Source organism: Biomphalaria glabrata, chromosome 9 (genome assembly GCF_947242115.1).
Source record: "Biomphalaria glabrata chromosome 9, xgBioGlab47.1, whole genome shotgun sequence".
Lineage (NCBI taxonomy): Eukaryota > Metazoa > Mollusca > Gastropoda > Planorbidae > Biomphalaria > Biomphalaria glabrata.
The window spans coordinates 37662385-37724467 of NC_074719.1; the positions used below are offsets into that span (position 1 = coordinate 37662385).

Consider the following 62083-nt stretch of genomic DNA (forward strand, 5'->3'; position numbering starts at 1 on the left):
GGTTGGGCATCACTGGTCTAGACAATAAAAATAAGTTTTTTTTTTGCTAGATCTAGATCAACAATATATTTTTTTTTCAGTTTTGAAAAATGTAAGCAGATATTTAGTTGGGAAATACATTCTAAGGTTACTTTTTATTATATTATTATTAACCATTTTTTATAAGCCTATATTTCTATGTGATGCTCCTTGGGAGCAGGGGGGAGGGGGCGAGGATAAAGTACTTTGCCCCGGGCGCACGTTTTGCTCACTACTCCTCTGATTCGAGATCGAGGATTAAAAAGAATGATCGGTCCGGTACAGACTTAGTTTTAACTTCTTTTTTTTTTAAAAAAGTATAAATGTTTGCGCCATGCAGCTATTGCAATTATAGAGGCCCTGGGATTTAGAGTCGCTCTGTTTCAAAGACAAACTGTTCGGGTTTCGACCACTTATCCTTAATTCTTTACATGACCAGCACGATTCGGTCAAGCCAACGAGTCTCAGTGGACAGTATGCTAAGAGGTCCTCGTCACTAGTGTTCATCATTCAATTGTGTATGCACGAGCAAGTGCTCTCTGTTTCCATCAGAACCCTTTTAAAATTTAACTCTTTCTCTCCTAATCAACGATACCATCGTTGATTTGACCTCATTAAATTAAATTAATAATTAATTGTATAAACTTGACTTTGTGTTATATAAAAAGAGCATGCATTTCCCATTAATTCTATACCAAATACAACATTTTCTGATAACAAACAACAAAGCTATTGAAGTCCAATCTTAACAGGGCAGTGAGATAGTAATGAGCCAAATGAAGAATTCCTTCGAAACGTGAAAAACTAATAACGGAGAGAAAGAGTTAAATCTGTCTCTAAATCCCTAAAACAACAGCGCCATATAACGCAATAACTTCCCATTATAACCTCGAGTCACGTTATAATTCAAGGTGATTCTCGTGCCGTTTTGTATTTTAAAGGACTAGTTGATGAGGCGTGCTGGATTTTAAATAGTCTATAGTTGTAGCAAAATATGTAGGTCACAGCTGGGACTGCGCAGCCACCGGAAATACTGCATTCCTCACTAGTCTTCGGACTCGAAGACTAGCCTTATTATTGTAGCAGAAACAAAAAAATACATGCATACATACATTGCTTCACGAGGTTAAACAATGGAAAACGCAAGTCGTCCTTTAGATACGATAATTGTATTTGTCTTAGGCCTACTATAGCAATAACAATATAGATACAAGGACCTATAACTTAGTGTTTTGATCAATCTTTTCTGTCTGAGGACTATATAAATATTTCAAACACATCACTAAAAATAAAAAATCGTCGAATCCAATAGAACTGGTCTCTTGCTTAATTGATTTATTATTCACTGTGAGCAGACGTTTCTACCTTCTAGAAGCCTGATAGGAAATCCTAACGTGCCGGATGTGGCCCTCTGGCCGTGGTTTGGGTATCACTAACATATTATATTATTTGGCGAGCGTTAATAAGCCCCAAAACCGAAAATTATTAATCTTTTTAAATAGACGTTTCGCTTGTTCCCAAAATACCGGATAAGTACACACGTTAGATATGGACCGCCGACATAGGGGCCTACAATTTGAAAAAAAGTATTTTTCAACCATAAATAATTTTGGAGTGGTTCCGTTAAGCAGAGAAAATAGTCCTTGTGATCACTCCAAAATTTCCATAAGGATCAATAAAGCAGTCTTAGTCTTAGTCTAACGTGTACAAAATGTGTACCAGAAAGACAGGTATAACAGAATGAGTTGATATAAGTGTTGTAAAGAGATTCCATTTAGCAAGACATACGTGCAGCTTGGAGGCGACGTCAATGTAGCCACGCGATAAAAAGCTTGAAGACATGATGCATGTGTTTGTGTGTGTGTGTGTGTAAAAGATGGTGACGGAAAGAAAAAAGAGCAGACTACGTTTGGGGAGGTCACCTTGAAAGGCAGGCGACCCAAAGGCAGACCCCGAATGCGATGGACTGATGATGTGGAGGGAGATCTACAACTGCGTGGAGTTAGGGCGTGAAGACGAAAGGCCCAGGAGAGATCTGAAAGGAGGGGTGTGTTGAAGCAGGCCTTAGCCCTCCATGGGCTGTAGCGCTGCAGGGATGGATGGATGGATGTATTTGATACTGGGTAGTACTGGGTACCAACAGGCTTTAAAACACATGCGCGTACATAATGATTACCATACTCCTCATTGGCAAGTTGCAGTTAAGATTATTAATTTTTTTATTACAAACATTGCCTTTTAAGACACTATTACTTATATGCAGTCCTATCTGAATCAAACGTTATGACATAAATACTTTTTTAATAAAAAGGTACGATCTTTACATTGGAATGTCTTTACATTTGATTACTCATTTTTTGTCACACACTAAATTTGTCTTATTGGCTGGAAAGGAGTCCATCAAGATGTTCTTGAACCCGGAGTACTAGTGTGATATTTACTTTTGTAGCAGGCAGTGGTTACGTCCTATGGTTCTCGCAATACTGGTTTGATATTTACTTATGTAGCAGGCAGTGGTTTCGTCGTATAGATAGATCTACCGTCTCTGGCCATCAACTAAATTAAAATTTAACATAACACTAATAGTCCAATATTTAAAATACATGCTTACATATTACTTCCTAATGTGTCTTTATATTAATTAATAATATCGTTTTATCCCGTGCTTTTAAGAATGTGCGCTTATAATAGGGCCTACTGTCTCTAATTCAGTCACAAGAAGCACTGGCACTTGATTTCCAACATCAATTCGGTCCAACACCAAGCAGTGTTTATGCCATCTCCCATTTAGCTCGAGGCTGTCTATATAGTTTCTTAAACTATGTCTAATTCAGTCTCTAATGTTTGTGCTTTCATCCAGACTGCTATCACATTGGATAAATTGTTATGCTCCAATCAAGAGTTATAACACACATGCGAGTCCGCACAGCTTTTCAGACGCTCTTGAAAGAATTGGATATCGCTTTAGTAAACCGTTAAAACGTTTACAGGGAAAATGGTCGTCGAGTCTTCTACTCAAAGCGGCTATATTCTGCCTTAAATCCGGCACCTCTGCGATAGCTTACAATTAAAGCAAAAGGTCCTGCCTGCTAACCCTTGTCTGAATAGATCCGACGTGAGCATTACCTATATAGTTTTATAGTTTTAGACTTAAAAAGAGACAGCACCATTACGTGTTCTTTTCACGCTCATACCGAGGTTGGACGAACAAAGATCGACTTGAATAATAAATAGAACTGCCTAGAATTAATCTTGTTTTAAGAAGCATACATAACTGAAATTGGGTTACATGCCAAAATTTCGTACAACAAAGTAGCGCTGACAAAATGGTGTCTTTAAAATAGCGCCTAGGAAAAAAAAAGCGTGGACTGTATCGCATATCAAATATGCCTTGATCTATAAATCATATTTATCTGGAGGCAGCAGAGGTTTGAATTCTGAGTTTTCCTTCTCCCTCAGGCAGGAGTAATTCGTTAGCTTTAGGTGGCAACCAACCTTTTGTCCTACACGTTCAACTTCTAAACGTTATCACCAACAGCACCTCGGGGATGGGGAGGGGGGCTTGGGGCGCGAGACAGCGGGTAGACTGGTCATGAGGCCATAATCTCCAAAAGCACTAACTCAGATTTAACAATATCTGTTTCAGAACAGAAAAGAACTAAAATAGATTCTAGAACCAACATGTTGGACACATGCAGATCTAGGTAGTGTAAAAGACTGAATCATTTATTTCAAAAAACAAAATGCTGCACATATTAGAATGATTGGTTGTTGACACGCAAGTGCTGGGTTCGATCCCCCTACTAAACAAATTTTGTCAAGGACGAATGAAATATAAATGTTAAATGTTTTCTTGGAGGTTCAGCGAGTGCCGATTTAAAATTATTCTGACAGTGGATTCCTGCGGTGGTTGATTTTGAAACCAATATGGTGCAATGCCCACACATTCACATCGTATGACCTCAAAACCATCCATTCGAAGTTTTGTTTGTTTGTTTGTTCTTTTCTAGCGGTGGTTGATTTTGAAACCAATACGATGCAATGCCCACACATTCATATCGTATGACCTTAAAACCATCCATTCGATTTACTTTTTTTTTTTAAAAAAAGGTACGATCTTTACATTGGAATGTCTTTACATCTAGATTACTCATTTTTGTCACACACTAAATTTGTCTTATTGGCTGGAGGGGGGTCCACCAAGATGTTCTTGAACCCGGGCCCACTGGTACGCCACTGCATGAGAACCTATTTCCTTTAATTAAGCGTCATATTAACCTGGGAAACTAGTAAAAAAACTAATATATTTATTAACAATAATTGACTAATGACTTTTATCAGCATGTGTTAGACATACACATATGCGTTGAAAGAAATTTATAACAATTATTTCATAAGATATGGGAACATAACAAAGTTGGTCGAGAACTATTTTAAAGTTGGGAAAGAAACAAAAGTCTAGAGTTCTCTTAGCATCAGCAACTTTACAAGCACGAAGTCAATCTCATACAATGCAAAAGACAGACTTTTTGTTTTCGATTGACTAAGTATTTGAACTTATTCCATTCCTTAAAACAAAAAATACCGAGCCCATAAAGTGAATGCTAATCAAGAGAATGTGCCTTTTCCAAAAAAAAAAAAACTTAACCAATGGAAATCGAGACGACTGCTACAATTGATTTGTATTAAACCTTTAATCCAAGAAAGAAATATTGCTTTCTTTTTCAATGGCATTAGTCACTTATTATGTTTAAGTAGGTTTCTTTTTTTCTTTTTAAATACCGGCGAGGAATTTTTGTGACGTTTTTCACTATTTTTTGTATCTTGCTATTCCTTGGTAGCACGTATTCCCCCCCCCCCAAGCAATTTATTGATGTTGATAATTTTAGAGCTGTTTTAAAAGAAAAAAAATGGAGGGGAGGAGAATGGGAAATCTGGGTGATTCTTTACCGTAAACACTTTTTAAAAGCATTTATAAAAAAAAGGGGGGGGATGGAACGACCTGAATTCGAACTCATGGCTCTAGCCTCCTCAAAGCCGACATACTAATCACCTTGCTAGTGAGGTGATTATGAAAATAGAAGATTGTATATTTATTTATTGTTTGTTTCAAACTTAAAAAAGGGGACTAATTCAGCTTTTTACCACTGCTTCAGTCAAGTGCAATTTCTTTCACTTGTTCGAGATACCAAACAAAATAATTAATTACCAATAGTTAATGAACTAATTGGTAATTTAAAAAAAATTGATTCTTGTGTTGTCAGGTAAAAGAAATAATTGAGCAAAATTTCAGCTTGATCCAAGATTGGGTGTCTGAGAAATAATGTGTACAAACTTTTTACCAGAAAGGCAGACAGACAGAGTCTGTAAGCTTTGTGCAGTGAACCTTGTGGTCAAACATGGGTTAATTAACATACATTTAAAAATACCAATCTTTCCGTTAATGTTGAAGAACATGTCACAAACGTTTTTTTAAGTTGAAAACTATTTTTCAAATACAAATATTTTTAAAAGGATTTTTTTTTTACGAGCTGCTTGACTGTTACGCATAAATATTGCATAACTGTTGACCTCAAAGTGCGATGTTAACCAATGAAATGATAACGCCCGATAACACTGACAATGGAGTTGCTGCAGAAGTGCGGTAATAGTCTCGGCTACACTACTAGATACTTTTTGAACAGTCATTAAAACAATCCCTTTCAAGATAGAGACCTTCAGTTATACAGCCTCTTTTTAAAGAACTTTTTTGGGAAATTTTTTTTCAAACGTTTTGTTTTGGTAGCTGATGTCAGGAAAACTCATAATTTTCTTTTCTTTAGAAAAGGGTGGAGTGGATGGACGCGCACAGTTTATCACAGATACCATTTTTTTTTTACAAAGCTTATCAATTCATTCTGTCTGTCTGGTACAAAGTTTGTACACGTTATTTCTTCCACACCCAATCTCCGATCAAGTTAAAATTTTGCACAATTATTTCTTTTACCTGACAAAGCAAGAATCAATTAAAAAAAACAACAACAACAACAATTAGTTATTTAAGTTTATTTAACTAATGGTAATTAAATATTTTGTTTGGTATCGAACAAGGGAAAGAAATTATTGTACTTCACAGATGTGGTGGTTTAGATTGAGTTTAATGAGTTAGTCCCTTTTATACTTAAGAGTAGAGAATTAGGTTGTAGTTTAAAGTTTGAAAAACAGACAATAGATAGCTAGCTATAAACCCGTCTATTTTCATAAGCAATTCGCTGGTATTTGCTTGAGGAGACTTAATCCCTAAGAGTACGAATTCAAGTTGTACAACTTTAAAAAAAAAAAAATAATGCATTTAAAAAAGTGATCGCGATCACGGTAACATGCACACATGAACACTCTTCTTTCTCCCCCCTCCCCCTTTGTTTTACCTACTGGTCCAGACATGTGATAAGATAATAGCGCATTGAGAAAACTAAAAGCATGAAATTGCGCTAAACAAAAACAATTCTTAAAAAACAAAATTATGATCACACAGATCTATTATTGTTGGTCTAGATCAGTGGTCTTCAACGGGGGCGATATCGCCCCCTAGGGGGCGTTTTCGAGATTTTGGGGGGCGCTGAGAGCCAAAGGGGCGGTAGGGGGGCGCCGGGCACAAAATGGGGCGGTTAGGGGGCGCTGGGCATAAAGGCGGAAAGAAGAAACTAAAGCTGCTCTGAAACAAAACAAATTTTAAAATTCTTCAACATTAAAGCTGGGAAACTAAATATAGACAAATTATAGTTAACTTGCTTCTAATTTAAGAACAGAAACAGCGTTAGAAAATGAGTTCGGGAATCCTATTTTCTATTTTTAAATTCTTACTCTTTTGATATGATAAGAGAGTATTTATTGTCCTTGGATCTCGCGCGTATAAACGTTTAAGATTTGATAAACAAATTTTAGATTATAGTTTATTTTATCTACAGATGTTCATATATTGATATGTAAATGTTAATTGCAAAAAACATTAAAGGTAACATTTAATAGAATAATTTAACTTTTTAAAAACAAAAAACATTGATAAAATGTTGTTACGAAAACTCACTGGTATGTCATGTAATATTTCCTTGAGATTTAGTGAATTGCCACTAGAAAAAAAGGTAAGTTCTACCTTGATGGCATTTTCAGATGAGGTTATGAAACCAAGTCGGCTTCACGAACATATAGCGATATCCAAAAATAATTTAAGAATATTCATGAACAATTATAAAAATCTACAAATAAAACAATATTAAAAACAAAAAACGGCTAGGCAGGATATGTTTTAATGGCTTCTAAGAAAAATGCATAGCTTTTTAATAATTCTCATGATATTGTTGAGAAATTGATTAAAACTAAATTTATTTTAAAACATATGTAACACAAATAGACTTTTTTTTCTGTTAGAGATGAAATATTATTTCAAAATTGTCTAGTTATGTAGCTTATGAGGACATATAGGAAACCATCAGTGGTTGGACGCTGCAATGACTTCATAGGTAATATAGAATAAAGAACAAATCTATTCACTATTCACATTGTGAGTTATGATACACAAGAAATGTTTAGCCCGCATTTTCATTTCTATTTGAATCTAATTATAAAACTGTAAATAAAATACAAACCCATGCCGAAAATAAGTGCATCTTTCAACAGTTTTATGAAACAAATGATGAAAAAAATGTTAGACTCTTGTTGTAAACTGAAGTTTGCTGGATTACGAAAGGGTTTTGTTAACTGTTATGGCTCGTTTTTTTAAGCTTTTAAATAATTATTTTTTTTGAGAAACGGGAAGATTCAACGGTTGGCGGTGACTTAAAGCAGGCTAAAAAAAATTGTTTTACATGGTAGGCATCTAACACAAATGAATGAAACCAACCTCCGACTGCTAGGAAAGAGATTTACTTTTATTGATAATATCATTTTCTCTTTTATCGAGATATTAAATCTATTTTAAAGAGTTTTACAATCTCACAGAACTTGTTTGTTGACAAATATATAACTGCTCAATGACACCGATATCTATGCAATTCACATAACAATGCTCTATGAAGAAATTAAGATTCGCTTATAAAATAAAAAAATATATATATAAATGACAATTATTAAACATCTGTTACTGATGTTCAAATTGAGTTGCATGAAAAAGTAGATTTACAAAACTATGTCTTCAGTAAAATGAATGTAAACATAGAAGGCACACAGTGGCGTAGCTAGGGTGGGGGGAGGGGGGAAATTTGAAAATCCCCCGGGCCCCCATTTAAGGGGGGCCCAAATTAGTGCTTTTTTAATTAATTAAATTAAATATTACGCAAAATGCAAAGGCCCTCAAAGATGTCAAGCCCAAACGATGGAAATTCCTATCTGCGCCACTGGAGGCACAACAAAGATGTGGCTGCATTTAAATGTTTCAGTAAAATTCCAAAACTGTGGTCGAAATTTGAATAATGTTTTAGCTTTTCAGTAAACATACATAGTTAACCTAGATTTAGTGCGTAACAAAGTTAATAAATAAGCAAAGAAATAATTTGGATGTAGCCACTAGAGAAGACCTTCGCTTTGCTTTGGCAAATTTAAAGCTTGAAATTTCTAATATTGTCACACTGCATGGGGCACAAGGTTCCCATTAGCTTAATTTCTTTTTGTAGTGAATTCAGCAATAATAATATTTATATTAAAAAATAAAACTAAATTTACAATTAAACCTAAAAACAGTAGGCCCTAATATTAAAAAAATTAAACAGAGACTATTCTTAGGATTTGAAAAAAGTCTTTATAAATATTTTTTTGTGTGTAATCACTGCAAACTATTTCACATAATTTTTGCATAATGATAATATTGGCTGTTTTTGCCTTTAATTCCGAACTACGCAAACCCAACTACACATTTTCTCGAATTTTATGCAGACAAAGCCGTTGTATGCTGGTGTTCTATTTAAGTCTTCTTTCCGTCTTTTGCGCCTGTCTTCAATAATGGCTTTTCTTTGAGTCTCAAATGTTTGTACCGCAGTTTTTGTAAGAGCTCTCGAACTGTTTCTTTCAGAGGCTATCTGCTGCCAGAGAATGCTGCCAGGTACTTTCCTCTATGTCAGTGAGAGCGAAATGGCGCCTAAATAAATCTTTATAGCGCTCACGGGGGAGGGGAGCACCTCTGGAACTCAGTCCTCCTCAAAGCTCGTCAGTCATAGGCCAAGTTCACAACAGCCGCTTTTGGCATGCGGTCGTCTCCCAAGCGGGATAAGTGTTATTGACAGCATAAAAAATAATAGATAGATGATATTTTGTTCAAATTTGCCTTCTCACGCTTCTTTATAACTGTTTTTCTTAGAGGGGGGCGCTGGCGGATTTTTTTAAAGAAAAAATTCGAAAAGGGGGCGGTAGGCCAAAAAAGGTTGAAGACCACTGGTCTAGATTCAAGATCTAAACTATAATGGTGCCTCTACTATCAAAAAGCTGGAAGGTTCTTTACGACAAAACAAAAATTGAGTCAATTCTGTACGTGTTTACAAGTTGTAGCTAATGACGTCATTACAGTCAGTTCAATAACGACTAAATGCTAGTAGGCCTACATCTTCTAAAAGTACCAAACGACTATCTTTCAATGGCCCATGTAGGCAGAGGCGTAGTGAACAAAACATGCGCCCGGGGCAAGGTACATTATTGGCGCCCCACCCCATTTTCCATGAACTTCACATAGAAATATAGGCTACGTGTGACCCCCCCCTCCCACGAGGGTGGCGCCCAGGGCATCCAACCTCTCAACGCCTCTGCAAGTAGACTATCGTATTAGTCACGTGGCCGGGCTTAGTGAACCACTTTGTGCCACCCAGCGATTGTTGCTACGCCACTGAAACTTGTTAACACAAGAAAGAAGATTACGTCCTATAGTTCTAAGCCTGTTAGCTATTCAAGCGCTCGACCACCATGCAAAGCGCAGAAAGCCACTTTTCACTATGTAGATCTAAGCATGTCTAACCATCTATATGAGATAATTCCCTGGTGTGTGTGTGTGTGTGTGTGTGTGTGTGTGTGTGTGTGTGTGTGTGTGGCGTCAATACATCTTAATCCGGACCTGATCTGAATCAATAGATCCCGCCAAGCATCATTTTATTCTTATCAGCCCGCCTTGTCACAAGCTAATAGGAACAAGCGACATAGACAAACGAGTCAAACACAGCCCACAACATACATCATCGCTCAATGCGCGTGACCTCACCATCCACTACTCTTACTTTTTTTTTGTTTTGTTTATTGATCACCAAAAAAGAAATAGTCTGACATGAAGACGAATACCACCCGATAACTGTGCCAGGTCAATATGCCCCTTCCCATAGATATATAAATATATATATTCGAAAACATCCAAATAAGCCATCATAAATAATTATTCTAGCGAGGAAAATGAAGAAATAAACGAAGGGGGTTAAAAAACAACAACAACGAAGTACATATCTTTCTTTTTGTGTTATCTTCAAAGTCTTTGAGTGGAAGGGTGTGGAGTGAGTTTTTGTAATGGTGTTTGTTATCTTATCTAAATGCAATAAATCGCTCATTAAAGAATTATGAAAACACTTCAACATCCCCCCCCCCTCCCTTTTCCCAATTTATTTTAAAAAAACAACATAGGCCTACTCTCTGAGCCAGTTTTCATGTCACTATCTATCAAAAGGATTGCAATTTGCAGATAAGAGGAACAAAGACAAGGGAGACAGAGAAACGGTCGCACTTACGGAGAATGGCTGGATAGTATTTCCATTATCATTCCTCCACACACTCGTTAAGCCCACGCAGTAACCGCAATCTGCTCACCCCCCCCCCACTTTTCCCTATTCGCCCCTCCTCTTCAGCTGACTATCACGGTGACCTCACAAGCATATGATGAAGTCCAGACCTTCCAGAGACTGCATCCAATAAAACTACGTGGTTATTAGCACAGGGGCGTCTAAGGATGAGTTGAACATTATGGTGACCCCCCCCCCCACCTCTAAACAGAAGATACTAAGACTCATTAAAACTTCTATAATGTGGGCCTGAAGGGGCGTTGAAGACGATTGTATTGGACATTCAGAGCCTTATTTCAAAAGGACATATGCCTAGGTGTGAATTGTGGGAAAGGGTATGTAATGTGGTGGAAAAACTAAAGCTTACATGAATATAAATAAACTGATCCCCCCACCCCGTACCCAAAAACTGCCACGCCTATGCCTTTTTTTGTGTCGATGGATGGAAGGATAAAGGCGAAAGGTCTATTATTAGGTCTACTATAGTTTTATTTCAACCTGCGATTAAAAAAAAAAAGTAAAAAAAAAAAAAAGTTCCCCTTTGAAATCTTGTCAGGCGCCCAAAGATTCCAAAATAAAAAATCCCAGTTTTCACCAGGTTTGGAAGCCAAGCGCTTTACCGCTCAGCCACCGAGCCTCCACGATTTAAAAAGTAGAGTCTAAATTGCTCTACGACAGTGGTGCGGCTGGTGCCCAAACTGACGTCATCTCAACACTTCTGAACATGTGCCCGCAGAGGCTCGCTTTCATGGAACTCTTCGACTTTCTGCGGTTATGCTGCCCGCGTAACACGTGTCAGAAATGTCTATATCTCCCAGGCCGATAAGGTTTGGGAACCCCTGCTATGAGAAATAATAAGTTTATAAACATTATCCTATTTAGCGTTTGCTTTTTTATTTACCTGCGATGCCATATCACGCGCTTAAATTTACATAATAGTGCTGCCCAAGTTCAGCTCAACCTTTGCAAGACTGGGGGTCCATATAAATAACACGCTTGTCTGTCTTGGCGGCACCTTCGGGTTAAGGTCACGGTCTCGGGCGGCGTCGGGGCCCATCGCGGCTAAAAAATATCGTCAAGTCTGATGGAACCGAGTTTCTGCGGCTTTATTGTGCAATGTGGGCAGAAGTTTCGACGGGGAGCGGGACTTTGTCACGGACCGATTATGACCCGCGGGCCGTAACTTGGGGCATCACTGAGAAAATAAATTACTGAACGCAATGAGCGTCGGTGTCAAACAATAAATGGGGTTTGTCCCTAAAGTGTGCGTGCGCACGTTTATATGTGTAATAATTTATTTAAACTATGGCATTTTTATAACAGGAAATGAAACGAGATACATTAGGCAACATGGTGATGTAATGTACGAAATACTACTATTGTCTTGACAAGGCAATAAAGTGGGGTTTTTTAGTCGCAGATTATTAAAAGAATTTTTTAAATCAACCTTTTTTTTTCCCCAAGCAAAGTTAAATTTGTATACGCATTACAAAGGTTAATTAATTTGTTTAGCTGAGCCCTACACATACACACACGCAAATTTGTCTTTGTTTTGTTGGTTTAAAAGATCATAAATATTTTTTTACAACGCTCATTTTTTTCAGTTACATTAAAAAAATGAAAACCCATAACTTTTTTATCACAAAAAATATTCAATTTAATTAATTACTGTATCTAATTTTATTTATAATCTAGATTCTGGATCTTGAAAAGTCTAGTGCAGGTGTTGACTAAATTAATAAATCTATAGGTTATCTCGTATTTTGAGTCTTAGACTCCGCATACGATTCTGCCATTTTGACAAAAGGAGAGCTAGCACTATTTTTCATATCTAGATCAAGAAGGCATACATCCACCCCACCCCCTTAAAAGATCTACACATATTTTGGTTTACTGTCTAGAAATGCGAGAGGCTTGATTTTCACACTAGTCTGTTTTTGCCCACTAACCCGATTTTCAAAAGGAGGCATGCTTCTCATAGTTGTATTTTTTTTCAATAATATAAAAAAAAGCTAGATCTGGATTAATAATTTTGTACGTAAAATTAATATTTTGAATTTTAAATCGTACTCGATAAATTAATCTTTACTTATTCTTTTCTTTAATCAATTAAAAGAAAATAGATTTCGATCTAGTTCTTCAGTCTATAAGAAAATGTGTGACCAGCCGGCAAACCTAACAATGGACAGATCACACGTGCTCACCAAGGCCAACAGACAGCGCGAACCTGCGTTTATAAAACCGGCTTCAACGAGTTCTTCTCCCTTGCCGTGCGTGTAGGCAGAATTGAACTGCGCCGGTTAGACGAATTTTTCAGACACAATTCAAAAGCGTTTAGATCTACATAGAGTCTATCTAGAAATCTATTCTGTTTTGAAATGGAGTTGGATATTGAGGCTAATTACAATGTAAGTTGATTGAGCATATTTATAATTTAGATTAGATCTAGATTAATACGGGAATATTTTGTTTTTGGTTGTAAAAGATTAGCCATAGGCATCCGTTCTTTGTTTAGAGCCCATTGTACTATTTGTACGGCGAACGAAAAAAAAAAAGGGGGGGGGGGGTTAAAGTTAACGTATAGATTACTATAGATCTAGACTTCTAGATCTAGATCTTCAATCTTACTAAAATGTATAAATTGTATAGATTCACAGATCTAGATCTATATTCTAAATTATTATAAGTCTACACTAATACATTTAGAATCTATATCTATTTCTAAATTATACATAATATTAATGATAATCTTTAACTCTGAAGGAATAATAATAATAGATCTAGAATCTAGATTTATTTTTTTTTTATTGCCCGTAAGGGCGTAAGTCGTAAGGAAATCATCGGAAATGTCTTTCATTTAGAATAATTTAGATTCTACTTCTACTAGACTCTATACTAGATCTATACATACACTACACTAGTGACTAGCACACCAAACAAAACATTTAAAAAGTATAAAATTAATATTAAAATAAAATGTACAATCACATAAGTATAGATCTAAGGCCTAAGGCTCACTGAGACTCACTCATAATTTACATGTGTGAAATTAGTGAAAAGTAATCTAAATATCAATCATTGATTATGATTATCAGATTGTTTCTATTTAATATTAATGATTTAATTGCCAATAACACAACCATTAACATCTATGATAATAATTTTTATAAGTTAAGTAATACTAGATTATATTATATAAGCCAACCCGCCTAAGGTTCTAGATCTAGAGTCTAGATCTAAAAATAAAAAAAATATTTTTAAAAGTTAATTAAAAACAACAGTTTGGCAGTGAGTATAGACAGTATAGTATACTAGATCTAGAACAGGGGTTCTCAACCTGTGGATCGCAGCCCCCTTGGGGGTTAATTGAGAATTTGCCAGGGGTCGCTTAAGACCATCGAAAACACGGATTGTTTTTGTCTTCTATTGCTGTATGTGTGTGTGTGAGGGGGGGGTGTCGCGGCAGAGTGGGGGATTGTAAAAAGGGGTCGCTGAGCTTAAAAGGTTAAGAAACGGTGATCTAGAATCTAGTCACTCACCTCAACTGCTATATTAACTAGATATTATATACTGTAAGTGTTATGCTCTCTGTAAATACTAAATTTTATGTTATAAATTACAGAGATGTTTCTTCAAAAGAGATTATAATTAGATTTACATCTTAAATTCTGCCAAGTCATTATATATATATTATTTTAATGTATGGTAATATGGTTCAGTGTTTTAATAGTTTTATGTATTATCACTACGTCTTGTTCTTCTGTCCTTAAGCGTCTCTTAAATTAAGTGATTTACTAATGGTGACATAATGTCTAATGAAATCATCAAAAGTGATTAAATTCGTTGGTCATTAATATGGTTACTGTGCAATTTTAGAGTATTTAAAGCTATCTGCACTCCTCATTAAACTTCAAATACAAATTCAAGCCTAAATTATTAAAGTTATAGTATAGTATGACATATCAAATTGAACATAGTTTTTATCCAATAAAGATCTATCTTTGTGATCTAATTGAACAGAGAACAAAATAAATTTCATCCGATCCCTTATTTCACTAACTATGGTTTATGGTAAAATGGTAATAATTTATAATATTTTATGAGTCAGAAGATGAAAGAAGCATGCAGTATTTCATGTCATGGCAGACAAAGTTGTTGTTCTCTAGCACTTAATTAATTCTCTTTTGTGGTATATTATATGCATATTTTTGGCAAGGACTTTACTCTGGGTCATAAATGTGTCTTGTGACCTTTCTAAGTCTTGGCAGCTGGGTGCTCTATATTGGAACATCTTAAGGATCCTTGAAGATTTCCAACAAAGGTGCATATGCTCCCTCTTGGGTATACATTGACAAAAAATACATTACAAAAAAACAGGGATTTTGATTTGATTTATAAGTTTGGGGTCTTCTTTAAAAAAAAAATACGCTCTGACCCAAATCTGTGGACAGCAGTTTGAAGTGCACACAATATCACTAGCGCCATCCATCTTGTGTTCTGCTGAACACCTGTGTGGACAGTATAGTAGAGTCACTACTTAATGTTCAACAGTTGTGAAGGGTAGGACACCTAGATCTCATATATGTCGGATGACAAGAATAATAATAACCTCTTCACCACTTGTGTAAAAATTACTTAGGTATGCATTGAAATATACCATCTCTTTGGTTCAACAAGGCCCCTTTCAGATTGACATCAATTTTATTCCAGAAAGCTGTTGAAACTCTTAACACCAAGCTTATGTCTTTGAGGGGATGGCATGAACAGACCAACCGGCTCAAGTATGAGGGGAAAACCCATCTTATCATCCCTATGGTCAACCGCTTCATCCATAGGTCTGGACTTACGGTAGGTGTCTGTTGTCTGCATACCTTTATACTTCAGTTAAATAAATGACTCAACATGTTCTAGTTTTTTTTTCTTTTATTAAATGTAAGACATTGGTAAAATTAATACACATTTTTAATTTAAGAAGATAGAGATTATGGACAAAAATATTAGCCTTTTTGGCAACATTTTGTAAAAGAATATTAGATGATTTGCTTGTAATTACTCCCTAATATATATATATATATATATATATATATAATAGCACAGTAGGCTCCCGATTAGAATAATCTGTACACAGGATTTGAATCTTTTTGGGGTCACTCAGCTCCTATTTTTTTTCTTTGGATAGTAAAATGTTAAATCTTGGATTCATTTTACTGTCCACACAATACTCTTGTAAGCTATAGGCAACTGGAGGTTGTGTCATATCAACCATTAGTGCTGTTAAAGACACAGTGAAATGATTAACATGCAGTTTAAGAGCTAAATGATGTAGGATGTTTTCATATATGCTATTGCAAGAGTGTTACATCTAGATTTTATTATGTTTTTAATTAAATCCATACTTGTAATGAGCTATTCATTGGTTAATGTTAGGGATATTGCAACAATAATATTTCTGTATTCCTATCCATCAAGAAGCGTGGTTGCTAAGTGGTAAAGCACTTGGCTGCTGAACCCAGGGGTCCTGAGTTCAAATCCTGGTGAAGACTAGGGTTTTTAATTTTGGGATCTTTGGGGGCTTCTGAGTTCTCCCAGGTCAAAAGGGTACCTGACATTTATTGGAGAAAAGTAAAGGCTGTTGGTTGTTGTGCTAGCCACATGACACCCTTGTTAGCCATAGGCCACAGAAACAGATGACCTTCACATCAACTGCCCTATAGATCGTAGGTCTGTGTACTCTATTCATGTCCATCCAATCACTGGGCTTTTAGATATGTTTCACTGTAATAATTTAAATGTGTGAAAAGTTAATATGATTGTGGAAATTTTAAATACATTATTGCCAACAGTGTTCAAAACTAACTTTGCTTCAATGTGTTCCCTCTAGTTGGACATTGTTTTCAATACCATGTGAAGCCCAACACAGAAAATGTCATTAATGATTCATGGCAACAATTTTTGTTTTAAAGAATGTTACATACTCCTTGAGAAACCCTTGTGTATATATTTCAAAGAGAATATTTACAGATAAATCAATAATTGTTTTTTTTTTTTATTTTGTTTGTTTTTAAACTACAAGTCTACAAGTAATAGATATGTTGCTTGTTTTGTGTATGTTAGTTATTAAAGTTTTTTTTTGTTTTTTGTTGTTTTTTTTTTGGTAAAGAAGGTGGGTGTGTCTGTGATGTTACCTATTTTGAGATGACAGTTACAAAGTGTAATGATGTGATGTCCTTTGATTGTTCTTGTTCGTTTTTTTTTTTTTTTGTTCTGTTGTATTCAAAGTGATAACCTATTTGTTCTGTTTAATTCAAACTGATGTTCGTTATGTTCTGTTATTTACATTTTTTGTGTTTTTTTGTTTCTGTTCTGTTGTATACATAGGAAGTCCTTTTGGTTCTGTTGTATTCAAAGTGATGTCCTTTTGTGTGTCCTTTTCTCTTTTTTCCACCAGTTGTCTTTGTATGTACTTATTTTAATTGGTCTTATGTAGTTTGTGTATTTCTATAGTCTGTCATTGTCTATCTTTTAAGTACACGTCCTTGTATGTCAGTCATGTCCAATGGTATCTAGTCATAAGTTTGAGATCATTGTCCAGGCCTAGTCAGGGGGTAAGGAGAATATTTAACCAATACAATTTGACTCAAGTTTGGTATGCTTTGTGTCATTGTCTTTTCTCACAGACTCAGGAAATAAAGGGTTCTCGATGAGGGGGCCCCATCATCAAGCTCTGCTGATGGGGGTCACGCAGGGGGCCTAACCAGCCATCCTTCTGAAGGGGTCGCTTCTTGATAGAACTTTGTTTTTAAAAAAAAAATGATCCAGAACAGCTGGAGGGAGTACCACTGCTGCACAAAGGCCTCTGGACTCTCAGCTAAATGGCTAACTATTCACTGCAGATGAATAGTGTGTGCAGCCCATGCTGGGACCATAAGCTTAAAGAGTGGTCTTTTATAAGGTCACATAGCAAGTAATTCTTTTTAATCACGTCTCTATGTAGCCTTTATATACTTAAATCAACATAGACTTTTTTTTAGTTTTTAGTGATGTTTTTATTATTATTTTTTTTAATTGTAAGATCTTGTGTATAAAAAAAAAAGTGTATTTAAAAAAAAAAAAAGCCCCTTGCGTTCAAACAAGATGACTAAATGAAAACCCATACATTTTGAAACCTATTATAAAGATGTAGATCTACTTTGACATCTTAACTGTAGTTATCGTTACACCGACTAAGACCTTAGTCTGGTAACTTAACTCTTTCTCTTCTTACAGACGATACCAACGTTGATTCCATCAGAACGTGTTAAATAATAACGGAGAGAAAGAGTTAAAGATGTTTGAAATAGAAGACATGGGGGGGGGGGTCGTTCCTTTCCCAAAAACTCCTTCTCGTTACGGGCCTGTGCACACTTCCTAGTGTGCGGCCCTCGTTGCTAGTAGATGTATGAGTGTCATATAGATCTAGGCTGACTGTGAGACGGGGTCAGAGAGTATCACCAGAACGCTTGCTGTAGTGGCGTCGTGAAGTATATTTAATATAGAGCATTAATCTGGTGATGTTGCCCTCATCCCCCCCCCCCTTTTTCCCTGCGTTCACATGACCTTGACAATGAGGGCACGGTATCGTTGGAGTGTTAGCGTGCTTACACACACTCGAATTGTCTAGTCCTAGTGTGAAGTAGATACAGGCTGATGATAAAACGGGGAAAGGGAGGAGGGCTGGGGGTATTGTTTAAAAAAAAAGAGAAAATAAAACGCACCAGCTTTTTTTTTTTTTTGTTAATGGTTTTAACTTTCCTGTATTAATTCAACACAGTCCTGGTAAATGCTTTAAGACCGGCATTTATAAGTAGAAGTTAAGGGGGATGCGCTAAAGTGTTGAAGTTCTAATCAAAAGCACACACATTACAAATATTTTATAATGGTGTCAACGTCAACCATTCTCTCTCTCTCTCTCTCTCACACTCACATAACTAAAAAATAAAAGATATTCTGTAATGTGCTCGATTCTTCTGTTCGTGTTTTACCATCATCTTACTCATAGACCAGCGTGTCCTGTACACACGCACGCCTCTGTTTTCCTCACTCCACGGACTCGCTTCCTGGATGGGCTATTCAGCTTGCTGTACGCGTGGCTATAAGGAAGATAACTGCCTCGCGTTTCACACCCACCAGACAGACAGTCCCTAGACACGAGAGGGATGGTTAATACACATTTGAAATTAAAAATCGATAGTGTCTGGCTAAGCTTATTAGGCCTTAAAGACCTACTCTTGAAATGTTCGCGATTTTCTTGAGAATGAAATAAAAGTGTGTATTTCGCGGGGGGGGGGGGGGTGGGGGGGGGTGGGGGGGGGCGCTGGAAAAAGAATTAAGTTAAAAAAAAAAGGAGAATGTGTGATACTTCTTTTCTTAACAATATCTAGTCATCAGGTAGGCTGTAGTGGGGGGAGATAAAATGCTGGGTCTATGGTTTATGTATATAATCATGCTCTGTTGTAGTCACATGAAATACTGCACTCATCCTTAATACCTCTTTATTTCAAAACTGGTCATGCCCCGGCTCTTCCATTGAGTATTATCCAGCAACTTTTGTTTGAACTTTCTTTCTGTGCAATAGTTGGTGAGATAACTGCAGTTAAGACATCTAGTTTTACAATAGAAAGCATCTTTAAGAGTTATCAGCTGCAGATATAGAAATATTTACTTAAAATGAACTTACTTTTACCTTGACCAAGGTCTGTCTAGACATAATGGCAGTAAAACTATTCCTTTGAGGATACTTGTGTTCCCTTGGTTCATGGCAAATTATTTGTTTGTTTTAACAGGATGAAGAAGTAGACAAGCTGTGTATGATCCACATCACTGGGACCAAAGGCAAGGGCTCTACCAGTGCCTTTACAGAGAACATACTTCGCAATCATGGTTATCGTACAGGCCTCTTTACATCCCCTCACCTGGTGGAGGTGCGGGAAAGAATCCGCATCAATGGCCGGCCCCTGTGCAAGGCTAAGTACTGCTATTACTTCTGGAAGGTTTATAACAAGCTTAAAGAAACTGAAGAGGTAGGCACTTGTGTTTTTTTACCACTGATGTAGCCTACATTGTTGTCATGTATTGAGCTTGTGTGTTGGGTAGAATATGTTAGCGCTCTTTAAAAAAAGTAAGATCAGTAATAATAAAATACTTTGGCTTTTCTCCTTCCTTGTGTTTTTTTTACAATTAAATCAACCCGTTGGTAATATGGATTATATTTATGTTTGATGCCTCTATTATTCATTATTATAATCTTAAATAAACAAATCTTTATATCATGCATGAAGGGAAGACCTATGTTTAAATGCATATATTGACAACTGTCAATTTGCCATGTTCAAACTATAACAATAGTGGTTCTTCTGTGCTCCACTATGCAGTGACCCCCAACCATAAAAATTATGTTTAGGATTAGGATTTAATACTGTTTTTTTATTGCAGGTGGGAAGTCCTATTGAGGAAGGCAGAAGCATGCCAGCCTATTTTGCCTTCAACGTTGTTTTGTCCTTACATATATTTCTGAATGAAGGGGTTGACATTGCCATCATGGAAGTTGGTGTAGGAGGTCTGACCGACAGTACCAACTTTATTAGACACCCAGTTGCCTGTGCCATTACATCCTTAGGCTTGGAGCATACTGATGACTTGGGGGACACCATTGAATCCATTGCATTCCATAAGTCTGGCATATTCAAGGTAGGAATCTATTCTTAGAAGTAGTTTCTGGATGATAGAAGAAAGTTCAAAATGGCTTCTGTTGCTTACTGATATAATGTGTTTGTTTTGAATAGAAACATTGTCCAGCATTGACAGCACCTCAGTCTGACTCAGCCATGCAAGTTATTCTAAACAGGGCCAAAGAAATGGAGGTAAGTTTTTATACAGTAATGTCTTTTAACATTTCTTGACAGCTTGTCCAAGGCTTCAGACTTTATTACAATATTTTTGATACATGGCCTTAAATTTTGACACACCACACCACAAAAAACACCCACTGCATATAAACCAGACTGAGCAAACTCTGGCACTAAAGAAGACAACCCACTTCTCATCTGGCAGTGCCCACTGTATGTTATGAACCCTTTGTCTGAGGAGGTAATGAAAGAATACAACTTCACCCTGAGCATTGCCGGAGATAAGCAAAGACACAATGCTGCTTTAGCCATCCAGCTGTTCCACCTTTGGGAAGACTATCAGCATAAAAGTGAGTGGAAAGCAGCAAGCTAGTTTAATACAAAAAAAAAAACAACCTCTTCACATGGCATTAAGATATGCTTTGAATTTTTTTCTTGTTTCATTAGGTTGCATTCTTGGTTGTGAAATCTGCCGTGTTTGTTAACCGTTGTCATTTTGTTTATACCTTTTTTGTTCTTCTGCATGTGATGGTTGGGAAAGGGGAATAATCAATCTTGACTGTTTGCAGAAGTGCATCCCAGAGTGTCTAATGACTTGAATGTTGGTGAAATTCCAAGACTGACATGTACTAAGCTTGATAGTGCCACCGTTGTTGGTTTATCGACTTGCAAGTGGCCTGGTCGTGCTCAGGTGATTGCTAAGGACAGCATCACTTATTACATCGATGGAGCCCATACTAAAGAGAGTATGGAGGTATGTAGGCTTGATCTTTTTTTTTTTTTTTTGTTGTTGCTTTGAATCTCAATCTAGTTAATGTCCTTAGCAGCTGTATGTGTTGAAATAAGTCCTGAAAAATTTTAGTCTGTTTAACTCCGAAATGGGAGAATCCATCACTTTCCATCCACACATCAAAGAATCAAATTATTCTACTCTAAATTCAAACAATAGAGTATAGCACTTAAAATCAACAGCAGTTTATGTCTTGTATTGCAAAGTTGAAAAGACTTTTGATAAAGAATATATATGCATATTTAAAGATACATATTTTGGTAAGAAAAAAATGCATATTGATAGCAGTTTAAATTTCTAATAATCTAATCAAGAAAAATAAAGAGAAACAGTTCAGTGATACTGTCTTATTAAAACTTTCCAGCTGTTTCTTTTTTTTTTAAAGATGATTGATGTCTTTTAAAAAAACATTTCCCATTACAGCTGTGCACCTCATGGTTCTCTGAAGTAGCTGACAAGGAAAAGGCTTCAATTGATGGTAAAGTTGTACGAGTTTTAATTTTCTTCACTGCCCCAGAAAGAGATCCGGAAGCTTTAGTCTATCCATTACGTGTAAGTTATTGTTTAAACTACTGAATTTTCCTTGCAAAAACAAAATGTGCAATAAGTAATAATAGTAATTGTTTGGTTCAGTAAACTATTTCCTAATAATTTATGGGTTTTTAAAATGAAAACTGAACCACATTTACAATATTTTGTTTTTAAAATATGAACACATCAAATACATTAACAGATTTACTTATGTATTTTAGTTTGACTAATCAGTTGTATCTGACATAATTGTAATTAAAAAAGAAAAAAAGGCTGTTAATTATTGTTTCAAAGCAGACCAGAAATAATTGCATGCACATTAAGGGCAGTTGTTCAAAGTTGAATATGATTAAATGTCAGTGCTTGTACATAGAGAGTTAGCAATCACGCACACATGACAATTTAACAAGCTAAAATAGTGATAGCTATTTTCGGATTTACCTCTAAGCAATCGTTTTATTCTAATTCAATTGATTAGTTATTTGTCTGAATGTTACTGCTGCTGTTTAAATAAAACTTACATTTACACAAAAAAACAAAGGTATCTTAGTTTTTGTTATAGCCTACTTGTTTACTCTTTTCAACAACTTCCAATATTTTCTAGTAATCACATATACAAGATATAGGTCTTTATGTATCATATAAAACCAGATAAGAGTCTACATTTAGAAAACAGCGATCCAATAAATCATTCAAGACAAATTTTCCTCTGTACCAAAAAGACAGCTTGACAACAGGTGCTCTATTGTAATGTCGATTTATTGACCAGATGGTGACCTATAGGCCATTGGCTTAAGAAAACTTCTCAATGTGAAATTCTAAATCTTTTTTGTGTTTAGAAAGATATTTGAGTAATTTTTCTGCCTATAAGACACTGTAGTCGAATCTCAAATGTGTATCCCACAACCTTCGTGAGCGTTCTCCTGCTGTCTCTTCCAAAGGCCATCTGCAGCCAGGTGCTTTCCTCTTTGCCAGTTAGTGCAAAATGATTTGATCCTTACCCTGCTTCAATGTGGCACCTCTTTCACCCCATTCTCCCTTTAAGCTCACAAAAAAAAAAAGATTGCTTTTGGCATGCAATCATTCTCCATATCGGGTAGGTGTCCAACCCAGCATAGCTGGCGAATGGTAAGTAGTTCATCTATTCTGTCCACACCAGACTCAAGGTTGGACAATCTTGTAGCATTGAGAAAACTTCACGCACCTTTAAAACCATGGCCAAAATACCTTATGGCACTGTTAAGCAGTACTTGAGAAGTGGTTCAACCAGTGGGCCTAAAGTAAGAAGCATATCCTGAGCTATGTTAAGTATTTGCCCATAATTAGGACAGACACACACTGCACTCCTACTTACCCACATTTCACGTGCTATTCAATCTGTCCAACCATTTCTTTTTGAATGCCTCTAATTATTCCATAACAGAAAAAAAAAAGCTGGCTAGAGAAGAAAAATACATTTAAAAAAAAAAGCAGCATGATTTGATTTATCTTGGACCCTAAATAGCTGTGATGCAATCAGTAATTGCTATCAAAGACAAAAAAAATGAAAACAAACATGATGCTTTGCATTAGTTTTGTTATTTTGCTAAATGCAATATATCTGTTATATCCATGTTATATTTTATCTATGTTCTTCTTACAAGTTAAACACAGACTTGGGCAGCCAATTGTAAAAAAATAACATGAAATCACTCATTCACATTCTGAAAAATAAAATCTATTTTACTCTTTAATTTTAAATTTTTTTTTTTTGTTATTCTTTCTCTCAGGATTGTGAATTTGATGCTGCTGTCTTCTGTCCTTTTGTTGTTTCAACAATAGAGTCTCAATGTAGACCAGGTGAGTTAAATTGTCCATTTGATTACATGTTCATCTATTGGTGCACATTACACATTTTTTGTCTGCTTATAACACTTGCTAAGTGTTGTGACAGATTTGTCAATATTTTTTGCCTGATCATTTTACTGTTAGTATTTGTTGTTGCAGGCCCCCCCTTTTTTTTTTCCAACCCCCCCCCCCCCCCCCCCTAAAAAAGAAAAGGGGGGGGGGAGCTGCTGTGAGGTTTGTGTAGTCTGTTTGTCTATCGTTAGTATATCTCAGAAAACCAGAGAGCTACTGAAAATCTGTTTTCACTGTATTTCTTGATTAAAATAGGTGCAACTGCTTCTTTTGGTTGTAAAGTGTTATTTGTGTTCTTCCATACAAATACATCAAAAAAAAAAAGACATATGCTTAGTGTTGCATGCACAGCGTTTGGGTGTGGAGTGGTGTTGAAAAAGGTAGAGAAAAAGATATTTATACATCAATACTATTGATATTTATCATATCAAAATGAAATATGTTTATTAACCTACCAATTTGCAGTTCTAGTTCTGTGTATTCATTATTAGTCTCTCATGATATTAACACTTAGCATATACAGAGAATCTTAATCTATGGAAGATATGTATATATGAAAGTATAATAATTTTTTTTTTTTTTTTGGACAATAGTCATAGCTAAAGTTGTGTTCATAATGTCTTTTTCAAAATGATATAATAAACATCTTTTGTATGTTCCTTTCTGGTGCTTCAAGTACACATTTATGTAACACATTCAACCATCAAAAATGAAAACTGCTATTAAAATTTAATTTGACTTTAGCCCATGCTTAAAAATATAGAGAAACCTGCCCATGGACTGCATTGCTTAGCAAACAAGAGCTGCTTTTTTTAAAAAAATTTTCATGTTTTATAGTTACCAAAAATCATTTGTTTGTCTAGATTTTTTTTTTTTGCTATACAAAAAATATGAAGTTATGCCCCATTCTTTGGCCATTGTAAGTTATAAATAACCAATACATTTTGGTTAGCTGGAGTAGCTGTTTATGATGAATCAACTGGCTTCAAATATCGTTTCTTCTTGCTATTTTCAGATCTTCAGTTGAAAAAACTTGACCCCAAAGTTCAGAGCGAGACAGTAGAGCGAAACAAACTAGCTTGGGATAAACTTATGGCCAACACTCAGAGAGAGAAGAATAATTTAAAGCTGCTGAAAGCTGGGTGGCCTGTTGAAGACTTACTGAAAAGCAATGTGCAAGACAAAAGGTTAAACAGTAGCGATGGGGACAGCAGTGAAAAATCCTCTGTCATCTCTGCCTCTACTACAGAGTCTGACAGGAGTGACCTGATGTCAATAGGTAGTAGCGAAGACGCTGAGGGCGGTGAGGGAATAGCTCCAAACCGTGACTTGCTTCCTATGGGAGACATGCTGAGCTATGTCATCGAGCCCAGTCTGATCCTGAATGCCAACCTTCTCTGCCACTCAGACAAACAGGACAAAAATGAAAAGCTGAATTCTGAGCTGACCTCTTCCTTAAACAGCAATCCTTCGTTGATCTTCCCCTGTATCATCGAGGCTCTTCGTTGGGCCGGTCAGGGAAGGGATAGCACCGTCCAGGTCTTAGACGGGTGTGCAGTCCCGCATCCAGTTCCCGCCTCGCTTCAAGGTGCCACCCACATTCAAATATTAGCCACTGGAAGTCTCAACTTCGTTGGTGGGGTACTGGACGTGCTCACGTCAATAGATGGAGATGTTTATTTGTAAAGAGTTTACATCAATCTAAACTGTTTCATCCAAGTTATTCTTACCTCTAATGCATTTCAATGATTCAAGTCAAACTGAAGTTGATGTTACCTACGGCACCAATATGTACACATTGTAATTCCTTACTCCACATTTTTTATGAGTACATTCTTTAAAAAACAACTCTTCTTAACAAATTTATTCAATAATTCACATCGTTTCAACTTGTTCTCCCTTTGCTTTTTTATTTTGACAAATTGTACACTAAAAAAATATAACTTGTACATTGTTCACCAATACTGCTGTCATTCCTTTTTTGAAACATATCTGTTCATTTTCTTCTCGAAACTCTAATTTTTTCTTGATTCTCTGTAATCCCTTCATGAGGCTCTAATCTCTTCATGAGGCTCTGTAATTTCAAGTTGAGGCTCTGCAATACAGCATTATTTGGACCCTTGTTTGAATCTCAAAAGTTTTGTTTTTAGACTTCTTGACAAAATAAATTTTTTTTTAAATTTCCTGTTGGCATAAAGACAAAAAATGGGGGGAAATTGTATCAGAATATCAGCCCAAAAAATGGGTTGGTTAAAAATGTGTACTTAAGTCAACGACTAAAGACTGGTGATGTGTATTTCATTTAACTGTATGTTTATGTTACTGTACCTGTTCATATTGGCCTGTAGTATTTATGCCAGTGATTCTGCTCAAGCTACTTGTTGACCCAAGCATGCCATACTCAATTTGTTCTTGTGTGTTTTGTCAATTCAGTTCTATAAAGGGAAGGCTTAAAGTTATCATGGGGGTGGTGGATAATTCTTTGACATTGGGGTTACAAAATTTAAAGCTGGAATGAGGTGGGGAAACGAAATGTGTTGTGATTTTTTTTTTGGTCCCCTTCAGGCCAGCCAGTAGAGGAAGAAAAGTTGTGATTTTTTTGTTAAGGTTGTTGAACTAAATAATGCAAAAGATATGCTTAATATAAAACAATGAAAAGCGATATTTATATTTAATGCTATGTTGCTTATTTAAAAAGTTTTCCACTTTTCATATATTTTTGTGCAGAAAAATTGAGAAACTGAGAAATATTGTCAGAAGTTGATTCTCTGATTTTACTAAATCTTAAAGTTTAGTTCATCTCAGCTGTGTATCAGAATCAGTCATTGTGTTGACAAGACAACACTCTCATTAATCGGCTTTGAAAAATCTTCAGCCATAAAAATGTTTCGGTCATCATGGCCAATTCTGTTCATCTGAAGCATTTTGTTGTTTCCCTGAGTACAAAGTATGTAGAGGCACAACATATTCTGTAGTGTTGATTTTGTATGTGGGGATTGTTGTCAAAGTGACCTTTAAAAAAGATTGTTTTTAAGTTTCAACTATGTCTGTAATTTTATTTTGGAAATCTCATAAGCGTGTCAGCTCTGTACACAATGTACACTTTGTGTGTGCAAATAATACTCACTAAATCTGGCAGGCTCTATGCAGTGATAATGACCTGAAACTTGCCAGCCATTTTGTGTTGATGCTTCTTCCTCTGGTCCTTTATACATCTTTGCAGACCTTCATTTCAATCTCTTGCTAAAAACATGAACATCAAAGTTTGCATTGCACATTGTTCTCTAAGCACCTCATTTTCTATCGACATTGCTGGCACTTATTGTTAGTTGGTACAACTTTCCAAAATACAATTTTTTTCTTCTCTCAGTGTAACTCCACCAAAACTTTGAGGATCATTTCTTTGCTGATATTAACCATTAAACCTTTTGTTGTATACAATGTTTAGCTATTGGTATTTGTTATTCCTTATGATGTGCATTTGATTTGTTTTGCAAATTGTTTTTAATTCCAAAGACTGCTGCCTTTTTTTTTTTTTGGCTTTGTATTTTGCTTATGTTGTGAAATGCAGCTTTTCTAAAGGAGTGACTGGTATTTAATATTGGATTAATTAGGGACTGTTTTGAAGACAACTAATTGCCCTCCACTGCACAGTACTGTATGTATTTTTTAAAACAAACTTTGAAAATCAAAGACTCTAGTACATAGTTTGGAAAATTACATAACAAATGATTGCTTTTAGAAATACTCACTTTTTAAAAAAATTACTTATGAAAATTTTATGTCAGAAGTGGAGCTACTTTTCAGGTGGAAATTTAACATTTTTATTTCTGTGATCAAGTGTTTCCTGGTAAAAAAAAAATTGATTCCTAATAATAGTACAGTGAAAGCTGACAATGTTATTTGCTGCATGCCTACATTTTAAAATAATAAAATAATATGGATTGAATTATCTGTACTTGTTTCATTTTGTATTTTGAAGTCAAAGGGGAGAGAATGTTGTGATTATTGTAAAAAATTAAAAATCATGGCAGTATAGTGTAATCTTCCTTGAGGGAAAGCACTCCTAGGACTTATTAAATCTATGACATATTTTGGATATTACTTCAGAGTTGAAGATAAACTACTACCTAGTTCAAACCTCCAGCAGGACAACAACGGGCAGGGTATGAATCCCGCACCATCAATACGACAGTGCATCGCGTTTAACTAAGTTAATGTTTACTATTTAAAAACTAATTTTGGAATCATTTAGAAACAAGCGTCGCCCCGTGTGCTTATAGTTTCTCACAAATCTTGTTTGAGCCAGCAGTAAATACAGACAGGGCTTGCCTAAGGAGCCTAGGATTGAAACAGTTACAAAAGATAACTGATAATGGTAAACTAATACTTAAAACAAGTACAATCTAGACCAGTGATTCCCAAAGTGGTCTACGAAGACCTCCAGGGGGTCCATGAAAGTGAAAAAATAAATTGGGGGTCTATGAGATGTCCATGGGGGTCTACAGTGGTGAATTTCATTTAAGCAAGTTATAACTTTAATGTTCACACTCCGTTAATGCAACTATTTCAAGCATGTATAAATAATTGGTAATTTAGTTATAAATATTTGTCCTGCTATTGAAATGTAAAATTGTTGTATTTAATTTCAATACTTATCTAAATAGTTACTTTTGTCTACATGTAACTAATATTTAACAAAAAGAAATCTAGATTTTACATCATAGATTATTTATTTCCTTGGTTAAATAAGCGGATGTCTAAGTGCCTTTTTATGACCATATGAAACCAATTACACTGGAGGATTATTTGAGACGATGCTACCCTCGTAAAAAAATAAAGGTGATAAAAAATTTCAAAAACTCAAAAATAAAGTTCAGAATAAACCCACACAATCTTTCTTCAACATCATATAGAAAAGATGGTGATTTGTGAGTGTCTTATAAGATCTCTTTACCTATAGCCAAATATGGAAACACTATAGATAAAACATTGATTTTACCAGCCATTGAAGTAGTTTTAAAAACTGTTTTACATAAACGTAAATCAGTTATTATGCAACAAATTTCTTTAAGAAACACTATAGTTCAAGGGCACATCGTTGGGATGAGCCTTAAAGCTGCAAACTGCCTAATGGTCTTCTGCTCCATATTTATCCCCAGGGCTGACCCACGAAACCTTTCCCATGTTTGGGTATAGCTGCAAAGCAGCAGAGGATTGAATTCTGTTTTCCTTTGCTTGGAGGGCTGCAAGCCAAGGCTAATGAGTCCCTCCTGCCAAAGCTTACTGATTTAGGCACCAGTAACTCGACTTTGACCCCTCTCATGTTAGTGAAAACAGCTCCGCGGGCCCAATATTTGAGCCAGATGTGAAAAATCAAGAAACACACTAGAAACTGCTCTTTTCGAAAACTTTTAAAATGATATTTAAGGCAAATTGATTAATTAATTAATATTTAATGTTTGAAGGACTAATTGATAGAACAAAAAATTTCTATATGAAACATAATAACGTAATAACGGATGATGAACATGCAAAAAAAAAACATTTCTAGTGTGTTTGGTGATTCCAGCAATACATATTTTTTTTTTTTTTTTTTGGTTTAAATTTAAATTTTATCAGTCAAAAAAAGATAGATCTCTGTAACTTTTGATGTAGCTTTATATTACTTTTTCACTCTTCAACTCACTACACTACAGTTAGAAATTAGTTTTAAAAACGAGTTTATGAATCTGCAAAAATGCAATATAAGTTAAGCAGGGGGTCTACCGAAAACCAGAAAACATGGCAAGGGGTCTACGAGACAAAAAAGTTTGGGAACCACTGATCTAGACATTTCCTTTTAGAGACAATGATGTGCTCTCTTGTGCTGATGAAGCATTGAATCTGCTCCAAGTAGCATTGGTTTATCTGGGTTGAGAAAATGTCTTCAGCAAAGAAATAATTTTTGTAGGCAAAATATATAATGTTTGGGTACGACCGGGTACGACTGATCAGCGAGTCTTTCTCTACTGACACTTTTTGATTATCTTGGCGACAATTTCAAAATATTTTGTTCACTCTTTGTTCTTTAGGACCTTCCAATACTATAGTCTTGCAAAATTATTTCCATGTACTTCCAGTACTGCCTGTTTCTCATGTGTTTTCAGTACTTTGTACCGGTATTTCGTATGTGTTTGCAGTACTGTCTATTTCCTATGTGTTTGCAGTACTGTGTATTTACTATGACCTATATGTCTTTATTGGGATAGCAATATCAATTACATCAATCAATCAATTACACGTAATTGTCAAAAGAGCTGAGCCGAAGGCTATTCGAACTCTTAGGTGTGTAAGCCTGCCTGAACAAAACGTTCTGTCTGGAAGAGGTCCAAGTCAATGTCTATGTAAAACATTTCTATTCCCAATATTTCTGGCACTACGGGCGCATGGACTAGAATGCATGGCCGAAGGCCGAGCACACCGGGAACCCCCGCCATTTTCCTATGTTTTACCCTCGCCAGTAGTGTAACGGTCCCTTGAGGAACGTCGCATGGATTATAGACAGGGACATGGAAGTTCTCTTTCAACTCCGCACCGTGCAATGGGAAAGCTCTCGAAATTCCCTTGGACACTCCCACAGGAGTTTTGTTTTGCTATTCATTTAGCCTAATCAATTCCTCTTGCGATCGTTTCCACCCGAGTGCCACATTGAGGCAGAATAGCGTACCCAGGGAATTGAAATACCACATATTTCCAAAGGGTTTCCATTGTTCCAATAGTGTGTGTTTTCTAGGACTTGTAGTACTGTGAATTTCCAATGACAACAGATCTTGCAGTACCGTGAATTTCTTATGACCATTAGGTCTCTTAGGAGCTTACAGAACTAAGCAAATACTCTTGAAATTTGAAAAATACATCCTACAGGAAATTACCGCTGGAAACATTCTAAATATATGGCGGAGTAAAGTCCCCATTGCCTTTATAGACCATAGCAAAATGGGGAAAAAACTTTATGGGGTATAGGAGCCCACCGAGAAGTAGATGAAATATTACATATCAAATATCAAATAAATTAAATATAAACAAGAGGCTGCAATTGTTAGACAATCTATAAAGTAGGACCTATCCTTGAGGCGTCCATTTTGGTATTTGGCATCCGAACGCCAATAGCTTCAATGTAAATTTATTTCTTAACAAGCAAAATACTCAATAATTTTGCAAAATTTCAGCCTTTATCCGAAAATGGGAAGTGGGAGAAAGAGACGAACTAGAAAGTAATAAGGGAATTAAATCCATATATACATCCGAATCTCTCAAGTAGCAACAATCTCCCTTATTTCAACATCAAACAAAATAATTAATCAGCAATAATTAATTAACTAATTGGTTTTGTTTTTTTTTATTTATGTCTTGGCAGGTTCAAATAATAGTTGTGCAAAGCTTTTAACTGGATCCGAGAATGGGAAATGGGAGAAAACATGTCCAAACTTTTTACTAGACAGACAGAAAGAGTGAGTTGATATATGCTTTATAAAAAGATGATAAGGAAACTGGTCCATTAGTGCTGGACTCCCTTGATGCTAAGTAATACATACTAATAATACAATTTAAAAACAACCAACAAAAAAGCTTATATTGAAACCACTAAAAACTAGGATAAAATGTAATACATAAATCGAAGCGTTGTTTTTAGAAATAGCACACACATTCGCCTAACGCCTTATGAAGTTGCATTATCACTGTTTTGTATCTAATTATTTGTTTTTACAATATATTACTATTGCTTTTTTAGTCGTAATTTAAAAGCATTTTTGTACAATGAAAAATTGTGTGAAAATAGTAATTGAGACAATGTTAATAACCAAATCCATTACAGATTTTTCTTTATAATTGAATACTATAAATACGTCATTGATATAATCTTAATTTAATTAGTTTAGTTTAGCTATCCTTCAATTCTAATCGTCTGATACTCTACACAAGATTTGTCTTCCATTAATTTAGTACCAAGTAAATTTTCTATATAAAACATTGATTCATGTCTTGTCATCGAGCATGAGCTTGTGTGCAAAATTTGATGAAGATTGACGAGTAGAAGAGGTCGAAAATGGATTGCACAAATCGAAACATACGGTACAAGAAAGATACAGAATGAGTTAATATGAGCATTGTAAAAATAACATTTAAGTATGGTGATTCATTAGAGCTATATTCACTTCTTTAGACAATGTCTATAATAATGGTGACAACAAATATTGTCGGCACTTAGTGACTTGTTTGTAAAAGTAAAGAAAAGTTCCCCTTTCAGATACTTGCGATCTATAGGGCAGATGATGTTAAGGTCGTCTGTTTCTATGGCCAACGGCGTCAGGGTGTCATGTGGCCAGCACAACGACCAACCGCCTTTACTTTCTCCAACTAAAGTCAGGTAACCTTTAGAGTTGGATGGACTCAGAGGCGCCCTAGATATCAGGGAATTACATATCGTAGTCTTCACCGAGATTCGACCCCAAGACCCCAGGTTCGGAAGCGTATCGCTTAACAACTCAGCCACCCGGCTTGTTTAGACCATATCTTTAATAGCCTTTATGACAAATATTGTCGAACTTGACCTACAAGGGAAAACATTCACGAGAGACTGACTGGACTCAAGAGAGTTGTTGAGCTTGATCGCATGATTTGTTAGTGTGTCCTGTTGTTAATACAGAATGAGTCATGTGTCCGGAACACGTAGACATCTTTATAGAGGCTTGCAATTTATTAATAAAATGAGTTGCTTGACAAGAGTTTATTCCTTGAGTTGCTGTGTGGTGAGTGGGTGAAAACAAGAAAAACAACATGCAGGCATTAGACCTACTATTAGGCATATTGCTATCCACTTGTTAAGAATTTGTCAATAAGAAAGAGATTCCACCTTTTGCATTTCAAGTGTATATCATAAGTGGCAATGATACTACACATATAATGATAAGGCACTTGTTTTCGCTTCCTAAGATTAGGATGAGCACAATATTTCACATTACCTCGCTTACCCAGTTACTAATAAAGCTAAACTAATAAGCAAGCTGCTGTTGTTTTTGAAAGCTTAAAATGACTGCCCTTATTAAGTTTTTGGATACAGATACTGACATTTTAAAACTCAATTTGAGCTCAGGTAAGACTCAGCTCTAGACTTGGAAGAAGACTGGGAGCACAAAAGGCACCCCCCTCTCCCCTCCTGGTGGAAGACTGCCCAGGTTTGCCTTGAAAACAAGCAGAATGCATGACAGTTCATTGTCCAGTTGGTTGATACCTTAAACGGTTCACTACCTTTGGTTCACTATTTTCCTCGCTGCGAGGAGTAAGACGAGAACCATTCAGTCCCAGCCTGGTGCGGGATGGCTCCCTGGTCGTGCGGGATGGCTTTCTGGTCGTGCGGGACGGCATTTTACAGACTAGAAGTCTCGAGAGGTCTGGAAAACCTCATGCTCGTGACCTGTAAGGAGACACGGGCGTACAACCGCAGAGGTTTTATTTTATAAAATCTTTTAGTCCAGGATCTTGGAAAGAGAGGATTCCAGCCTCTAAAGCCGTCACTGACATAAAATTAAATGATCAGGGTCGCCTTAGGCCACCTATGCGGCCGCATTGGGCTCCGCGCTAATTCTAGGTGTAAATTATTAAATTAAAACATTGTAGCTTAGGCTATATAAAATAGCAGGGTTTCTTTTTGCGCCTCCTGATTTTCCAGTACCCCATGGAGATCTCCTAATATTGCAAAATATACGAAAAAGTCCTGGAAATCTGAAATTATTCAAATCTCCTGAAAACTCAAAAATCTCCTGAAAAGTAGACAAAATTGTCAATCCTACTCGCGATTTAAAAAAAAAAAATAAATCAGCATGTCAGCTTTGCTTTTTATCCAAAACGGTATTAACAAAATTAACTCGTGTTTGAGAACTATGTTAAATGTCTTTCTAGCCTCAAAATCATTTGTAATGTTTCAAGTAATATAAAGTATGATTTTATTGGTATTTCCCAAAGAAATGTTATATAAAATATCAGCTTCATAAATCAAGATATGTTGCATTAATTATAATATAATAACTAAAATGTTAATATAAAAAACAAAAAAAAAAAAAAACTCAGGCAGACACAATTTTGGATGAAGACAATGTAATGATATATAATAATGCGTGATTGACGATCCTTAGGAAGAGGCGTTTAATGCCCGGGGGCAAAGGTAGTGACTAGTCGTCTCGGAATAGCCAGCTTAAGTCTATAGTTTGTCATTGCTCTTAGTATTATAAATATTCTGAGTTTAGAACCAGTGTGTAGCCTTGTCATGGATTTGGCCGCGCGTAGGCAGTGCGTGTATATATAAAACTGTCCAGGTTGTTATTGTAGAGGCTAGTGTCTTTTCTTTGGGAGTAGCGCTTTTTCAAGTCCGATCATTGGAGACTCGATTGCAAGCATCAGCACAAACGAAGCTAAGTAGGTAAAAAGCAGGATGCCAAGATAGGATATCACCTGAAAGAAAGTTTAAAAACAAGATTTTTACATCAAATCAAGGACGTCATTTGTAATAACAGAAACAAACATTTGGGAAAAAAAAAGCTTTGACTTCACCAATTTCAGACTTAAGAAATTATTAAGATTTTAGAAATAATTTCAGATTTCAGAAATACTTTCAGACTTCAGAAAAAAAAATCAGACTTCAGAAAACATTTCAGACTTCAGAAAACATTTCAGACTTCAGAAATAATTTCAGACTTCAGAAAAAATTTCAGAGATCAGAAATGAAACTATTACGTTCTAATTGTAGTCACGAAGGATGGCAGGGTTGGACCAAGTGCCATCCTGGCCATAGCCTGTGGCGCATTCCAGACTACCTGGCAAGCATCCTTGGACCAGAAACTAGGGAAAGTGTTTGCCCAGGAGAAAGATGGGGAAAGGGAGAGATATGACTTTAGGAAAAAAATACAATTAGCAATAAAGCAATACTCATCATTACACAAGAGAGAGAGGAAAAAAACTACAATTAGCAATACAGCAATAAGCATTATAACACAAGAGAGCAGTGGCGTAGCTAGGGTTGGGGGAGGGGGGGGAGAATTTGAAAATCCCCCGGGCCCACACTTGAGGGGGGCCCCCAGATGAGTTTTTTTACATTAAAAATTAAATATTACGCAAAATGCTGAGCCCCCAAAGAGGTAAAGCCCCCCGGGCCCCCAAACGATAGGAAATTCCTAGCTACGCCTCTGCAAGAGAGAGAGAGAGAGAGAGAGAGAGAGGAAGAAAATACTACAATGAGCAATACAGCAATAGGAGAGGAGAAAAATATTTTAAAAAAAATTCTTGAAGAAAGAGTCGATGCAATAATAAAATAGTTCAAATAGTCTATTTTAATTTTTACGATGATTACGGTATATATGGAAAAAAAAAAACACCACCACCATGTGTGGTCAATTAGCTTGTAATTATTTTACAAAATATATATATAAATTGTCAAATTTCTATGAAATTCGTTAGAATCGTTTTCAAAAGATCCGACCAGTTTCCAGGTTCCACCCAGTCTGAGCCCAAGGTAATAGAGGGCGTTGGGGAGAAAATACCTTGTATCAATAAATCTGTCTACTTACAATGTTCGTGTCATTCAGAGTGTACAGGGTTTCCTGGTTACCGAAGTAAATATACATGACAGTGGGGTGAATGAGGTAGGCCATGTAGGTCAAGCGACTCAGGGCTACAAAAGGTGGCCAGGACAGCAGGACATTGACTGGACCTGACGGTAATATAACAAAAATACGTTGCATGTTGTTTTTTTAGTTAAATAACTTAATAAGAAACAAAATAAAAAAAATACTTTAAAAAACAAACAAACAAACAAAGCTTTTATTAAGTGTATCAATTAGTTTGGATCAGTCATGTAATTAAATTTGTAATAAGTCTCAGACTCTATAAAAGGGACAAATTCAACTTATAGGCCTATCACCACTTCAGTCAAGTACTATTTCTTTCCCTTGTTTGAGATACCAAAACAAAGTAATTAATGACCAATAGTTAATTAACTAATTGGTTAATTTTTAAAAATTGATTCTCGTGTTTTTAGGTAAAAGAAATAATTGGCACATTTTAAGCTTTATCCGAGATCGGGTGTTGCAGAAATAACGTGCACAAACTTTTGGTCAGACAGACAGAGTTAATATAAGCTTTGTAATAAAAAAAAACAATAAAAACTCAAACAAAATTTAAGGACAGGCCTCTCTTCATGGCTTAGCCATTCAAAGTGCAGATGTCTAATTTTTACAGAATGGTCATATAAGAAACGACTAACCATGATCAAAACTTTGATACTTCATCTAATTGTTATGTACACATTTCTTGGCTTCGCTACACATTTTCAATTAGAATGTAGACACTGGTAGTTATTATAGAAGATTACTCATGTTACTCATTCTGGATTTAAAGAGATTCCGAAGTTTCACCTTCTAGGGACAGGTATCCCTTCGGCCTTGGTGACCTTGTCTGTTGGACCGTTTGGAGACCACATATGATCTGTCGACGTAGTTCTCCATTCCTTGATTAGATTCTCTTTCAATGATTGGCCCGTCCAATCTTTTATGATATCCTCACTTCACTCTGTCTGCCTCTTCTCCCTTCCCCGGTACTTAACTCTTTCTCTCCCAACTGACGGTACCAGCGTTGATTCCACCAGAATGTGGTAAATAATTACGAAGAGAAAGAGTTAAACAATGCTAAAACTAAAGCTCGATTGATGATGTATCAGCACGTAATGATGCTACTTGCTAATCTCGTTGAGTAGATCTAGTAAGGTTTTGAAGAGTGACTGCAAGACACAACAGAGGATGCATTTACTGTCCTAACAACCATTTTTCTTCTTCACTGAAGGGCATACGGTGTTCAACCTCACTCCAAGAGCCGCTCACGTTAGGCACATGGAGAGGTCTAGCTTCGTTAGCTGATGCTTTGAATTACTCTGTCTTAGTTTGCGTTTGATGATATCCTATTTTGCTTCAAAGCTAGAAACTCACCTAGCAGAATGACTGATTTAGAGCTTATTTATTCTCATGAAAGAAGTGTGGATTTGGCAATTTGTATTACATTGTGTTACCTGTGGAGTTGGGCATGGTAACAGAACGGTAAAGCGTTTAACTACTTCCAAGTGGATCAGTCTCTAGCTGGAACCTCGATGAAGTCTGGGATTTTTAGAGCGCCCAGGAATCCAACCAACTCAAATGGATACCTGACCTAAGTTTGACATAGGCGGTCAGTCGCTGGGATGTCCACAAGGCAGTCGTGGAAACCGTCTGCCATAAAGAAACATCCTTAGCCTCATGCCTCAAGGTCTGAAACGGAACTGAACTTTCGTCTTCCCTTTTCTTCTAATCAGACAGTTCTATTTAGATATTTAGTGGATCATTACTGGTGGCTTAAGTATAGTGACTAAACAGCCACATAACCTGTAGGTGACCGCTAATCTTAAAGTGAAGCTATTTATTGAAAATATTCGTAATCATTGTTATATCTACACGAATTAACTGACCAACACTTACCTCCGTAGCCGGACACACAGGCGATGACCACCCAGCATACACAAACTCCCCATGCGGATCTAGCCACAGCGTTGTACAGGGCGGCGACCGCCACACTGCTGGGATTCTCCCCACTTATGTCGCCCCTTAGTCCATAAACTACGGCCAGTGCCGACGCTGTGCTGACCAGCCAGCCAACGAAAACTGTCAACTGGAAAGTAGACGTTTAGCAATTAACCATTTCATTAACGTGTTTCCAGAATTAACAGTGGCGTAAATGAGTTTATTTTAACTATACGACTTAGATCTATTGTGCTTTTGCTACCTAAATTTTGTTAGATTTAATAAATTTAGCTTAGAGATTAACTCTCTCTAACTTGATGGGGGATGCAATACATTTTACGACCTTAGATATATTGGATGCCTTTTAGTAGAATGGAAAAATTTATGACCATTAATATAATAGATACATTTAATGACCATGGATATAATAGATGCCTTTTTCGACAATGGATACAATGACAATGGATATAATTAATGGATGAATTTACGACCATGAATATAATGGATAAATTTAACGGTCGGATAAGTATGAATGGATACATCTTAAGATCATGTACGTAATGGATTCATTTTAAGATCAAGGAGGTAATGAATACATTTTAAGTTCAAGGAATTAATGGATACATTTTACGACCATTGATATAATGGATGAATTTTAAGACCATGAATATAATTGATATAGTTTATCTCTTTCAAATTTTCTGCGAACGTTTTTGTTAAGCAGCGACAATGTATTTATCATTTTAAAGTTTTCTTTAGTTTAACAATCTTCACAAAATTTCCTCGTGAATAATGTAATGTGAAAAAGCTGCCATAAGATTAATTAATTCATCTTTAAAAAATCACGTCTTTTTAATTATCTTTACCTTGTCCATGCGAACTCGACCGTTGCCGACGGCCAGTAAATAGCCCGCCAGAACACCGACAACGTAAGGTCCAATCCGGCAATAGGGAGCAATGTAATAGTAGGAGAAATAATTCAGTGATCCTGGCCTGTAGATTGAGAGTAAAAACTACTAGATCTAGGTTTCCATTTATTTTAGCTAAATATAGCTATATCACTAAATTTAGAAAGCCTTCAGGACAGAAGACTTAAAAGTAAAGTAGCAATTATATATAAAACACTCAACCATAATCTTCAAATACAAAAACAAAATCTAATAAAATACTCAGAAAGCCATAAAGATAAAGGCACAATCCTCGTTCCATATGCTAGGACAAATTTGTACAAATACTCCTTCTTCCCTAGTGCTATTAGAGCATGGAATGGGTAGCCTGAGCGGGAAAATCAGTGACTTGGCAGAATTTAAGTCATTGGTTAATATGCATGACTGAATGCATGACGCGTAGGACGTAATCATCTTCTTTTTTTGAAGAAACGTCTGTATAATATAAGATAAGATAAGATATAGCAACATGTAGTAAATGTTCTATGGATGTTATGAAAGTCCTAACTAGATACATATGAGTTAAAATTAGTAAAACTTAAGGATTAATTTTTTCGTTAGCAAATACTAACCAACACTTATGGATACGACATTAGGAAATGTTTTTTTGTTGCATAGGAACTTGACCTAAAAGATATATCACTCTGTGTGGATAAATATTATTCATTCTTAATATAGTCTGTATACTATGTCAATGTTCTCTCTCTCCGCCTGTGGTCTCGTCAGGCCACCTCCAGGTGTCTCGGTTCTGGGCTAATCTTTCCAACTGTCTTGCTCATCTACTTAGTGTCTGCATCCAAATCTCGAAGCCAGGTATTTCTGGGTCGTCCACCTCGTCCTCTTGCCTTAGGGGTCCAGGTGAAAGTTTGTCTTGTGATGTTGGATGCAGGGTTGTAAAAGGTATGGCCTATCCATCTCCCCCGTTTCTGAGGAATATCTTTTTCAATAAGCAGCTGCATTGTTCTTTGCCAAAAAATCCTCCTTGGTAATCTCGTTTAAGGGCCAGCCTTAGATCATTTGAGGCCCTAGACGAAGTGAATTTGGTGTATTCAAACAATAACGTTGGGTACAGGTTTAGCTATTTCTTCTCTAAAAAAGTTGTTTTGAGTATTTCTGCGAGGCACCCACCAATCGGAGGCCCTAGACGACTGCCTAGTTTGCCTGCCTGCCCTAATCGTCTGGTTAGTTGCCAGACGTTTCATGTGCAGAGAATGGGTCATGAAGGAGACCATGGCCTTCGGTCTGTCGCTTCCAGATGACTCTGGCTTTTATCGACCTGTGTCATACAGAAACAATTCTGCAAGTTTTGAAAGACTTACTCTGATTTGACGTTCATGCCGAGTAATGTTGTAGTCCAGCCATTATCAGACGACAGAACGCCTGCTGTAATCCACTGTGCCAGTATAAAGATGCTGCAACTGATGACGCCGGCGTAGCGATGACTGAAATAAACAATTTTCAAAATTACATCCAATGTATAGTATGTTACTAGATATCGTTGCTCTCAAGTCTTTGGCTAAGCACGTAGATTCCGAATAAAGGACTCAGGTTAGGATCTCGACGAAAATGTTTCGTACATTTGGGCTATTTAAATCACCGCACAGTCAATGCAGCTCTAATACAAACCTGACATTTGAGTGGTGAAATTTAAAACCATATTAACGCGGACTAATCGCAAAACGACAATGGCTTGCCTTCATTTATATATCTATATCTATATCTATATTTATGTCTATGTCTATGTCTATGTCTATGTCTATGTCTATGTCTATGTCTATCTATCTATCTATCTATCTATCTATCTATCTATCTATCTATCTATCTATCTATCTAAATGTTTAGAAAAATTGGTTAAAATGTTTCTTCTGAATGATCTTTGTAATAAGTTAGACCCTTTACAATTTGCTTACCAAAAGGGTAAAGGTGTAGACGATGCCATCCTAAATATTTTAAACTGTGTCTACAAACATCTGGACTTACCGAACACTTATGTAAGATTGCTCTTTATGGATTTCTCATCAGCTTTTAACACTATACAACTTCATTTACTCATTGAAAAGATGAAAGCGTTGCAGATTAGTCCATACATAATACTATGGGCTAATGAATTTTTGACCCATAGAGCTCAGAGGGTTAGGGTAAACAATGTTATATCTAATGAACGCATAGTTAACACAGGGGCGCCCCAGGGGGCTGTGACATCGCCATTGTGGTTCATTTTGTACACCAATGATTTTCAATCCGATAGTTCTTGTTGCTCCTTCACAAAATTCGCTGATGATGCGGCTCTTCTTGCCCTGCTCTCAGAGAGCTCAGACGTAAATGAGTATTTCAAAGAATTAGAACACATTGAGGAATACTGTAAAGATAATTTTTTATTATTAAATGTAAAAAAAACCAAAGAAATGATAATCGATTTTCGTAGGGACAAGAAGGAAAATGATATTGTTTCTGTAGCTGGAGAGACTATTGAAATTGTGCAAACCTTTAAATACCTTGGTACTATCCTAGACAATAAACTAAATTTTACTGCAAATACTGATTATATCAGCAAAAAAGGGCAGCAAAGATTACGACTACTAAGAAAACTGTCCTCGTTTAATGTTAGCGAAAAGGCCTTGGCTATGTTTTATCACGCTCACATCTGCAATATTTTAAGTTTCAATATCACTGCCTGGTATGGCAATCTGAGCATTAAAAATAAAAATAAACTTAATAGAATCCTAAATGCTGCTGGCAAAATCATTGGCAAAAAACAAACCCCATTTGGGCAGTTGTTTGAGACAAACATCTATAAAAAAGCTAACAAGATCCTCGAAATAAAGAATCACCCTTTGTGTCAGGATTTTGTGATTTTACCATCACAAAAGAGATACAAGACACCGATAGCAAAGACAAACAGACACAAACACTCTTTTGTTCCCCTGGCAATCAAATCATTAAATAAGAACAACCTGGTATAAACTTTGTCACATGTAAATTATGAGTGAGTCTGGTGTGAATGTACACTCTGGTTTCTTATAGTTATAATGTTTTTTGTTTGGTGTAATGCACAAATTGTAAGACAAATTTCCTTACGGATAATAAAGATTATTATTATTAATATTATTATTATTATTATCTATCTATCTATCTATCTATCTATCTATCTATCTATCTAAATCTATCTATCTATCTATCTATCTATCTATCTATCTATCTATCTATCTATCTATCTATCTATCTATTCAAAGTAGGAAAGAGGTGTGTATAATTTACTATATTACAAAATAAATCAGGATGTCCAAAAATTATTTAAAAAAATTGAGGTTGTACCTACAAGACAAAAGGGATCAGCATCAAGGGAGACAACACATAGAACTGCATATCGTTGGCCAGGTACCAGCTGTGTCCTAGACACTAGTCACGTAAAACAAAAAAAAAAAATATGTATTGTTGGGTAAGGCAAAAAAACAAATGCATTAACATGTAAGATTGACATTATTTAATGATGTCTACATTGTTCGACAAAGACACCATATAAATTACCGACACATGTGTATCGGACCGCATAATAAAAATAAAAAAAATCATTATGCACCGTGGTCAGAACTTCTGAAGTTTCTCATTTACACTGCAATGGGCCAAATGTGATTCGCAGGCCGTAGTATAAGCATCAATAGCGGGGATTTTCGCACTAAAAAGTTTATGACAGTAATCTTCTTTTTTTTTGTTTACACTTTGAGTTTTAAAATTCAGTAAGAGAGAAAAAGAAGAGAAAGCAATATTAAGAAATGAGGTGGGGATAAAATGAAAGGTAATTTAAAAAAAAACCTTTCAAACGAAAAGAAGAAGATTGGGAAATATTTTGAAATAAATAGACAAAATAGACAATGTCTAGAAAGCAGTGGCGTAGCTTGGCCTGACCTCTTTAGAGGCCCTTGCATTCCGAAAGTCGAAATCATGACATGAGATAATGTACTTAATAAATATGTAAGTCTAATGTGTGGAATACATGCAAAATAGTCACTAATTTAAATAACAACGTGAATAGCAAGTTAACATGGCAATGGCGTAATATTTAATGTTAATATAAAATAATTTTGGACACACTTTTGGCGGTACCACTCAAGTAGATGCCCGGGTTTTTTTTCTAATTTGGACCTTCCTCCCCCTTCCCTAGCTACACCACTGCTAGGTAGCCATATTGAAAGGTCACTGTTGCCTGCTAAATAATAAATAAATACTTTTTGGTACAATTGAATCAGTTTATAAATCTGTTTCTTGTCAAACGTAACTTTTTGTTTCAAGAAAACCTCCCTTTGTATTCGTACTAACTTTCAAATTTACTCAAAATAGAACATTGAATGTGGAACTTCCAGACATATATCTAAGTGAACATGACGGTAACTGCTTACCATTTTGTCTTTGTTGACTAAGTTATTGACGTACAACAAGTTGGTCCACCAGTTGTCCTCACAGTTGCTCTTGTCCACTGGCTGAACGGTGGCCCACAATGCACCAGACCCCATGAACCTCTGTAGCCCCAGGCCTATTACCAATACCATCATGTAAGGAGGGGTCAATCTAGAAATACATTTTTTAAAAATAAACTTCAGTTTAAGTGGACATTGTTTACTCGTAACAAGAAAGTCAATAAAACAAGCTTTATAGTAAGAAGTTTGCAAGGTCAAGACGACATTGCCCTACATCAACAGTGATGCGATCTATAGGGCAGATGATGTAAAAGTCATCTGTTTATGTGGCCCACGATTAACGAGGGTGTCATGTGGCCAGCACAACCACCAACCGCCTTTATTTTCCCCCAACTAATAAACAGGTACTCATTAAAGCTGAGTGGACTTAAAGGCGCCCTAAATATCCCTAAATTCTAGTCTTGACCAGTTGAGACAACATCTTTGTAAAGAAAGGGATACACAATGAGTAATATACCAAAAGTAAGGGGGAAAAAACAACTTTTAAATGAGTTAATTACCTCCAAAATCGATGAAAGTAAAACAGTCCCCAATTGATCTTCCAACCTTTCTTAGACATCTCTTTAGTCGTTAAATATGCAACAAGTAGGCCACTGTGGAAGAGAAAGCTAAAAACTATTGATCCAGGAGAGTATTATTATATGAAAGTCTTTATACAGTTTTCCCCTGAACATAGCTGCACACTAATGACATTGAACATTGGAATGATATAAGGATGTTGGAATTTATTGCTACACATTGGCGCAAAAGAATTGGGGCATATTGATTGGGGCACATACCTTGGTGCACATAGATTGGGGCTCATAAATTGGACACATTGATTGAGGCTAATAGGTTGAACACATAGATTGAGGCACAAAGATTGGGCATATAGATTGGGCACATAGATTGGGGCACATAGATTTTGGCACATAGATTGGACACATATATTGAGGAGCATAGACTGAACACATAGATTGGGGCATATAGATTGGACACATAGACTGGGGCACATAGATTGAGGCACATAGATTGAACACATAGATTAAGGCACAAAGATTGGGCATATAGATTGGATACCTAGATTGGGGCACATAGATTGAGGCACATAGATTGAACACATAGATTGAGGCACAAAGATTATTCATATAGATGGGATACATAGATTGGGGCACATAGATTTAGGCACATAGATTGGACACATAGATTGAGGCACAAAGACTGAACACATATATTGGGGCACATAGATTGGACACATAGATTGGGGCACATAGATTGGGGCACATAGATTGGACACATAGATTGGGGCACATTGATTGGGGCACATAGATACTCCTGTTCCTTCAATGCTTAAACAGTGGCATGTAAATTAAAACTCCTCCATCTTGTTTCTACAACTCCTTCTATTGACTTCTATTCACTTCATGGTTCAAAATTAAAAAAAACACCGGCTTGGAAATTGACTGACAACGGGGCTGGAGATTTCCGAGAAATTTGAGAGGTTGGGAAAAAATACAAAGTTGTTCAGACAGTGAAAATTCTGGTTCGATCAATATAATTGTGTTAAACTAGAATCATCTTTAAAGAGAATAAACACACTGAGAAATGTTCTAGACCAACATCAGATTCATAAAGTAGAAATTGAGTTTAAAAAAAAACCCTCCCCTTTAAATATGCTCCTTTCTCCTTTCAGACCATGCGGTCTATAGGGCAGATGATGTAAAGGTCATCTGTTTCTGTGGCCCACGGTTAAGAGAGGGTGTCATGTGGCCAGCACAACGGCAAACCGCCTTTACTTTCCCCCAATTAATGTCAGTATCTAAGCTGGCTGGACTCAGAAGCGCCCTAACAATCCCAACATTAAAAATCCCAGTCTTCACCATGATTCAAACCCGGTTCGAAAGCCAAACGCTTTACCACTCAGCCACCGCGCTTACCCTATTTATTTATTTTACCTATAAATCAAAACCTTATTTATTTTCAACTACTATATCAAAATTTAGTGATCCATTGGAGCTCTCCATAAAAAGTAATTTTAAAAATCCAGAGATCTCAGACGTAAGTTTATTAACAATATTTCTATGTCCCAGTTTCACATCAAGCTGCTTCTTATGTTTGGTCTTTTATTATTTGTATCCGAAGTTTAGCTTGTAGAAAGACCACGACATTTTACCTTAGCGTGAAGAAGGTATCAACAGAAACTAAGGCATTAGAGATGGCGTCGAATGTCCAACGTTTCATGTACAAAGGCAATTCTTCAGCAGTATTGACTGGGAAGTAGAAAACAGTTGAAATGTAGTGAGTCAATAATGATTTACGTTGTTTGTCTGTCTGTCTGTCTGTCTGTCCATCTATCTATCTATCTATCTATCTATCTATCTATCTATCTATCTATCTATCTATCTATCTATCTATCTATCTATCTATCTATCTATCTATCTATCTATCTATTTATCTATCTATCTGTCTGTCTGCCTGTCTGTCTATCTAAATATTCAAAATAAATATGGTAAAGGTTTATCTCAGCCACGGGTGTTATATTTAGACTGAACTCTAACTCTGTTTAAGTTCTATTAATACCTATTCTTTGAGAAACAATTATTCAGAATACATACAAACACTATTATTGCTATATGAACATCTTCCAAACAAATACAAACTTCTTACCAACGCTTGTTAGTCCAAAAACGTACATATGTCCCAGCACAACCCAAGACATACTCAAGCAGCGGATACCATTGATGGCTGACAGAGATCCAGGAGGCTGTGATGTGTTCAATACTTTAGAAGCGTTGGTGTATACAGAAAACGATAGTAGAATCTGTGACAGGATTCCTGCAAAAAAAAATAAATTCAGAGTTAACTCTTTCTCTCCTAACTGACGATACCAGCGTTGATTCCACCAGAATGTGGTAAATATTTAAGGAGAGAAAGAGTTAATACAAATTGTCAATGGTCAAAAGAAAAACGAATATGTCATTGCTAGCACATTTCGTATACTGAACATATATCGTTTTGAAATATCAGGCCAATGTTCACTTCAATGGTCAAGCCTTTATCAGGCCAATTTTCCTTTCTATGGTCAAGACATTATCAGGCCACATGTTCACTTCAATGGTCAAGCCGTTATCACGCCAATGTTCACTTCAATGGCCAAGCCATTATGAGGCCAATGTTCACTTCAATGGCCAAGCCATTATGAGGCCAATGTTCACTTTGGTATTCAGATCAACGTTTGAGTCAATGTTCAAGACAAGGGTCAAAGTTCACACTAGAGCTCATTCTATTTATAACGTATACAATTGGACACGTTAAGACACAAAAGCCAAAACAATATTTGAGCCAACGACGATGGTTCTCAACCTTTTAACATACCACAAATACCAGGCCCTGATCATGACACATTACTTATTGGAGATTTGCATTCATGGTAGAAAAACTATAAATAGCGAGGCTTTTGGTTTGTAAAGGATAAAGGAAATAGAGGAAGTGTTAGTAAGCTATATTTTTAAAAAGGTTTTTTCTTTCTCCACATTTTTAGAACTGCAGGGTCATGTGCTACGGCCTCTTTCACAATCTACGACAATAAACTTATTTGAAAACAAATGACAACTAAGTTTGGTATACAGATTCACGCATAAAAGCTAAATTCTTTCATATTTAGTTGGAAACAGTAAAGTTCAATTTAGCGTCCTTGACATTCTTTAGCTTATCACGAATACAATATTGTTTGTCATTGATGCACTTTATAGATCTGATAATAATGACGTGACATTTCACTCCTAAATTATTTTAAGTGGTCATGGCTATCGGTGTCCTGCAATGAAAGTTTGAGAACAGCTGATTTATACTCTATTATTAGGATAACATTCATGGTCAAGAGGCTAAGTACGCTTGAACCTAGCTTGGCTTGGCTACCTATGAAGGGGACTCGAGGTTCGAACCAGACTCGAGCAGAGTTGTGTTTACTGAGCGCCTAAAGACAGCACGGAAAACCTTCTCCCAGATACCCCCTACCCCCACTGGTCCACAAATGAGTTTGGACCATAGCACTCTGAGCATGCTATAAGCATGAAAGTAGCGCTATATAAAAGCTAAAATGTATTCATTTATTTATTTATTACCACTACGAGACTCAGGCTCCGCTTTCTTCTTCCCAAGCAATGGTTTCGTCTCGTTTACAAACTGGGGCTCAGGGCCACCCTTAGACATCGGGGCTCCATGAGATCTGACCTCGCCATTCATAGCCGTCTGCTCGTCTGATGGTGAGGCGTGGTCATCCGTGGTCCTCTCTTCATCAGGCATCGGGTGGTATCTGGTACGAGTCATGAATCCTCTGGCACCTATGTAGTCCGGACTGTCCTCGCCTTGAAACTGTGCGGCCCATTTCGGCCACTGGATGACTACAAGATCGAACAGGGTGCCTAAGATCATCAGTGCAAGTAAGATCGACAAGATGACTCTGTAGAGAATGAATACATAAAACATTAGTTTCTTGAACATTAATTTGGCCAAATTTCGTTTAAACAGAATTATTTTATATATAATTTCATTATTATTTTGTATATATAATTCTCAATGTCGCCCATCCATGCGGGACACCACGCACGCACTCGGACTCTCTAACCCTTGATGAAAAAGTCATAGAAAGATAACTCTTTTATTTCTGCAAGTCGGACTAGAAATACCCCAATTAACTCAGAAAAAAAAGAGGAGTAAAAAGTAATCTTCTCTCTGTATATATAATTCTCTACGTCGCCGAACCATGCGGGACACCACGCACGCACGCCGACTTTCTAATCCTTCTCTCACTCTCCCGCCTTCCTCGCTTTACAGGCATGCGCACACAGTCGTTTGCCCAAACCTTGTCTTTCAGGAAGTCTTCACCCGTCACTAAATAGCGGCGTATGCTACGCCGCATTGTGGCAATGTCTTGGATTCCGCAGATTGAAAATATGCGTGCAGTATTTCACATGACAACACGCAAACCCAGTTGCGACCTGAATATTTTCCCCCACATCTCGCCGTTGTCCGCTGGCGGTCTATGTAAGTTTTCTTTCCGTCTTCTGCGACTGTTTTCAATAAATGGCTTTTCTTTTAGTCCCGGGGCCTTTCTGAGGGCTCGCCAACTGTCTCTTACAGAGACCAACTGCTGCCAGCTACTTTCTTCTATGCCAGTGAGGGCGAAATGGCACCTGAGTTTATCTATATAGTGATTACTGGGGGGGGGGGGCACCTGTTAGGACGTCCTCCTTTAAACTGGCCAAAGAAGATCGCCTTTGGCATGAGGTCTCTCCCATGTGGGATAGTTGTCCGACCCAGCGCAGCTGTTGAATGATATAATTAGTGCTTTTATACTGTCCAGCAGATTATAGTAGTTTGTAATGTTGTTTCGTCAGCGTATTTTTTTTTTTTTTTTGTTGTTGTTTCTTGTGTTGTCAGGTAAAAGAAATAATCGTGAAAAATTTCAGCTTGATTCGAGATTGGGTGTGGGAGAAAATACCTGCACACAAACCTTTGAACAGACAAACATGCACACAGACAGAGGGAATTGATATAACCTTTGTAAAAAAAAAAAAATTAGAAAAAACATTACAACAGCAACGACGTCAAAAGAAACAGCAAGAACACAACAATAAGCTTACATGGCAGCTATTGATGCGCTTGTATACTCCCTGTCATCTGTACGACATTCCGTTGGCAAGGCAACAAAGGTCTTAGAGACATTCAACATGATCAAACCTTTTGTAGAAAAAAAAACAAAACAAAAAAAAAAAACTTTCTTAATTAGAGGTGAACGTGAACATTTTAAAAGTAAATTCAATCTATATGCAAAGTAAAGTTCCCGTTTCAGACCTTGTGATCTATAGGGCAGACGATGTACAGGCCATCTGTTTCTTTGGCCTACGGTTAACTAGGGTGTCATGAGGCCAGCACAACGACCAACCGCCTTTACTTTTCCCCAACTTATGTCAGGTATCCATTAAAGCTGGTTGGACTCAGGGGCGCCCTAAGATCCCGAAATTAAAAATCCCAGTCTTCACCAGGATTTGAACCCGGAATCCCCTATTCGGAAGCCAAGCGCTCAGCCACCGTGCCTCCAGTGTAATGTAATATAACTACGTAACTATCTTAGAAGTATCAAAATATAGCTGTTAATATCGATGTATCGACTATTTATATTTAGGTGCTGGATGTGACGAAGTTTTGTCTTTGAGTACTTGATGTAGAGATGTCTTGATGTTACGATGAAATTGTGTTGATCAGACTGCGTTTCTGATATTATAATTGTATGTAAATTTGTATTTTAACAATTACTGAACACTCTACTAAGATCGTGATGCCGGAGATTTAAATGCAATTTATTAATTCAAACAATGAAGATTCACAAATATTAAATATAAAGCTTTAATTCTTTAACTAGGAATTACTTTAATAAAATACACAATATACAAAAAAATTAAACGAGTTATTTATCTTTGTTTGAGCTCATATGTACAACTGAGCCACAACTAGATATTTCTACGCGTCCAGTCACACTTCTACTGTGAAATAAAGCTCGTTTGCCTGACCTATATACATATATACATAAATAATTTCATATTATATGTACGTCGCTAAAAGTTCATGCACTAATCAAGCAAAAGAATATTTTAACATTTCTTCTACAGCAACTGAAACAGATCATAGCTTTAGGAAAGGAACTCAGTATTCCTTAGCATTAAGTACGTAGATGGTCTGAGAATCAATTAGCCAAGAGAGAAAAAGAAAATGACGACAGAGGAGAAAATCAAAGAAGTGAAAATGGAAGAAAAAAAAAAAAAGAAGACAATGAAAAAGAGAAAATTGAAAAAAAAAAAAAGAAAAGAAGTAGATTTTTTTTTTAAAATCACAATCAGACGCCGTTTTTCATATAACATGATGAAAAAAGAATGAGACTAGGTGTACTTATGGAGCATTTTGATACATTAAGGTTAATGTGAATTGAAGCAGAGGTGCGTAGCTAGGAATTTTCCATCATCTGGGGGCCCGGTTGGGGCTTGACCTCTTTGGGGGCCCCTGCATTTTGCTTAATATTTAATGTAAAAAAAAAACACAATAATTTAAAGCCCCTACCTCTCATAATTATTATTTTGCATTTTTTAGATAAAAAGTAAAAGAGTAAGGTTCCGCCTGTTCAGACCTTGTGGTCAATAGGGCAGATGATGTAAAGGTCATCTGTTTCTATGGCGCCCAAAGATGCCAAAATAGAAATCCCAGTCTTCGAACCCGGGACCCCCGGTTCGGAAGTCTAGCGCATTACCGCTCAGCCACCGCGCCTCCAACCTTTAGATACGTAATCTAAAAAGATCTAGGTAATCAATCTATTGAAATGTACATAAGATGATTAAAATCCATAGACATGAATTATTTCGATCTAGGAGTTTTGAGATATAATCTTGATGGAAACTAACAGGAAATGGCTTTATTTCATGAATTTGCGTGAATATATAATTCTGTGATTAATACATAACAATCTATCTATCTATCTATCTATCTATCTATCTATCTATCTATCTATCTATCTATCTATCTATCTATCTATCTATCTATCTCTGTAATATATATATATATAGGTCTGTGAATTGATCAATTGCAGATAAGAATTTATTTTCGTTTTCCAGTCTAGATATAATATATATATATAGGTCTGTGGCCCAAACTTTGTAGTACGGCAGACAGGGAGTTGAAAGGTGTAGCCTACAAACTCTTAACTCACCTAGCTCCACAAGGATAGTGAGCTCATCTTGAGAGCACGAGTCAGGAACACAAGAACCGACCTGTAGAGTTGCTAATCCAGACATGGCAGACACAACAGATGCAGAAACATTCTGTCCACAAATAAATAAATACACTTCAATTGACATTAATGGTAAGGCTCTATTTGTTTTTTGAAGCTGGAAATGGACATGAAATTGCAATGTTACTATGACTACTGTTTCGTCGACTTCAAAACTGTGTGTAATCGAAATGAATCAGATGACAAGAAAGGAAGTTAACCACCGAGCCAAATATACAATGAACACTGTTAATATGTTATGTACCTTATTATATTGTACATTGTTATAGTGTGTTTTATTATATATATATAATATGTTATGTAGGCCTACCATATTATGTTGTTCATTATTATAGTGTACTTTATTTTATATATAATATGTTATGTACCATATTATGTTGTACATTATTATAGTGTACTTTATTTTATGGTACCTTAGTATGTTGTCACTTATCTAATTGATTATTATTTTGTACGTTATTGTACCATATTATTTTATATAGTACCGTCGTGTATTGTACCTAATTATATGTAAATTATTGTTATGCCCGAGTAGTGCTTCCCAAATTACAATGGTAATGTTCCTTGTGTATGTGTGTGTTTTATGTGTGCTCTCGAGAAAACCCGCAACGTTTTTTTTTAAATCGATTCTCGATTCTATTAATAACTTCTTTTAGTTGAAATAAAATCTTAGTTTGAAATGTCCTGGCTCACAACTACGGCACCCCCCCCCCCTCGCCCCTCACTCTGAGTTGAAAGGAAGAGTTAGCTAAGTTTACAATCGAGAGTTACTGTCCAGTACGTCATTGGTCAGCAGGACACGAAAGCAGACGATATGTAGACTCAGGGTCTACAAACTACATACGTACTTTGAGCATCATTCCTTTTTATTTAAAATCTTTTATATTTAAGTTCACAAGTCAAATTGTAGCGTCCATGTGGTCATCTTAAAAAGGGAGGCGATTAGAAATAGCCTTTGAATAAAACTAGGTGTATTTCGTTTAGCACCGAAGATGTCTTTATAGTAGCTATATATAGTTTTTTAAAAAGACTATCATACACAATACTTTGAGGATTAAGATTTCATTCTTTTATTTACATAACATAAACATAAGCAACAATGCTAAAGTTTTGCTTTAAAAAAAAAAAGACTTAATTTGGGGGTTATCATCGCCTTCAAACTCCATTTAAACGAGTACTTAAAAAGTTAAAATCCTCTCTTGCATAAGCCCTAGACAGAAGCACTTTTATTTTGCGTAGTGCAAGTATGTCACCATACAGGTGGAGAATTAAGGTTTTTCCAGACCTGTGGAGACGGAGATCAGCAAGTCTGGAATGTAAAAACTGAAATGAGACACGGTTTCCTTTTCCTCCCCGCAGCGGGGGCACTGTGAGTCGAAGTTTGGCCTGAGGGGTAGAAATGACTGTTCATTAGATGTATGAACATGAGAATGACTAATACATTTAGTTTTCTAATCTGCATCTATAGCTCCTCCTTCGTGGTCGAAGATGAGGACATTTCTCATTTCCTATGAACTCGAAGATGACTGTCATGCCCAATCCTCGCTATAAAAAGCCGGCCCACAAACATTGCATGGGTAGGTTGGGCCTACTGCGGATAGGCCTGCTTCTTCTCTCAGCTTTTTGTTGGCTCGGCGTTCTTTTATGCTGGCCACTCTCCTTGCCTTGAGACTTCGACAATCACGGCTTCAAGCCATGAGGAGCGCTTGAGAGCTAGTGAATGTCAATATCACACTCCTTGAGGGAGCTCTTAAGGGTGTCTTTGTAATGCTTGTGTTGCCCCCCCCCCCATAAGAGCACTTTCATGCACACAGCATTCAAATCTACAGAATGACTGGCTTCAATGCTTAAACAAGTTCTGAAGTTCTAAGTAAACATATTAGACAGACACATCAACTAGATGATTAGTTGAAATACTAAAAAAACACAACTCACCAATGACAACAGATTTAAAACGCAGTACTGTCCTGTAAAACCACTGCCCGCATCTCCGGAGAGTGGGGGCGCCTTAGCACTCCGACACTGTCTGTAGTTGCCTACGAAGTTAAGTCGACCCAGAAGTATAGACGGTCCAGGCTTGCCCCATGCGTCCAGGACTAAAAAAAAAAATGAGAAAAAAATGAGAAACTGACTAACGGTTATAACGAACTTGGCCATTTATTTCAACATCGGGTAATAAAAAATAACATACTATTAAAATTGGAAAAAAAACAACAACATGACACTAATATCAATCTCTAATAGTCATAAGGAAAACTATGTAATGTGATTTGAAATTATGACAATAGCATTTAAAGGGCTAGATGTTTGGTTGATACAGTGAAATGTTGTTATGTTATGTTTTTTTTTAAAGTTTAATGATAAATGATAAGTGATAAGCGATAAATGATAAGCGGTAAATGATGAATGATAAATGATGAGTGATAAATGGTTAGTGATAAACGATAAGTGATAAATGATAAATGAGTGTTAAATAAGTGATAATTGGTAAGTGATAAATGGTAAATGATAAATAAAAGTGATAAATGATAAGCGATAAATGATAAGTGATAAATGAAAAACGATAAATGATAAGCGATAAATGATAAACGATAAAAAATGAGTGATAAATGATAAGTGATAAGTGATAAATAATGAATGATAAGTGATGAGTGATAAATGATAAGTGATAAATGATAAGTGATAAGTGATAAATGATAAATAAGTTATAAAAAGAGAAGATAATTACGTCCTACGTTAAAGTCTAGACGTAAAAGTTAATTAGAAACTTAAACTCATTGGTTTTCCTGCCTAATTCAGGCAACCCATTCCATCTGCTAATAGCACTAGGAAATTAAGATTACTTATAAGAATTAGTCCTATCACGTGTAATAAGAGACGGGCCTTTAAATGTTGTTTTTTTTTTGAAAATATTAATATAAAAAAAAAATGATCAACTTACAAGGTAGCACCCATGCGTCTTTTCTCACATCATTGATGAGGCGTTCAATATCAGTCAGACATTTCGATTGATTTGCATTGTCAGCTTTTAATCTTTGACTTTGCAGTCTCACATTTCCAGCGACACTATTTCCAGCATTGAAAGTCCTTCCTTGTAACCTTTTAGTTCCATTTCCGTCAGTTTCCGGTGTATTACCAGAATTCTTACTTCCGTTTCCGGAAGTTACCAGAAATGAGCTGCCGATAATTCCACTTTGCCCAAGGAGATCTTTGTCTGAAAGAAGAGATTTGAAGTTTTTCAGAGACTCCTGATATTCCGGATTTTTCTGACGCTCAAGCGCACCGTTGATGGTGTTCAAACCGCCGAGAAATGTGTTGCTATCACGTGACGCGAATGTGTCGTCTGCAGCGGTATTGACAATGTTTGTAAGCAAAGCGTAAACTGTCAACACTGCTGCCAACATATTCCTAGATCTAGTTCTTGAGATCATGTCTGAAATCCTTGTCCACCAAAAGTCGCACAGACGAACTCAACGTTGCAAATATCCGATGGCCGATGTATTCAGGTCTTGGAGTGTTGAGCTGTCTAAAAAGAAAACAAACACAGACCCAGTGATTCTTGACTAGTCAATATTAGTGACATTGTGTTAGACATAGTGAGGAAATACGGCCGAGTCATTCTGTATTATATACGCTGACAAAACACACGAAATCAATGCGATTACAGAAAGGCGGACTTGGTACGTCAGTCGTATGTAAAGAGACTTAATCATAAACGCTTCATACCTATGTCAACTGACGGGAGTGCGAGGTTATTCATACCCATAGGTAGCAGAGGATGATCACGTGATTTCGTTGGTTCGTGACACAGTTTCGGAAATATCCGACCAACATGGCGCTACGCGCTCAAGGAAGACGGATAATTTGTATTTTACAAAACTTATGTCAACGTACTCCGTCTGTCGTCTGGTACAACATTGTATGTTCATTCTCCCACTTCACATTCTCTGATTAAGTTGAAACTTTGTATAATTATTTCATTATCCTTAACAAAAAAAAAACAACATGGATTTAAAAACAAACAAACTTTTACTTTTAATAAATTAATTTTGTTTGATTTATAAAAGGGAAATAAATATTACAGTATTGAGATATAGTGATGTAAATGCGCACTTCTTTCCCTTATTAAAGATTTGTTTTATTAAATGAGTTTTTAAAAATATTGTTTGTTTACTAAAGCAAGTCCTCAGTAATTCTCACAGGCGGTCCCGAAGCGATGCAAACAGGGTCCCCCACCCAAGGTATTGAGAATCTTTTGTTAACATCGGCCCATCAAAAAAATATGCGGGGGTCTCTGCCAAGCTCTAATGTACCCTACAAATACGTTATAGACTAAAATATAGTGTGGTGATTCTATTCCAAGACAGTTCTCATAAACAAGGAATTGTAACCCAATATTGTTGAAACATTTCCGGCAAGTGTACCATGAAAGCTCAAATCATGATATTATGGGGCACAATGTTACACCGCATTAGACACTCTTTGTGGCCACACTTTATAAGTTCACCTGAAATATTAAAGCATCATGGTGTATTTTCAATTACCAAAGTCAGACTGATGCGCTCCCTGGTCTTGGCCACATTTTTATATGCTTGCGAGTCTTGGACGCTGACTGCAGAGCTAGAGAGGAGGATCCTAGCAATGGAATTGAGATGCTACAGAAGGATCCTACGTATCATATTTAAAGACCGCATCGCAAAACCAAGATATTAGAGACAGGGCTACTGAAGCGATTGGCGTCCTCATTGGACCCCACGATGAACTGTAAAAAAAACGCCAACCACCTTCCTTCAGGGAACAGTACCAGGAAAAAGAAGAAAGGCAGACAGAGAAAGCGATGGGAAGACAACATAAAAGAATGGACGAGCCTGCATTTGAAAAAGATTCTATCCAAGGCAAAAGACATAGAGGAATGGAGAAAGACGGTCGACGAATCCTGTGTGGTGCCCCCAACTGCCCAATAGACTAATGGATAGGTGAAGGTGATATATCGCTCTACGTCATCATGTCTATAAATAAATACAAGGAAATACACATGATTATAAGCTGGACACCGTGGTCATAAAGTTTGAGATATAACTCAAAGTAGATTAGAAAATGTTCATTTTAAAACCCAACTGTGTTAAAGGTCATACCTAACTGTCACAGATGCAATTATAGATTTATTTGTATATTTCACATTTAAAAGCTTATGTGTAAATAGAAATATAAACCCTTGACTGAGCCTCAGGAATTACCTCACTAATCTAGACCCTTGACAGCACCTCAGGTTTTACCCAAGACGTAATTATGATGTTGCAAATCTATTGGTTGATTTGAAAATAAATAAAGACATTTTTTTAAAAGAGTTAGCGCCAGAGAATTGACGAGGGAAAAAGAAGGCCAGTCGATGAAAGAATTTCATAGTAGATAGTCATGCTTCTAAGAGCTCTGATTTAAAGCCTTTGTAATGTTATTTATACTTGTTGATCTGTAACTTGTACATAAGCTGTACTTACGTTTTATATTTAAATAAAGTTCCAGAGTTGTGTTTTTACAAAGAATCTTGTATTGTGAATCCTAGATCGTCATTTATTCAACTATTTTAATTCAAGTAAAATCCCCGGCACCACAACACACATTGTGACATCGTGTGTGTTGTGACACTAACAATGAGCGGTAGGTGAGCACCAGTTTGAGGAGATCAAAATGTTCTTTTCATAAAGCGGCTCAAAGTGACGCACTTATTGGGTAGACATGACTCGCAATTCTATTTATAAATAGGCTAATCTAAATAATTACATTACACAAGTTGGTCAAAGACTGGCAAATGGTTCTAATTGTTGTTACACATACTATTTCTTTTATTTTTACATAAGCATATATCAACCCTGTCTGGTAAAAAGATTGAACACGTTATTTCTCCCACACCCATTCTAGGATCAAGTTGAAACTTTGCACAATTATTCATTGGCGAAGCGAAGACAATGCTTATATCAATAAATAAAAATTAACAATTAATTGCTGGTCATTAATTATTTTGTTTGATACTAACAAGGGAAAAGAATCCTCCAGTATTCACAGATATGGCTATAGATATGACTAAATATGCAGAGTTTTGTCCCCTTAGATAATTGTGCACGTTATTTCTCCCTTAGCCAATCTCGGGTCAAGTTGAAACTCTAAACAATTATTTATTGTATCTAACAAAGCATGAATCAATTAAAAAAAAGAATAGGTAAATTAATTAATAATCATATTGTTTAATATCGAAAATGGAAATAATGGAAATAAATTCAACATTATTGAGAGATATAGTTGTAAGTTGTAAATGTGGAGCTATTTCTCTTTAGATACGTTTTTTTAGAGTATTTTGTTGGAGATTGGGACTGGTATGGTCTAAAACATAATCTCTTCAGATTTCAACCGACCTTTGAACTCTATCTAAAATATCATTGATTAATACCGAGATAAACGAATGCGCACCTCAATGACTGTATGATTGCATCTAAGTATTTATCGATAAAGTTACACATATTGACTTGTACATGTTTTTAAAACATGAAAATGTAAACTAAAAAAAAACCCACAAAAAAATGTCTACTTTAATGAACCTTTGTTACCGGTATCTAGCATCTTATACTAGAGAAAATTAACGAACAAAAGATTTAAAATCGATTAATCTATAATAATATAAGCCTTTTTTTTGTTGCTTATATCAAGTCACTCCGTCTGTCTGTCCCTGTCTGGTACAAATTTGGCACATGTTAGTTCTCCCACTCCCGACTCTCGGATCAAGTTGAAAATTTGTACAAATAATTTTTGTCCCTAAGAAAACGTAAATCAATAGAAAAAAAAAATTCAATTAATTAATTATATCCATCCATCCATCCCAGTGGCGCTACAGCCCATGGAGGGCTCTGGCCTGCTTTAACACATCCTTCCATTCAGATCTCTCCTGGGCCTTTCGTCTCCACGCCCTAACCCCAAGCTGCTTCAGATCTGCTTCCACGTCATCTATCCATCGCATTCGGGGTCTGCCTTTGAGTCGCCTGCCTTTTGGTTTTTGCCTGTATACGATTTTCGCCCCTCTGTTGTCTGACATTCTTTCAAGGTGACCTGCCCAACGTAGTCTGTTCTTTTTTATTTCGTTCACTATTGGTGGGTCTTCATATAATTAATTATATAACTAGTGGTAATTAATTTTGTCTGATATAAAAAGTTTAATAAATCTTACGGTATTGAGATATATGGCTGTAAATGCGCAGATTTTTTCCCCTATAAAAGCTTTGTTTTAAGAAAAATAAATGTACTTGTTCTTAATAACGTTGTAAGTTCCTGGCAGTTCCTTGCCTCCTTGCTAACATCTAAACTAGCACTCTCACTCAAGATTTGTGTACGGTTTTTTGGTTTTACTAAACCTAGTGTGATTCGTTGGAGTGTCCAGCACAATAGCCGCTTTGTCCTTTTCTCCGACTCCTGTTTCACAATCGAAGCAGGGGGGAATGGTGGGTTGGACAGACGGTCATTGTAGTCCGTGGGCTTCACGGTCCGTTAGATAGGTATGTGCGTAGGTATTTTATCAGGGGCTAAAAATAGATTGAAATCACAGTACTTCTGTGAGAACACAGTGCGCACTACACAGCATTCACTCCCACATGCGTGGTCTCGATAACAAGAGTTACATATTTTGGTCCTGATACCAACTGTCTCATAATGACACTATATAAGTCAACGACTTTACAAGCACTGGCATATATATCTGCCGACCTATTTTCTAGTAGTGTGTCTTGCTTGAGTAATTGAGATAGACATTGCCAGCACTGGCATAGAACTAAATATCTACCAACTACATAATAAACTGTTAGTGTAATATGACCTGGATGACTCAATTTATAATTGAGTTTAATTTGAGCAGATTTAAAAGTAAAGTAGCAATTTTACATAAAACACTGAACCATAATCTTCAAATACAAAAAAAAAAAAAACACAACAACAACAAAATTTAATAAAATACTCAGAAAGACACAAAGATAATGGCACATTCCTCGTCCCATATGCTAGGACAAATGTGTACAAAAGCTCCTTCTTCCCTAGTGCTATTAGAGCATGGAATGGGTTGCCTGAGCCAGCCAGGAAAAGCAGTGACTTAGCAGAATTTAGTCAATGGTTAACATGCATGAATAGATGCATGACGCGTAGGACGTAATCATCTTTTTTTTTTTTAAGTAACGTCTGTATTATATAAGATAGTAGCAAAATATTAGTGATTAAAATACGTGTAGAATAAAAAGTGCAGTACAATAATTCTAAAAGTGAGCAGAGATATTCTAAATAATCTAATATAGTAACTAGAACAAGAAGTTCAGAGTATTAGTTTGCGCCTTCAGACAATTCATTTAATCGACCTACGGGTTTAAACGGGTTAAGTTCAATGCAAGTGTAACCAATCTATGCATTCAATTTCTGTTTAACCTTTGCAATGTTCAAACCAATTAACCAATAATAAACAACATATCACTTAACTGAGACGATCGAACACGGAGTTCAATCCACAAACCTTCTTAGAGTGTTTTTTTAAAATGTCGTCTTATTGGCTCTTGTGAAACTTGAACGAAAAACAAACCAGACGATCACTCTATCACAAACGTTCTACTGGGTCACGGCTTCTTAGGCCTCTGTCCTGTTTTTTTCCAGCAATGGCGATGACGATGAAGCCTTTCGAAACCACAGGGCAGCGAGAAGTAGGACTTGAACCACGTTCCACAGTCTTAGCAGCGACACATGTATCAAGCTAACCATTCAAGTTCCGCCCCCCCCCCCACCCTTAAAAAAAAACTTACATATGAATAGAGTTACCTGGACGTCCATCGAGGGTCAGGTCGTTGCGTGACACACCTTAGGCCCGCCCACATTGTTTCGGTCTCTTAAGAATTGTATATGAAGGTGGACACATTTTAGAGCCCGAGGCTTCTTCCCAGTCTAAACAAAGACCCTGCTAACAAAGAATGCAAAATTTGTGCGCGTAAATTTGCTTCGAAAAGGCGTTTGGAAATTATTCTAAGGGAGATCACCAAAAACAAACAACAACAACAAAAAAAAAAACAATTATACATTTGATCATTACTTTTTTTATTTTTAAACTTAATGTTGAAACATTTCTTCTAGCCAGCTTTATTGCTGCTGAGCTGTCAGCTCTTTTGCAGACTGTGCCAAGGAAAAATATATTGTGCTGTTTTCTTCAGTTGTTCAGCACTGCCTTACAGGGTGTTGGTTATGTTGGGCTGTAGTGAAAGTAGGGTCTGTCTAAGGTGGATTAGGAAGGGGCATTTAAAGAGGATAATGTTCAAACAATAAACACACTAAGACTAAGAAAAACCTTTTTGTTTTTAGCGTCTTAAACTTTCAGAAAACAAAGCCCTAAGGCAGTGGGCATTTAAACTCGCACTTCCTCCATTAAAAGGTAGCTACGAGGTATATGTCATTGTGCCCCAATGATCTTTTTTTTTTCTTCAGTTCGTGAAAGAAAACTGTTTGAGAAAAAAAAGATGTCCAGGACTCTTCTATTATAGAAGTTTAGAGAAATCGAAAACTCTAATCGTATTGAATAGTTTTTTTTTTTTTTTTTTTTGGTTTCATGATTTGTAATTGATATAGACTACTATAGACTACTATAGACTACTATAGACTACTATAGACTACTATAGACTAATGATCTCTGAATCTCATAAATTACAAACGCTCCTTAAATATATATATATATATACAAGTGCTAATCTTGTTGTGCATATTGATAAGAGACTTAAATTGTACCAAGTCCTAAAAAATAAAATAATTACGTTCTACGCCTAACCATGAGCTACCCTAACTCGTGCATATTATTCCGAGACTTAGGCTCTGCTAAGTCATTGGTTTTCCTGGCTGATTCTACCAAAAATTGTAATGTGTAAATATGCAACAATTGTATTGATTCAAACCTTTCCTATTATATAGAGTAAGAAATGTACATTTATCTTTTTGTCTTTTTTAAAGTAGTTTTTGTTAATTAGATTGTGTTTTTGTATTTGTAAAAGTCCTGAAGTTGTCTCAAGTTTACTTATTGTACTAATGTTATTCCTCTAGTCAAATGTGAATATTCATTTACTTAGACTATTCGACTGTTTATCACTAACATTACAGAAGCTAAGATAACATTGCGAAGTTCGCAGTAGAGATTATCTACTACGTAAAAAGGAAAAAAAAAACGCCGTACCCAAGCGGTGATTGACTTGTCAACATTGAACGGCGATGCTTCCCATTGACCAACAAGTATAGCAGAGGGCACTTTAGGCCTTGTTCAAGATCTGATTGACAAAGTTCAAGGCACTTGGTACATACGTTTGTAAGTAACTTCATATATACAGATAAAGAGCGTCACTTCGAAGAGGTCCTTGAGTTATGTAGAACAAACATTGCCTGGCACCAAGTCCACCAGGGGAGGCCTTAGGTCATTGTACCAATCGGAGTTCATCTCACGTGTTCACACTCAAGGTTCCGGTGTCAATGGACCTCCATGGGAGTTCTGTGGCACTAGACCTGTGAGGGAGTTATGGGTAATTAGAACTTTAAACGGGGTTAGAGGCACTAAGATAGTCGTAGTAGTCTTTCATAAAGTCTTTTTCTTCTTACTAAAGTTTTTCAAAGATATTGCTGACTAAAAGGAAGGGCGATGATAAATATAAGATCTATAGGACAATGGTTAACGAGGGCTGTCATGTGATCCTCATAAAGACCTCGGCCCAGAGCTCAAATCATGAGTAATATCCAAGTGCCTCAAGCCGCGATGTTCAGACCTGCATCTACTCTATACGCTCATGTGACGGAGACATTATTCTTTCGTATAATTTATTATTGAAGAAAACGCAACGAGTTCACAATTTACTGAAATTTTAAAAGATGCGCAGTCCATGATGATGATTATTATTTAGCTATATTTAGTCGCTATTGAAGTGTAACTTTTAATTTATAGGAAAAAAAAAGCAAAATCTAAAAAAAAAAATACTTTAAAAAAAAACAACAACAAGCCGTATATACGGGAAAGCATCACACAATTACTTCCATGATCTCTCAACACTGCAAAGTTTATCTATCCTTCTTTTATAGAACAATTAATTAATAACCACTAATTGATAAATTAATTAACTAATACGTTTTTTTATTGATTCAAGTATTAACTTTGACTACGAATAATTGTGCCAAATTTCAATTTGGTCTAAGAGAAGTTGGAGAGGAAAACGTAAAAGAATCCTCCCAGACAGACAGACAGACAGACAGACAGACAACCAGAAGGAGTAAGTAAATACAAGCTTTGTAAAACTCGTGCGATTTATACCAAATACTT

The 62083-nt window shown here is 36.3% G+C and overlaps 2 protein-coding genes across 4 annotated transcripts; one reads left to right on the forward strand and one right to left on the reverse strand.

The window, feature by feature from the left end:
- Positions 1–12840: 12840 nt before the first annotated feature.
- LOC106067116 (folylpolyglutamate synthase, mitochondrial-like) lies at positions 12841–27852 on the forward strand. 3 transcript variants are annotated; one of them, XM_013226247.2, is made up of 10 exons: positions 12841–13207; positions 15510–15647; positions 19622–19858; positions 20271–20525; positions 20621–20698; positions 20889–21033; positions 21253–21437; positions 21897–22025; positions 23774–23843; positions 24919–27852. In XM_013226247.2, the coding sequence occupies exons 1-10, from the start codon at positions 13178–13180 to the stop codon at positions 25587–25589; spliced, it is 1938 nt and encodes a 645-aa protein (XP_013081701.1). In that variant the 5' UTR covers positions 12841–13177; the 3' UTR covers positions 25590–27852. The 3 variants fall into 3 exon arrangements, with proteins under 3 accessions (XP_013081701.1, XP_055897240.1, XP_055897241.1); XM_056041265.1 differs by lacking the exon at positions 12841–13207 and adding an exon at positions 17477–17763 and having other exon boundaries at positions 15508–15647; XM_056041266.1 differs by lacking the exon at positions 12841–13207 and adding an exon at positions 17477–17751 and having other exon boundaries at positions 15508–15647.
- Positions 27853–31914: 4062 nt separating this feature from the next.
- On the reverse strand, positions 31915–54459 carry LOC106067117 (O-acyltransferase like protein-like). The gene is made up of 15 exons (XM_056040747.1): positions 53666–54459; positions 52660–52820; positions 50644–50755; positions 48530–48626; positions 47009–47346; positions 45552–45719; positions 45058–45154; positions 43406–43498; positions 42828–42996; positions 41750–41829; positions 39750–39872; positions 38350–38476; positions 37442–37631; positions 35507–35649; positions 31915–34394 (listed from the first exon to the last, which is right to left on the reverse strand). The coding sequence occupies exons 1-15, from the start codon at positions 54153–54155 to the stop codon at positions 34275–34277; spliced, it is 2508 nt and encodes an 835-aa protein (XP_055896722.1). The 5' UTR covers positions 54156–54459; the 3' UTR covers positions 31915–34274.
- Between the last annotated feature and the right edge of the window lie 7624 nt (positions 54460–62083).

Coding starts and splice junctions, on each gene's coding strand:
- LOC106067116 (XM_013226247.2), top strand. CDS start 13,178: ATGGAGTTGGATATTGAGGCTAATTACAAT. Junction 20,699..20,888: donor ACAGGGCCAAAGAAATGGAG/GTAAGTTTTTAT, acceptor CTCATCTGGCAG/TGCCCACTGTATGTTATGAA. Junction 21,034..21,252: donor GGAAGACTATCAGCATAAAA/GTGAGTGGAAAG, acceptor GACTGTTTGCAG/AAGTGCATCCCAGAGTGTCT.
- LOC106067117 (XM_056040747.1), bottom strand. CDS start 54,155: ATGATCTCAAGAACTAGATCTAGGAATATGTTGGCAGCAGTGTTGACA. Junction 38,477..39,749: donor GGCATGAACGTCAAATCAGA/GTAAGTCTTTCA, acceptor CTCAATCTACAG/GCCAGGATCACTGAATTATT. Junction 34,395..35,506: donor CTCTGAATGACACGAACATT/GTAAGTAGACAG, acceptor ACTTTCTTTCAG/GTGATATCCTATCTTGGCAT.